The sequence below is a fragment of the Canis aureus genome, chromosome 37, assembly GCF_053574225.1.
Source record: "Canis aureus isolate CA01 chromosome 37, VMU_Caureus_v.1.0, whole genome shotgun sequence".
Lineage (NCBI taxonomy): Eukaryota > Metazoa > Chordata > Mammalia > Carnivora > Canidae > Canis > Canis aureus.
The window spans coordinates 28,548,849-28,620,597 of record NC_135647.1 but is presented as its reverse complement, the minus strand read 5'-3'; positions in this window follow the sequence as shown (position 1 = coordinate 28,620,597).

The following is a 71,749-nucleotide window of genomic DNA, read 5'->3' as shown; positions in this document are numbered from 1 at the left end:
TGCCCAGGTGAGGACCAGAGTCACCAGATCTGGGTGAGGCCCAGTTAGGATCAGAGTGACCAGTTCCAGGTGAGGCCCAAAAGGAGTCCACAGAAATCAGGTCCAGGTGGGGAACAAAGTCACCAGGACTGGCTGAGGCCCAGATGGGGACCAGATTCACCAGGTACAGTTGAGGCCCAGGTGGTGACCAGAGTCCCACGTCTGGGAGAGGACCATGTAAGGACCAGATTCACCAGGTCCAAGAGGCCCACGTGGGGACCTGAGTCACCAGGTATGGGTGACGCCCAGGTGGCAACCCCACTCACCAGGTCCAGGTGAGGCCAACCTGCATGCCAGAGTCACCAGATCCAGGTGAGGCCCTAGTGGGGACCGGAGTCACCAGGTAAATGTGAGTCTACAAGAACACCACAGTCACCAGGTCCAGGTGTGGTTCATGTGTGAACGAGAGTCACCAGGTCCAGGTGAGACCCAGGTGGGGTCCACAGTCACCAGGTCCAGATTGAGGCCTAGGTGGGGGGACCAGAGTCATCAGGACCAGGTGAGGCCAAAGTGTGGAGCAAAGTTTTCATGTCCACGTGAGGCCCAGGTGGGGAACAGAGTAACCATGTCCCATTGAATGCAGGTGGGAAAAGAGTCACAAGTTCCAGACGAGGCCTATGTGAAGAGTAGATTCATCAGGTCCTGTGGAGGCCCAGTTGAGGACCAGTGTCCACAGTTCCGGTGAGTCTCAAAGGGGGACCAGAGTCACCCGGTTCTGGTGATATCCAGGTGGGGACCAGAGTCGCCACGTCAGGATGAGGCCCAGAGGGGGACGATAATCACTAGCTCCAGGTGAGGCCCGATGTTGAACTGATAAACCAGGTCCCATGATGCCCATGTGAGGACCTGAGTCAGCAGGTCCAGGTGAGGTCCCTGTGGGAACCAGTCACCTCGTCCAGGTGAGGCCCAGGTGGGACCACAGTCACCAGGTCCAGGTGAGGCCCAGTTATATAAGAGAGTATCGAGGTCCCAATGATGCCCAGGTAAGGACCAGAGTCAACGGGTTCAGGAGAGGCCCAAATACGGATCAAAGTCATTGTGTTCCAGGTGAGGCCAGATAGAGACCACAGGAACCAAGACCAGGAGAGCCCCATATGGGAACCAGAGCCACGAGATCCAGGTGAGGTCCAGGTGGGACCACAGTCACAAGGTCCAGGTGAGGCGCAGGTGGCAACAGGATTACCAAGTCCAGGAGAGGCCCAGGTGGCGACCAGTCACCACATCCAGGCGCGGACCAGCTAAGGACCAGATTCACAAGGCCGAAATGAAGCCCAAAGGGTGACCAGAGTAACCAGGTAAGGGTGAGCCCCAGAGGGGGACCAGAGTAACCAGTTTAGTTTGAGGCCCAGAATGGGACCAGAGGTCCCTGGTCAAAGTGAGGCCCAGGTGTGAAATAGAGTATCCAGGGTGAGGATCATTGGGTCCATCACCCATTGATGCCTGGGGGAGGACCAGAGTCACTAGGACCATGCAGGCCCAGATGGGGTACAGAATCACTAGGTCCTGGTGAGGCATAGAATAAAACCACAGTCACCAGTATCAGGTGAGCCCCATGTGGGAACCAGAGCCACTCTATCCAGCTGAGTAGCAGGTCCCTGTGAGGCCCACGTGAGGACCAGATTCATCAGGTCGAATTGAGGCATAGCTGGGGACAAGATTCACCAGGTATGGATGCGGCCTAATTGGGGCAAGATTCAGCAGTTCTGAGTTAGGTCAAAGTGGGGACGAGAGACGCCTGGTCGAGGTGAGGCCAAACTGAGGACCAGAGTCACCAGATCCAGGTGAGGTCCATGTTTGAAAGAGAGTCACCAGGTCCAGCAGAGGTGCAGTTGAGGACCAGAGTCACCAGATCCACGTGAAGTCCAGGTGGGGACCAGAGTCACCAGATCCAGGTGAAGCCCAGGTGGGGACCAGAGTCACTAGGTCCAGATGAGGCCAGGTGAGGACCAGAGTTAAAAGGTACACGTGAGGCCCCGGTGGGGATCAGAGGCAACAGGTCCATGTGAGGCTGGCTTGGGGACCATGGTCAACAGGTCTACTTGAGGCCCAGGTGTGGAACACAGTAAGCAGGTCCAGGTGAGTCCCCGGTTGGGAAAAGTGTCACCACGTCCAGTTGAGGAGCAGGTGGGGACAAGGATCACCAGGTACAGGGGAGGCCCTTGAAAGAACCAGAGTCAACAGTTCGAGGTCTGGCGTAGGTGGCAAGCAGGGTCAGCAGGTCGAAGTCAGGCCAAAATGAGGTTCACAGTCACTAGGGCACGGTGACACCCAGAGGGGGACCAGAGTGACCTGGTCCAGGAGAGGTCCAGTTGTGGAACACAGTCACCGTGTCCCAATTTTACCCAGTTGAGGACCATGGTCAAAAGGGCCAGGTGAGGCCCAGATGGGGACCGGAGTCCCCAAATCCAGGTGAAGCCCAGGTGGGGACCAGAGTCACCAGATCCAGCGTAGTCTCTGGTGCAGACCAGAATCATCAGGTCCAGGTGAGGTGCAGGTGGCAACCACACTCACCAGGTCCCGGTGAGGCCCTGGTGGGGACCAGAGTCACGAGGTACATGAGAAGCTAGAAACACTGCAGCCACCAGGTCCACATGATATCTATGTGGGAACGAGAATCACCAGTTACAGGTGACGACCAGTTGAGTATCCGACTAACCATGTCCAGGTGAGACCCTGGTGGGTACCAGTGACACCATGTCCAGGTGTGGCCCAGGTGAAGACCAGAGTTAATAGTTCCGGCTGGGTCACTGTTAGTGAACAGTGTAACCATATCCTGAGCTACCCTGGTGGGTACCAGAGACACCAGGTCCTGATGAGGGTCAGGAGGGACCAGAGACATGAGGCCCAGGTGAGGTTCCATTGGGAACCACAGTCACCAGGTCTGGTGAGGCCATGTTTAGGATCAGAGTCACCAGTTAGAGGTGAGGCCCAGGTGGAGTCAGAGTCACCTGGGACAGAAGAGGCCAAAGTCAGGACCAGAGTTACAAGGATCAGGTCAGTCCCAGTGGGGAATAGAGTAACCATGTCCCGATGATGCCCAGGTAGAACCAGAGTCACCAGGTCCAGATGAGGCGCAGGTGGGGAGCATATTCACTAAGTCCCGGTGAGGCCCAGTTGAGGACCAGAATGCCCATGTCTAGTTGAGGCCTAGAGGGGAACCAGATTCACGTGGTCTTGGTGACATCCAGATGGGGACCAGAGTCACCATGTCAGGGTGAGGCCCAGAGGGGATCCAGAGTCATCAAGTCCAGGTGAGGCTCAGGTGTGGAACAGAGTATCCAGGTCATAATGGTCCACAGGTGAAGACCAGAGTGACAAGATCTGGTTGAGGCCCACATAGCATCAGACGCACCAGTACCAGGTGAGGCCAAGAAGGAGTCCACTGCAATCAGGTCCCGGTAGGGAACTAAGTCACCAGGACTGGATGAGGTCCAGATGGGGACCAGATTCACCAGGTCCATGGGAGGCCCAGGTAGTGACCAGAGTCCCCTGGTCTAGGAGAGGACCAGGAAAGGATCAGATTAACCAGGTCCAAGAGCCCCACGTGGGGACCTGAGTCACAAAGTATGGGTGAGGCCTAGGTGGCAACCCCACTCACCAGGTCCAGGTGAGGCCAACCTGCAGGCCATGCAGAGGAACCATGTCCGGATGATGCCCAGGTAGGGACCAGAGTTACCAGGTCCAGGTGAGTGCAAACTGCAGGCCATGCAGTGGAACCATGACCCGATGATGCCGCAGTAGTGACCAGAGTTACCAGGTCCAAATGAGGCCCAGATGGAGCATATTCACTAGGTCCAGCTGAGGCCCAGTTGAGGACCAGAGAAACCAGATCTGGTTGAGGCCTAGAGGAGTACCAGTATCACCTGGTCCAGGTGACATCCAGATGGGGACCAGAGTAACCAGGTCAGGGTGAGACCCCGAGAAGTTCCAGAATCATCATGTCCAGGTGAGGCTCAGGTGTGGAACAGAGTCACCAGGTACCAATAACTCCCAGGTGAGGACCAGAGTCACCAGATCTGGGAGAATCGCATATAGGATCAGAGTCACCAGTTCCAGGTGAGGCCAAGAAAGGGTCCACAGCAATCAGGTCCAGGTGGGGAACAAAGTCATCAAGACTGGGTGAGGCCCAGATGGGGACCAGATTCACCAGGTCCAGGTGAGGCCCAGGTGGGACCACAGTCATCAGGTCCAGGTGAGGCCCAGGTATATAAGAGAGTATCCACGTCCCAATGATGCCCAGGTAGAACCAGAGTCACCAGGTCCAGAGGAGGCGCAGGAGGGGAGCATATCCACTAGGTCCCGGTGAGGCCCAGTTGAGGACCACAGTCACCGGGTCTAGTTGAGGCCTAGAGGGGTACCAGATTCACCTGGTCTAGGTGACATCCACATGGGGACCAGAGTCACCATGTCAGGGTGAGTTCCAGAGGGGATCCAGTGTAATCATGTCCAGGTGAGGCTCAGGTGTGGAACAGAGTATCCAGATCATAATGATCCACAGGTGAGGACCAGAGTCACCAGATCTGGGTGAGGCCCAGTTAGGATCAGAGTCACCAGTTCCAGGTAAGGACAAGAAGGAGTCCACAGCAAATAGGTCCCGGTGGGGAACAAAGTCACCAGGACTGGGTGAGGCCCGGATGGGGACCAGATTCACCAGGTCCAGGTTATTCCCAGGTGGTCAACAGACTTACCAGGTCCGGGTGACGACCAGGTAAGGACCAGATTCAACAGGTCCAAATGAGGCCCACGTGGGGACCTGAGCACCAGGTATTGGTGAGGCCAGGTGGCAAGGCACTCCACAGGTCCAGGTGAGGCCAATCTGCAGGCCATGCAGAGGAACCATGTCCCGATGATACCCAGGTAAGGACGAGAGTTACCACATCCAGGTGAGGCCAACCTGCAGGCCATGCAGTGGAACCATGTCCCGATGATGCCCAGGTAGGGGCTAGAGTCACCAGGTCAGAGAGAGGCCCAGAGAGGTTCCAGAGTCATCATGTCCAGGTGAGGCTCAGGTGAGGAACAGAGTCACCAGGTACCAATGATGCCCAGGTGAGGACCAGAGTCACCAGATCTGGGTGACGCGCAGATAGGTTCAGAGTCACCAGTTCCAGGTGAGGCCAAGAAAGAGTCCAGAGCAATCAGGTCCAGGTGGGGAACAAGTCACCAGGACTGGGTGAGGCCCAGATGGGGACCAGATTCACCAGGTCCAGGTGAGGCCCAGTTGAGGACCAGTGTCCCCAGCTCCGGGTGGGTCCCAAAGGGGGACCGGAATCACCCGGTTCCGGTGATATCCAGGTGGGGACCAGAGTCACCACGTCAGGTGAGGCCCAGAGGGGGACGAGAATCACCAGCTCCAGGTGAGGTCCCGATGTGGAACTGAAACCAGGTCCCATGATGCCCATATGAGGACCTGAGTCAGGAGGCCCAGGTGAAGTCCCTGTGGGAACCAGTCACCTCGTCCAGGTGAGGCCCAAGTAGGACCACAGTCACCAAGTCCAGGTGAGGCCCAGGTATATATGAGTGTATCCAGGTCGCAATGATGCCCAGGTAAGGACCAGAGTCAACAGTCCAGGAGAGTCCCAAATATGGACCAGAGTCATTTTGTTCCAGGTGATGCCTGATGGAGACCACAGGAATCAGGTCCAGGAGAGCCCCATATGGGAACCAGAGCCACCAGATCCAGGTGAGGTCCTTGTGGGACCACAGTCACAAGGTCCAGGTGAGGCACAGGTGGCAACAGGATTCACCAAGTCCAGGTGAGGCCCAGCTGGCGACCAGTCACCAGATCCAAGTGAGGACAAGCTAAGGACCAAATTCACCAGGCCCAAATGAAGCCCATGGGGTGACCAGAGTCACCAGGTAAGGGTGAGTCCCAGAGGGGGAACCAGAGTAACCAGTTTAGTTTGAGGCCCAGAATGGGACCAGAGGTCCCTAGTCAGAGAGAGGCCCAGGTGTGGAATAGTGTATCCAGGTCCCAATGATGCCTGGGTGAGGACCAGAGTCACTAGGGCCATGCAGGCCCAGATGGGGACAAATCACTGGGTCCTGGTGAGGCATAGAATAAGACCACAGTCAGCAGTATCATTTGATCCCCTAGCGTGAACCAGAGCCACTCTATCCAGCTGAGTCCCAGGTCCATGTGAGGCTCACGTGAGGACCAGATTCATTAGGTCGAATTGAGGCATAGCTGGGGACAAGAGTCACCAGGTCTGGGTGCGGGCTATGTGGGGCAAGATTCAGCAGTTCTGAGTTAGGTCAAAGTGGGGACGAGAGACGCCAGGTCCAGGTGAGGCCAAACTGAGGACCAGAGTCACCAGATCCATGTGAGGTCCATGTTGGAAAGAGAGTCACCAGGTCCGGGAGAGTTCCAGGTGGGGACCAGATTCACCAGATCCAAGTGAAGCCCAGGTGGGGACCAGAGTCACTAGGTCCCGATGAGGCCCAGGTGAGGACCAGAGTTACCAGGTACACGTGAGGCCCCGGTGGGGATCAGAGGCAACAGGTCCATGTGAGGTCGGCTTGGGGACCAAGGTCAACAGGTCTACTTGAGGCCCTGGAGTGTAACACAGTAAGCAGGTCCAGATGAGTCCCCGGTGGTGAAAAGAGTCACCACGTCCAGGTGGGGACCAGGATCACCAGGTACAGTTGAGGCCCTTGAAAGAACTAGAGTCTACTGGCACAAAAACAGACACATAGATCAGTGAAACAGAGTAGAGAATCCAGAAGTGGACCCTGAACTTTATGGGCAACTAATATTCGATAAAGGAGGAAAGACTATCCATTGGAAGAAAGACAGTCTCTTCAATAAATGGTGCTGGGAAAATTGGACATCCACATGCAGAAGAATGAAACTAGACCACTCTCTTTCACCATACACAAAGATAAACTCAAAATGGATGAAAGATCTAAATGTGAGACAAGATTCCATCAAAATCCTAGAGAAGAACACAGGCAACACCCTTTTTGAACTCGGCCATAGTAACTTGTTGCAAGATACATCCACGAAGGCAAAAGAAACAAAAGCAAAAATGAACTATTGGGACTTCATCAAGATAAGAAGCTTTTGCACAGCAAAGGATACAGTCAACAAAACTCAAAGACAACCTACAGAATGGGAGAAGATATTTGCAAATGACATATCAGATAAAGGACTAGTTTCCAAGATATATAAAGAACTTATCAAACTCAACACCAAAGAAACAAACAATCCAATCATGAAATGGGCAAAAGACATGAACAGAAATCTCACAGAGGAAGACATAGACATGGCCAACATGCACATGAGAAAATGCTCTGCATCACTTGCCATCAGGGAAATACAAATCAAAACCACAATGAGATACCACCTCACACCAGTGAGAATGGGGAAAATTAACAAGACAGGAAACAACCAATGTTGGAGAGGATGCGGAGAAAAGGGAATCCTCATACACTGTTGGTGGGAATGTGAACTGGTGCAGCCACTCTGGAAAACTGTGTGGAGGTTCCTCAAACAGTTAAAAATATACCTGCCCTACGACCCAGCAATTGCACTGTTGGGGATTTTCCCCAAAGAGACAAATGCAATGAAACGTCGGGACACCTGCACCCCGATGTTTATAGCAGCAATGGCCACGATAGCCAAACTGTGGAAGGAGCCTCGGTGTCCAACAAAAGATGAATGGATAAAGAAGACGTGGTTTATGTATACAATGGAATATTACTCAGCTATTAGAAATGACAAATACCCACCATTTGCTTCAACGTGGATGGAACTGGAGGGTATTATGCTGAGTGAAGTAAGCCAGTCGGAGCAGTCACTGTTAGTGAACAGTGTAACCATATCCTGATGCTACGCAGGTGGGAACCACAGAAACCATGTACTGGTGAGGCCCAGGTGGGCCCAGAGACATGAGGTCCAGGTGAGGTCCCAATGGGAACCACAGTCACCAGGTCAGGTGAGGCCACGCTTAGGATCAGAGTCACCAGTTACAGGTGAGGCCAAGTGGAGCCAGAGTGACCTGGTACAGAAGAGGCCAAAGTCAGTACCAGAATTACTAGGATCAGGTCAGTCCCATTGGGGAATAGAGTAACCATGTCCCGATGATGCCCAGGTAGAACCCGAGTCACCACGTCCAGATGAGGCGCAGGTGAGGAGCATTTTCACTAGGTCCAGGTGAGGCCCAGTTGAGGACCAGAGTCACCAGGTCTGGTTGAGGCCGACAGGGGTCCCAGATTCACCTGGTCTAGGTGACAACCAGATGGGGACCAGAGTCACCATGTCAGAGTGAGGCCCAGAGAGGATCCAGAGTCATCATGTCCAGGTGAGGCTCAGGTGTGGAACAGAGTATCCAGGTCATAGTGGTCCACAGGTGAGGACCAGAGTCATCAGATCTGGGTGAGGCCCAGTTAGGATCAGAGTCACCAGTTCCAGGTGAGGCCCAAAAGGAGTCCACAGCAATCAGGTCCAGGTGGGGAACAAAGTCACCAGGACTGGGTGAGGCCCAGATGGCGACCAGATTCTCCAGGTCCAGGGGATTCCAAGGTGGTGACCAGAATTACCAGATTCACCAGGTCCAAGAGGCCCACGTAGGGACCTGAGTCACCAGGTATGGGTGACGCCCAGGAGGCAACCCCACTCACCAGGTCCAGGTGAGGCCAACCTGCAGGCCAGAGTCACCAGATCCAGGTGAGGCCCTAGTGGGGACCGCAGTCACCAGGTAAATGTGAATCTACAAGAACACCACAGTCACCAGGTCCAGGTGTGGTTCATGTGAGAACGAGAGTCACCAGGTCCAGGTGAGACCCAGGTGGGGACCACAGTCACCCACCTGGTGGTCCAGATTGCGGCCTAGGTGGGGGGACCAGAGTCATCAGGACCAGGTGAGGCCAAAGTGTGGAGCAAAGTTATCATGTCCAGGTGTGGCCCAAGTGGGGAACAGAGTAACCATGTCCCACTGATGCCAGGTGGGAAAAGAGTCACAAGTTCCAGAAGAGGCCTATGTGAAGATAGATTCATCAGGTCCTGTTGAGGCCCAATTGAAGACCAGTGTCCACAGCTCCGGTGAGTCTCAGAGGGGGACCAGAATCACCCGGTTCTGGTGATATCCAGGTGGGGACTAGAGCACCACATCAGGATGAGGCCCAGAGGGGGACGATAATCACTAGCTCCAGGTGAGGCCCGATGTGGAACTGAGAAACCAGGTCCCATGATGCCCATATGAGGACCTGAGTCACCAGGTCCAGGTGAGGTCCCTTTGGGAACCAGTCACCTCGTCCAGGTGAGGCCCAGGTGGGACCACAGTCACCATGTCCAGGTGAGGCCCAGGTATATAAGAGAGCATCGAGGTCCCAATGATGCCCAGGTAAGGACCAGAGTCAACAGGTCCAGGAGAGGTCCAAATACGGATCAGAGTCATTGTGTTCCAGGTGAGGCCAGATGGAGACCACAGGAACCAGGTCCAGGAGAGCCCCATATGGAACCAGAGCCACGAGATCCAGGTGAGGTCCAGGTGGAACCACAGTCACAAGGTCCAGGTGAGGCACAGGTGGCAACAGGATTCACCAAGTCCAGGTGAGGCCCAGGTGGAAACCAGTCACCACATCCAGGCGCAGACCAGCTAAGGACCAGATTCACCAGGCCGAAGTGAAGCCCAAAGGGTGACCAGAGTCACCAGGTAAGGGTGAGCCCCAGAGGGGGAACCAGAGTGACCAGTTTAGTTTGAGGCCCAGAATGGGACCAGAGGTCCCTGGTCAAAGTGAGGCCCAGGTGTGGAATAGAGTATCCAGGGTGACGATCATTGGGTCCATCACCCAATGATGCCTGGGTGAGGACCAGAGTCACTGGGTCACGCAGGCCCAGATGGGGAACACAATCACTAGGTCCTGGTGAGGCATACAATAAGACCACAGTCAGCAGTATCAGCTGAGCCCCTTGCGGGAACCAGAGCCACTCTATCCAGCTGAGTCCCAGGTCCAGGTGAGTCTCCCGTGAGGACCAGATTCATTAGGTCGAATTGAGACATAGCTGGGGATAAGAGTCACCAGGTCTGGGTGCAGCCTAAGTTGGGCTAGATTCAGCAGTTCTGAGTTAGGTCAAAGTGGGGACGAGAGACGCCAGTTCCAGGTGAGGCCAAACTGAGTACCAGAGTCACCAGATCCATGTGAGGTCCATGTTTGAAAGAAAGTCACCAGGTCCAAGAGAGGTCCAGGTGGGGACCAGAGTCACCAGTTCCAGGTGAGGCCAAGAAGGAGTCCACAGAAATCAGGTCCAGGTGGGGAACAAAGTCACCAGGAGTGGGTGAGGCCTAGATGGGGACCAGATACACAAGGTCCAGGTGATATCCAGGTGGTGACCAGACTTACCAGTTCCGGGTGAGGACCAGGTAAGGACAAGATTCACCAGGTCCAAGTGAGGCCCACGTGGGGACCTGTGTCACCAGGCATAAGTGAGGCCCAGGTGGCAACCCCACTGACCAGGTCCAGGTGAGGCCAACGTGCAGGCCATGCAGAGGAACCATGTCCCGATGATGACCATGTAAGGACCAGACTTACCAGGTCCATGTGAGGCCAACCTGCAGGCCATGCAGTGGAACCATGTCCCGATGATGCCCAGGAAGGGACCAGAGTCACCAGGTCCAAAAGAGGCCCAGATGGTGCATATTCACTAGGTCCAAATGAGTCCCAGTTGAGGACCAGAGTCACCAGATCTGGTTGAGGCCTAGAAGGGTACCAGAATCACCTGGTCCAGGTGACATCCAGATGGGGACCAGAGTCACCAGGTCAGGGTGAGGCCCAGAGAGGTTCCAGAGTCATCATGTCCAGGAGAGGCTCAGGTGTGGAACAGAGTCTCCAGGTCCCAATGATGCCCAGGTGAGGAACAGAGTCACCAGGTCTGGGTGACGCGCAGATAGGATCAGAGTCACCAGATCTTGTTGAGGCCTAGAGGGGTACCAGATTCACCAGGTCCAGGTGAGGCACAGGTGGTGACCAGAGTCCCCGTTCTGGGAAAGGACCAGGTAACGACCAGATTCACCAGGTCCAAGAGGCCCACGTGGGGACCTGAGTCACCAGGTATGGGTGAGGCCCAGGTGGCAATAACACTCACCAGGTCCAGGTGAGGCCAACCTGCAGGCCATGCAGTGGAACCATATCCCGATGATGCCCAGGTAGGGAGAAAAGTTACCAGGTCCAGGTGAGGCCAACCTGCATGCCATGCAGTGGAAGCATATCCAGATGATGCCCATGTAGAGACCAGACTTACCAGGTCCAGGTGAGGCCAACCTGCAGGCCATGCAGTGGTACCATATCCCGATGATGCCCAGGTATGGACCAGAGTCACCAGGTCCAAATGAGGCCCAGATGGAGCATATTCACTAGGTACAGGTGAGTCCCCTTTGAACACCAGGGACACCAGATCTGTTTGAGGCCTAGGGGGTACCAAAATCACCTTGTCCATGTGACATCCAGATGGGGACCAGAGTCACTAGGTCAGGGTGAGGCCCAGAGCGGTTCCAGAGTCAACATTTCTAGCTGAGGCTCAGGTGTGGTACAGAGTCACCAGGTACCAATGATGCCCAGGTGAGGACAAGAGTCACCCGGTCTGGGTGACGCACAGATAGGATCAGACTCACCAGTCCAGGTGAGGCCAAGAAAGGGCACAGCAATCAGGACCATGTGGGGAACAATGTCACCAGGACTGGGTGAGGCCCAGATGGGGACCAGATTCACCCGGTCCACGTGAGGCCCAGGTGGTGACAAGAGTTCCCGGGTCAAGGAGAGGACCGGGTAAGGACAAGATTCACCAGGTCCAAGAGGCCCACGTAGGGTCTTGAGTCACCAGGTATGGGTGAGGCCCAGGTGGTAACCCCACTCACCAGGTCCTGGTGAGACCAACCTGCAGGCCAGAGTCACCAGATCCACGTGAGTCCCTAGTGGGGACCGGATTCACCAGGTAAAATTGAGTCTACAAGAACGCCAGAGTCACCAGGTCCAGGCGTGGTTCATGTAGGAACGAGACCACCAGGTCCAGGTGAGACCCAGGTGGGGACCACAGTCACCAGGTCCAGGTGTGAACCAGGTGGGGACCACAGTCACCAGGTTCAGTTTGAGGCCTAGGTTGGGGGACCAGAGTCATCAGGACCAGTTGAGGCCAAAGTGTGGAGCAAAGTTATCATGTCCAGGTGAGGCCCAGTGGGAACAGAGTAACCATGTCCCATTGATGCCAGGTGTGAAAAGAGTCACAAGGTCCAGACGAGACCTAAGTGAGGAGTAGATTCACCAGGTCCAGTTGTGCCCAGTTGAGGACCAGTGTCCCAGCTCCGGGTAAGTCCCAGAGGGGGAACATAGTCACCCGATTCTGGTGATATCCAGATGGGGACCAGAGTCACCATGTCAGGCTGAGGCCCAGAGGGGATCCAGCGTCATCATGTCCAGGTGAGTCTCAGGTGTGGAACAGTGTATCCAGGTCATAATGGTCCACAGGTGAGGACCAGAGTCACCAGATCTGGGTGAGGCCCAGTTAGGATCAGAGTCACCCGTTCCAGGTGAGGCCCAAAAGGAGTCCACAGCAATCAGGTCCAGGTGGGCAACAAAGTCACCAGGACAGGGTGAGGCCCAATGGGGACCAGATTCACCAGGTCCAGATGATTCCCATGTTGTGACCAGACTTACTAGTTCCGAGTGAGGACCAGGTAAGGACCAGATTCACCAGGTCAAAGGGAGGCCCACGTGGGGCCCTGTGTCACAAGGTATGGGGGAGGCCCAGGTGGCAACCCCACTCACCAGGTCCAGGTGAGGCCAACCTGCAGGCCATGCAGAGGAACTATGTCCCGGTGATGCTCAGGTAGGGACCAGATTTACCAGGTCCAGTTGAGGCCAATCTGCAGGCCATGCAGTGGAACCATGTCCCGATGATGCCCAGGTAGGGACCAGAGTCACAAGGTCCAAATAAGGCCCAGATGGAGCATATTCACTAGGTCCAGGCGAGGCCCAGTTGAGGACCAGTTTCACCATATCTACTTGAGTCTTAGAAGGGTACCAGGATCACCTGGTCCAGGTGATATCCAGATGGGGACCAGAGTCACCAGGTCAGTGGGAGGCCCAGAGTGGTTCCAGAGTCATCGGGTCCAGGTGAGGCTCAGGTGTGGAAGAGAGTCACCAGGTACCATTGATGCCCAAGTGAGGACCAGAGACACCAGATCTGGGTGAGGCGCAGATAGGATCAGAGTCACCAGTTGCAGGTGAGGCCAAGAAAGAGTTCACAGCAATCAGGTCCAGGTGGGGAACAAAGTCACCAGAACTGTGTAAGGCCCAGATGGGGACAAGATTCAACAGGTCCAGATACCTCCCAGATGTTGACCAGAGTCCCCGGGTCTGGGAGAGGACCAGGTAAGGACCAGATTCACCAGGTCCAAGAGGCCCACTTGGGGACCTGGTCGCCAGGTTTGGGTGAGGCCCAGGTGGCAACCCTACTCACCAGGTCCAGGTGAGGCCAACCTGCAGGCCAGAGTCACCACATCCAGGTGAGGCTCTAGTGGGGACCGGAGTCACCAGGTAAATGTGAGTCTACAAGAACACCACAATCACCAGGTCCAGGTGTGGTTCATGTGGGAACGAGAGTCACCAGGTGCAGGTGAGACCCAGGTGGGGATAACAGTCACCAGGTCCAGATTGAGGCCTAGGTGGGTGGAACAGTGTCATCAGGAGCAGTTGAGGCCAAAGTGTGGAGCAAAGTTATCATGTCCAGTTGAGGCCCAGGTGGGGAGCTAATCACTAGGTCCCGGTGAGGCCCAGTTGAGGACAAGAGTCACAAGGTCAAGTGAGGCCTAGAGGGGTACCAGATTCACCTGGTCTAGGTGACATCCAGATAGAGACCAGTGTCACCATGTCAGGTTGAGGCCCAGAGGGGATCCAGAGTCATCATGTCCAGGTGAGGCTCAGGTGTGGAACAGAGTAACCAGGTACCAATGATGCCCAGGTGAGGACCAGAGTCACCAGATCTGGGTGACGTGCAGATAGGATCAGAGTCACCAGGTCCAGGTGAGGCCAAGAAAGAGTCCACAGCAATGAGGTCCAGGTGGGGAACAAAGTCACCAGGACTGGGTGAGGCCCAGATGGGGACCAGATTCACTGGTCCAGGTGATTCCCAATGGTGACCAGAGTTACCAGTTCCGGTGAGGACCAGGTAAGGACAAGATTCACCAGGTCTAAGTGAGGCCCACATCGGGACCTGTGTCACCAGGTATGGGTGAGGCCCAGGTGGCAAACTCACTCACAAGGGCCAGGTGAGGCATACGTGCAGGCCATGCAGAAGAACCGTGTCCCGATGATGCCCAGGGAGGGTCCAGAGTTACCAGGTCTAGGTGAGTCCAACCTGCCTGGCATGCAGTGGAATCATGTCCCGATGTTGCCCAGGTAGTGACCAGAGTCACCAGGTCCAAATGAGGCCCAGATGGAGCATATTCACTAGGTCCAGGTGTGGCCCAGTTGAGGACCAGAGTCCCCAGAACTTGTTGAGGCCTAGAGGGGTACCAGAATCACCTGGTCCAGGTGACATCCAGATGGGGACCAGAGTCACCAGGTCAGGGTGAGGCCCAGAGTGGATCCAGAGTCATCATGTCCAGGTGAGGCCCAGGTGTTGACCAGAGTCCCCTGGTCTGGGAGAGGACCAGGTAAGGACCAGATTCACCACGCCCAAGTGAAGCCCAAGGGGTGACCAGAGACACCAGGTAAGGGTGAGACCCAGAGGGGGAACTAGAGTAACCAGTTCAGTTTGAGGCCCAGAATGGGACCAGAGGTCCCTGGTCAGAGTGAGGCCCAGGCGTGGAATTGAGTATCCAGGTCCCATGATGCCTGGGTGAAGACCATAGTCACTAGGGCCATGCAGGCCCAGATGGGGAACAGAATCACTAGGTCCTGGTGAGGCAGAGAATAAGACCACAGTCAGCAGTATCAGGTGAGCCCCTTGTGAGAACCAGAGCCACTCTATCCAGCTTAGTCCCAGGTCCATGTGAGGCCCACGTGAGAACCAGGTTCATCAGGTCGAATTGAGGCATAGCTGGGGTCAAGAGTCACCAGGACTGTGTGCGGTCTAGGTGGGGCAGGTTTCAGCAGTTCTGCGTTAGATCAAAGTGTGGACGAGAGACACCAGGTTCAGGTGTGGCCAAACGGAGGACCAGAGTCACCAGATCCAGGTGGGGACCAGAGTCAACAGATCCAGGTGAAGCCCAGGTGGGGACCAGACTCACTAGTTCCAGATGAGTCCCAGGTGAGGACCAGAGTTACCAGGTACACGTTACGCCCCGGTGGGGATCAGAGGCAACAAGTCTATGTGAGGCCGTCTTGGGGACGATGGTAAACAGGTCTACTTGAGGCCCAGGTGTGGAACACAGTAAGCAGGTCCAGGTGATTCCCCGGTGGTGACAAGTGTCACCACGTCCTGGTTTGGCCCAGTTGGGGACCAGAATCACCAGGTACAGTGGAGGCCCTTGAAAGACCCAGAGTCAACAGTTCGAGGTCAGGCGCAGGTGGCAACCAGGGTCAGCAGGTCCAAGTCAGGCCAAAGTGGGGTTCACAGTCACTAGGGAACGTGAGACCCAGAGGGGGACCAGATTGACCTGGTCCAGGTGAGGTCCAGTTGTGGAAAACAGTCACCGGGTCCAATTTTGCCCAGTTGAGGACCATGGTCAACAGGGCCAGGTGAGGCCCAGATGGGGACCGGAGTCCCCAAATCCAGGTGAATCCCAGGTGGGGACCACAGTCACCAGATCCAGGGTAGTCTCAGGTGCAGACCAGAATCACCATGTCCAGGTGAGGTGCAGGTGAAACCAAACTCACCAGGACTCGGTGAGGCCCTGGTGGGGATCAGAGTCACGAGGTACATGAGAAGCTAGAAACACTGCAGCCAACAGGTCCACATGATGTCCATGTGGGAACGAGAATCACCAGTTACACGTGAGGACCATGTGGGGATCCGACTCACCATGCGCAGGTGAGTCCCAGGTGGGAACCAGTGTCACCATGTCCAGGTGTGGCCCATGTGAAGAGAAGAGTTAATAGGTCCGGCTTGGTCACTGATAGTGAAAAGGGTAACCATATCCTGATGCTACTGTGGTGGGTACCAGAGACACCAGGTCTTGGTGAGGCCCCGGTGGGACCAGAGACATGAGGTCCAGTTGAGGTCCTGATGGGAACCACAGTCACCAGGTCAGGTGAGGCCATGCTTAGAATCAGTGTCACCAGATAAAAGTGAGGCCCAGGTGGTGCCAGAGTCACCTGGTACAGACGAGGCCAAAGTCAGGACGAGAGTTACCAGGATCAGGTCAGTCCCAGTGGGGAATAGAGTAACCATGTCCCGATGATGCCCAGGTAGAACCAGAGTCACCAGGTCCAATTAAGGCGCAGGTGTGGAGCATGTTCACTAGGTCCCGGTGAGGCCCAGTTGAGGACCAGAGTCGCCAGGTCTAGTTGAGGCCTAGAGGGGTACCAGATTCACCTGGTCTAGGTGATATCCAGATGGGGACCAGAGTCACCATGTCAGGGTGAGGCCCAGAGGGGATTAAGAGTCATCATGTCCAGGTGAGGCTCAGGTGTGGAACCGAGTATCCAGATCATAATGGTCCTCAGGTGAGGACCAGAGTCACCAGATCTGGGTGAGGCCCAGTTAGGATCAGAGTCACCAGTTCCAGGTGAGGCCAAGAAGGAGTCCACAGCAATCAGGGCCAGGTGGGCAACAAATTCACCAGGACTGGGTGAGGCCCAGATGGGGACCAGATTCAGCAGGTCCAGGTGACTTCCAGGTGGTGACCAGTCTTACAAGTTCCCGGTGAGGACCAGGTAAGTACAAGATTCAACAAGTCCAAGTGAGGCCCACGTGGGGACCTGTGTCACCAAGTATGGGTGAGGCCCAGGTGGCAACACCACTCCCCATGTCCAGGTGAGGCCAACATGCAGGCCATGCAGAGGTAACATGTCACGATGATGCCCTGGTTGGGACCAGAGTTACCAGATCCAGGTGAGGCCAACCTGCAGGCCATGCAGTGGAACAATGTCCCGATGATGCCCAGGTAGGGACCAGAGTCACCAGGTCCAAATGAGGCCCAGATGGAGCATATTTCTAGGTCCAGGTGAGGCCAGGTTGAGGACCAGAGTCTCCAGATCTGGTTGAGGCCTACAGGGTACCAGAATCACCTGGTCCAGGTGACATCCAGATGGGGACCAGAGTCACCAGGTCAGGGTGAGACCCAGAGATTTTCCAGAGTCATCATGTCCAGGTGAGGCTCAGGTGAGGAACAGAGTCACCGGGTACCAACGATGTCCAGGTGAGGACCAGAGTCACCAGGTCTGCGTGATGCGCAGTGAGAATCAGAGTCACTAGTTCCAGGTGAGGCCAAGAAAGAGTCCACATCAATCAGGTCCAGGTGGGGAACAAATCACCAGGACTGGGTGAGAACCAGATGGGGACCAGGTTCACAAGGTCCAGGTGAGTCCCAGGTGGTGACCAGAGTCCCCGGGTCCGGGAAGGACCAGGTAAGGACCAGATTCAACAGGTCCAAGAGGCCCACGTGGGGACCTGAGTCACCAGGTATGGGTGAGGCCCAGGTGGCAACCCCACTCACCAGGTCCAGGTGAGGCTAACCTGCTGGCCAGAGTCTCCAGATCCAGGTGAGGCCCTAGTGGGGACCGGAGTCACCAGGTAAATGTGAGTCTACAAGAACACCACAGTCACCAGGTCCTGGTGTGGTTCATGTGGGAACGAGAGTCACCAGGTCCAGGTGAGACCCAGGTGGGGACCATAGTCACCAGGTCCAGATTGAGGCCTAGGTGGGGGGACCAGAGTCGTCAGTACCATTTGAGGCCAAAGTGTGGAGCCAAGTTATCATGTCCAGATGAGGCCCAGGTGGGGAACAGTGTAACCATGTCCCATTGATGCCAGGTGGGAAAAGAGTCACAGGTCCAGACGAGGCCTGAGTGAGGAGTAGATTCACCAGGTCTTGTTGAGGCCCAGTTGAGTACCAGTGTCCCCAGCTCCGGGTGAGTCCCAGACGGGGACCAGAGTCACCCGGTTCTGGTGATTTCCAGGTGGGGACCAGACTCACCACGTCAGGGTGAGGCCCAGAGTGGGACGAGAAACACTAGGTCCAAGTGCGCCCCGATGTGGAAGTGAGAAACCAGGTCCCATGATGCCCATATGAGGACCTGAGTCACCAGGTCCAGGTGAGGTCCCTGTGGGAACCAGTCACCTCGTCCAGGTGAGGCTCAGGTGGAACCACAGTCAAAGGTCCAGGTGAGGCCCAGGTATATAACAGAGTATCCAGCTCCCAATGATGCCCAACTAAGGACCAGAGTCAACAGGTCCAGGAGAGGCCCAAATATTGTTCAGAGTCAGTGTGTTCCAAGTGAGGCCAGTTGGAGACCACAGGAACCAGGTCCAGGAGAGCCCCATATGGGAACCAGAGCCACCAGATCCAGGTGAGGTCCAGGTGGGACCACAGTCACAAGGTCCAGGTGAGGCACAGGTGGCAACAGGATTCACCAAGTCCCGGTGAGGCCCAGGTGGCGACCAGTCACCAGATCCAGGTGCGGACCAGCTAAGGACCAGATTCACCAGACCCTAGTGAAGCCCAAGGGGTGACCAGAGTCACCAGGTAAGGGTGAGGTCCAGAGTGGAACCAGAGTAACCAGTTTAGTTTGAGGCCCAGAATGGGACCAGAAGTCCCTGATCAAAGTCAGGCACAGGTGTGGAATAGAGTATCCAGGGTGAGGATCATTGGGTCCATCACCCAATGATGCCTGGGAGAGGACCAGAGGCACTAGGGCCATGCAGGCCCAGATGGGGAACAGAATCACTACGTCCTGGTGAGGCATAGAATAGGACCACAGTCAGCAGTATCAGGTGTGCCCCTTGTGGGAACCAGAGCCACTCTATCCAGCTGAGTCCCAGGTACATGTGAGGCACACGTGAGGACCAGATTCATCAGGTCGAATTGAGGCATAGCTCGGGACAAGAGTCACCAGGTCTGGGTGCGGCCTAGGTGGGGCAAGATTCAGCAGTTCTGAGTTAGGTCAAAGTGGGGACGAGAGACACCAAGTCCAGGTGAGGCCAAACTGAGGACCAGAGTCACCAGATCCACATGAGGTCCATGTTGGAAAGGAGTCACCAGGTCCAGGAGAGGTCCTGGGGTGGACCAGAGTCACCAGATCCAGGTGAAGTCCAGGTGGGGACCAGAGTCACTAGGTCCAGATGAGGCCCAGGTGAGGACCAGAGTTACCAGGTACACGTGAGGCCCCGGTGGGTATCAGAGGCAACATGTTCATGTGAGTCTGGCTTGGGGACCATGGTCAACAGGTCTAGTTGAGGCCCAGGTGTGGAACACAGTAAGCAGGTCCCGGTGAGTCCCTGGTGGTGACAAGAGTCACCACGTCCAGGTGAGGCCCAGGTGGGGACCAAGATAACCAGGTCCAGGGGAGGCCCTTGAAAGAACCAGAGTCAACAGTTCGAGGTCAGGCGCAGGTGGCAACCAGGGTCAGCAGGTCTACTTCATCCAAAGTGGGGTTCACAGTCACTGGGGCACGGTACACCCAGAGAGGGAACAGAGTCACTTGGTCCAGGTGAGGCCACTTGTGGAACACAGTCACCGGGTCCCAATTTTGCCCAGTTGAGGACAATCCCACTCACCAGGTCCAGGTGAGGCCAACCTGCAGGCCATGCCGTGATAGCATATTCCGATGATGCCCAGGTAGGGACCAGAGTCACCAGGTCCAAATGAGGCTCAGATGGGATATATTCACTAGGTCCAGGTGAGGCCCAGTTGAGGACCAGAGTCACCAGATCACCTTGAGCCCTAGAGGGGTACCAGAATCACCTGGTCCAGGTGACATCCAGATGGGGACCAGAGTCACCAGGTCAGAGTGAGTCCCAGAGAGGTTCCAGAGTCATCACGTCCAGGTGAGGCTCAGGTGTGGAACAGAGTAACCAGGTATCAATGATGCCCTGGTGAGGACCAGAGTCACCAGATCTGGGAGACGCACAAAAGGATCAGAGTCACCAGTTCCACGTGAGGTCAAGAAAGTGTCCACAGCAATCAGGTCCATGTGGAACAAATTCACCAGGACTGGGTGAGGCCCAGATGGGGACTAGAGTCACCAGTTCCTGGTGAGGCCCAGGTGGTGACCAGAGTCCCCGGGTCTGGGAGAGGACCAGGTAAGCCCCAGATTCACCAGGTCCAAGAGAAAAACGTGAGGACCTTAATCACCAGGTTTGGGTGAGGCCCAGGTGGCAAACCCACTCACCAGGTCCAAGTGAGGCCAACCTGCAGGCCAGAGTCACCAGATTCAGGTGAGGCCCTTGTGGGTACCGGACTCACCAGGTAAATGTGAGTCTACAAGAACATCACAGTCACCAGGTCCAGGTGTGGTTCATGTGGGAACGAGAGTCACCAGGTCCAGGTGAGACCCAGGTGGGGACCACAGTCACCAGGTCCTGATTGAGGCCTAGGTGGGGGGACCAGAGTCATCAGGACCAGTTGAGGCCAAAGTGCGGAGCAAAGTTATCATGTCCCGGTGAGGCCCAGGTGGGGTACAGAGTAACCATGTCCCATTGATGCCCGGTGGGAAAAGAGTCAGAAGGTCCAGACGAGGCATAAGTGAGGAGTAGAATCATCAGGTCCTGTTGAGGCCCAGTTGAGGACCAGTGTCCACAGCTCCAGGTGAGTCCCAGAGGGGGACCAGAGTCACCCGGTTCTGGTGATATCCAGGTGGGGTCCAGAGTTACCACGTTAGGGTGAGGCCCAGAGGGGGACGGGAATCACTAGGTCCAGGTGAGGCCACGATGTGGAACTGAGAAACCAGGTCCCATGATGCATATATAAGGACCTGAGTCACCAGGTCCAGGTGAGGTCCCTGTGGGAACCAGTCACCTCGTCCCGGTGAGGTCCAGGTGTGACCACAGTGACCAGGTCAAGGTGAGGCCCAGGTATATAAGAGAGTATCAAGGTCCCAATGATGCCCATGTAAGGACCATAGTCAACAGGTGCAGGAGAGGCCCAAATATGGATCAGAGTCATTGTGTTCCAGGTGAGGCCAGATGGAGACCACAGGAACCAGGTCCAGGAGAGCCCCATATGGGAACCAGAGCCCCCAGATCCAGGTTAGGTTCAGGTGGGACCACAGTCACAAGGTCCACGTGAGGCACAGGTGGCAACAAGACTCACCAAGTCCAGGAGAGGCCCAGGTGGTGACCAGTCACCAGATCCAGGTGCGGACAATTAAGGACCATGTTCACCAGGCCCAAGTGAAGCCCAAGAGGTGACCAGAGTCACCAGGTATGGGTGAGGCCCAGAGGGGGATTGAGAGTAACCAGTTTAGTTTGGGGCCCAGATTGGGACCAGAGGTCCCTGGTCAAAGTGAGGCCCAGTTGTGGAATAGAGTATCCAGGTCCCAATGATGCCTGGGTGTGGACCAGAGTCTAGGGCCATGCAGGCCAAGATGGGGAACAGAATCACTAGGTCCTGTTGAGGCATAGAATAAGAACACAGTCACCAGTATCAGGTGAGTCCCATGTGGGAAACAGAGCCGCTCTATCCAGCTGAGTCCCAGGTCCATGTGAGGCCCAAGTGAGGACCAGATTCATCAGGTCGAATTGAGGTACAGCTGGAGACAAGAGTCACCAAGTCTGAGTGCGGCCTAGGTGGGGCAAGATTCAGCAGTTCTGAGATAGGTCAAAGTTGGGACGAGAGACATCAGGTGCAGGGGAGGCCAAACTGAGGACCAGAGTCACCAGATCCAGGTGAGGTCCATGTTGGAAAGAGAGTCACCAGGTCCAGGAGAGGTCCAGGTGGGGACCAGAGTCACCAGATCCAGGTGAAATCCAGGTTGGGACCAGCGTCACCAGATACAGGTGAAGCCCAGGTGGGGACCAGAGTCACTAGTTCCAGATGAGGCCCAGGTGAGGACCAGAGTTCCCAGGTACACGTGAGGCCCCGATGGGGATCAGAGGCAACAGGTCCATGTGAGGCCGTCCTGGGGACCATGGTCAACAGGTCTACTTGAGGCCCAAGTGTGGAACACAGTAACCAGGTACCGGTGAGTCCCAGGTGGTGACAAGAGTCACCACGTCCAGTTGAGGCCCAGGTGGGGACCAGGATCACCAGTTCCAGGGGAGCCCTTGAAAGAACCAGAGTCAACAGTTCGAGGTCAGGCGCAGGTGGCATCCAGGGTCAGCAGGTCCAAGGCAGGCCAAAGTGGGGTTCACAGTCACTAGGGTACGGTGAGACCCAGAGGGGGACCAGAGTCACCTGGTCCAGGTGAGGTCCAGTTGTGGAACACAGTCACCGGGTCCCAATTTTGCCCAGTTGAGGACCATGGTCAACAGGGGCAGGTGAAGCCCAGATGGGGACTGGAGTCCCCAAATCGAGGTGAAGCCCCGGTGGGGACCACAGTCACCATATCCAGGGTAGTCTCAGGTGCAGACCAGAATCACCATGTCCAGGTGAGTTGCCGGTGGCAACCACACTCACCAGGTCCCGGTGAGGCCCTGGTGGGGACCAGAGTCACGAGGTACATGAGAAGCTATAAACACTGCATTCACCAGGTCCACATGATGTCCATGTGGGAACGAGAATCACCAGTTACAGGTGAGGACCAGATGGGGATCCGACTCACCATGTCCAGGTGAGGCCCAGGTGTGAACGAGTGTCACCATGTCCAGGTGTGGCCCAGGTGAAGACCAGAGTTAATATGTCCACCTGGTTCACTGTTAGTCAACACTGTAACCATACCCTGATGCTACCCAGGTGGGTACCAGAGACACCAGGTCCTGGTGAGGCCTAGGTGGGACCAGAGACATGAGGTCCAGGTGAGGTCCCGATGGGAACCACAGTCACCAGGTCAGGTGAGGCCATGCTTAGGATCAGAGTCACCAGTTACAGGTGAGGCCCAGGTGGAGCCAGAGTCACCAAGTAGAGAAGACGCCAAAGTCAGGACCAGAGTTACCAGGATCAGGTCAGTCCCAGTGGGGAATAGAGTAACCATGTCCCGATGATGCCCAGGTAGAACCCGAGTCACCACGTACAGATGAGGCGCAGGTGGGGAGTATATTCACTAGGTCCCGGTGAGGCCCAGTTGAGGACCAGATTCCCCCAGTCTAGTTGAGGCCTAGAGGGGTACCAGATTCACCTGGTCTAGGTGACATCCAGATGGGGACCAGAGTCACCAGGTCAGGGTGAGGCCCAGAGAGGTTCCAGAGTCATCATGTCCAGGTGAGGCTAAGGTGTGGAACAGAGTCACCAGGTACCAATGATGCCCAGGTGAGGACCAGAGTCACCAGGTCTGTGTGACGCGCAGATAGGATCAGAGTCACCAGTTTCAGGTGAGGTCAAGAAAGAGTCCACAGCAATCAGGTCCAGGTGGGGAACAAAGTCACCAGGACTGGGTGAGGCCAAGATGGGGACCAGATTCACCAGGTCCATGTGATTCCCAGGTGGTGACCAGAAATACCAGTTCCGGGTGAGCACCAGGTAAGGACGAGATTCACCAGGTCCAAGTGAGACCCACGTGGGGACCTGTGTCACATTGCATGTGTGAGGCCCAGGTTGCCACCCCACTCACCAGGTCCAGGTCAGGCCAACCTGCAGGCCAAGCAGAAGAACCGTCTCGATGATGCCCAGGTAGACATCAGAGTTACCAGGTCCAGGTGAGGCCAACCTGCAGGCCATGCAGTGGAACCATGTCCCGATGATGCCCAGGTAGGGACCAGAGTCACCAGGTCCAAATGAGGCCCAGATGGAGCAAATTCACTAGGTCCATGTGAGGCCCAGTTCAGGACCAGAGTCACCAGATCTGCTAGATGCCTAGACGGGTACCAGAATCACCTGGTCCAGGTAACATCCACAAGGGGACCAGAGTCACCAGGTCACGAAGAGGCCCAGAGAGGTTCCAGAGGCATCATGTCCAGGTGAGGCTCAGGTGAGGAACAGAGTCACCAGGTACCAATGATGCCCAGGTGAGGACCAGAGTCACCAGATCTGGGTGACGCGCAGATAGGTTCAGAGTCACCAGTTCCAGGTGAGGCCAAGAAAGTGTCCACAGCAATCAGGTCCAGGTGGGGAACAAAGTCACCAGGACTGGTTGAGGCCCAGATGGGGACCAGATTCACCAGGTATATGTGAGTCTACAAGAACACCACAGTCACCAGATCCAGGTGGGGTTCATGTGGGAACGAGAGTCACCAGGTCCAGGTGAGACCCAGGCGGGGACAACGGTCACCAGGTCCAGACTGAGGCCTAGGTGGGGGGACCAGAGTCATCATGACCAGTTGAAGCCAAAGTGTGGGGCAAAGTTATCATGTCGAGGTGAAGCCCAAGTGGGTAAGAGAGTAACCAAGTCCCAAGGATGCCAGGTGGGAAAAGAGTCACAAGGTCCAGACGAGGCCTAAGTGAGGAGTCGATTCACCAGGTCTTGTGAGGCCCAGTTAAGTGCCAGTGTCCCCAGCTCCGGGTGAGTCCCAGAGGGGGACCAGAGTTACCCGGTTCTGGTGATATCCAGGTGGGGACCAGAGTCACCACGTCAGAGTGAGGCCCAGAGTGGGACGAGAATCACTAGGTACAGGGGAGGCCCCGATGGGGAACTGAGAAACCAGGTCCCATAATGTCCATATGAGGACCTGAGTCACCAGGTCCATGTGAGGTCCCTGTGGGAACCAGTCACCTCATCCAGGTGAGGCCCAGGTGGGACCACAGTCACCAGGTCCAGGTGAGGCCCAGGTATATAAGAGTGTACCCAGGTCCCAATGATGCCCAGGTAAGTACCAGAGTCAACAGGTCCAGCAGAGGGCAAATATGGAACAGAGTCATTGTGTTCCAGGTGAGGCCAGTTGGAGATCACAGGAACCAGGACCAGGAGAGCCCCATATGGGAACCAGAGCCACCAGATCCAGGTGAGGTCCAGGTGGGACCACAGTCACAAGGTCCCGGTGACACGCAGGTGGCAACAGGATTCACCAAGTCCAGGAGAGGCCCAGGTGGCGACCAGTCACCAGATCCAGGTTCGGACCATCTAAGGACCAGATTCACCAGGCCCAAGTGAAGACTCAGGGGTGACCAGAGTCACCAGGTAAGGGTGAGGCGCAGAGGGGGAACCAGAGTAACCAGTTTAGTTTGAGGCCCCAATTGGACCAGAGGTCCCTGGTCAAAGTGAGGCCCAGGTGTGGAATAGAGTATCCAGGTCCCAATGATGGCTGAGTGAGGACCAGAGTCACTAGGGCCATTCAGGCCCAGATGGGGAACAGAATCACTAGGTCCTGATGAGTCATAGAATAAGACCACAGTCAGCAGTATCAGGTGAGCCCCTTGTGGAAACCAGAGCCACTCTATCCAGCTGAGTCCCAGGTCCATGGGAGGCCCATGTGAGTAACGTATTCATCAGGTCGAAATGAGGCATAGCTGGGGACAAGAGTCACCAGGACTGGGTGCGGCCTAGGTGGGGCATATTCAGCAGTTCTGAGTTTGGTCAATGTGGGGACGAGAGACACCAGGTCAAGGTGAGGCCAAACTGAGGACCAGAGTCACCAGATCCAGGTGAGGTCCATGTTGGAAAGAGAGTCACCAGGGCCAGGAGAGGTTCAGGTGGGGACTAGAGTCACCAGATCCAGGTGAAGCCCAGGTGGGAATCAGAGTCACTAGGTCCAGATGAGGCCCAGGTGATGACCAGAGTTATCAGGTACACGTGAGGCCCCGGTGGGGATAAGAGGCCACAGGTCCATGTGATGCCGACTTGGGGACCATGGTCAACAGATCTACTTGAGGCCCAGGTGTGGAACACAGTAAGCAAGTCCAGGTGAGCCCCAGTGGTGACAAGAGTGACCACGTACAGGTGAGACCCAGGTGGGGACCAGGATCATCAGGTCCCGGGGAGGCCCTTGAAAGAACCAGAGTCAACAGTTCGAGGTCAGGCGCAGGTAGCGACCAGGGTCAACAGGTCCAAGTCAGGCCTAAGTGGGGTTCACAGTCACTAGGGCACGGTGAGACCCAGAGGGGGACCAGAGTCACCTGGTCCAGGTGAGGCCCAGTTGAGGACCAGTTTCACCATATCTGGTTCGGCTTAGAAGGGTACCAGAATCACCTGATCGAGGTGATATCCAGATGGGGACCAGAGTCACCAGGTCAGGGTGAGGCCCAGAGTGGTTCCAGAGTCATCGGGTAGGTGAGGCTCAGGTGTGGAACAGAATCACCAGGTACCAATGATGCCCAGGTAGGACCAGAGTCACCAGATCTGGGTGACAAGCAGATAGGATCAGAGTCACCAGTTCCAGGTGACGCCAAGTAGGCGTCCACAGCAATCAGGTCCAGGTGGTGAAGAAAGTCACCAGGACTTGGTGAGGCCCAGATTTGTACCAGATTCACCAGGTCCAGGTTACTCCCAGGTGGTGACCAGGGTCCTCGGGTCTGAGAGAAGACCAGCTAAGGACCAGATTCAACAGGTCCAAATGAGGCCCACGTGGGGAACTGAGTCACCAGCTATGTGTGAGGCCTAGGTGGCAACCCCACTCCCCAGGTCCAGGTGAGGCCAAGCTGCAGGCCAGAGTCACCAGATGCAGGTGAGGTCCAGGTGGGGACCAGAGTCACCAGATCCAGGTGAAGCACAGGTGGGGACCAAAGTCAATAGGTCACGATGAGGCCCAGGTGAGGACCAGAGTTACTAGGTACACGTGAGGCCCCGGTGGGGATCAGAAGCAGCAGGTCCATGTGAGGCCGGCTTGGGGACCATGGTCAACAGGTCTACTTGAGGCCCAGGTGTGGAACACAGTAAGCAGGTCCAGGAAGTCCCCGGGGGTGACAAGAGTCACCAGGTCCAGGTGAGGCCCACGTGGGGACTAGGATCACCAGGTACACGGGAGGCCATTGAAAGAACCAGAGTCAACACTTCGAGGTCAGGAGCAGGTGGCAACCAGGGTCAGCAGGTCCAAGTCAGGCCACAGTGGGGTTCACAGTCACTAGGGCATGGTGAGACCCAGAGGGGGACCAGAGTCACCTGGTTCAGGTGAGGTTCAGTTGTGGAACACAGTCACAGGGTCCAAATTTTGCCCAGTTGAGGACCATGGTCAACAGGGCCAGGTGAGGCCCAGATGGGGACCGGAGTCCCCAAATCCAGGTGAAGCCCAGGTGGGGAACACAGTCACCAGATCCGCGGTAGTCTCAGGTGCAGATCAGAATCACCAGGTCCAGGTGAGGTGCAGGTGGCAACCACACTCACCAGGTCCCGGTGAGGCCCTGGTGGGGACCAGAGACACGAGGTACATGAGAAGCTAGAAACACTGCAGCCACCAGGTCCATATGATGTCCACGTGGGAACGAGAATCACCAGTTACAGGTGAGGACCAGGTGGCGATCCGACTCCCCATGTCCAGGTGAGACCCAGGTGGAAACAAGTGTCACCATGTCCATGTGTGACCCATTTGAAGACCAGAGTTAATAGATCCCCCTGGGTCACTGTTAGTTAACAGAGTACCATATCCTGATGCTACCCAGGTGGGTACCAGAGACACCAGGTCCTGGTGAGAGCCAAGTGGGTCCAGAGTCACCAGATTTGGTTGAGGCCTAGAGGGGTACCAGAATCACCTGGTCAAGGTGACATCCAGATGGGGACCAAAGTCACCAGCTCAGGGTGAGGCACAGAGAGGATCCACAGTCATCATGTCCAGGTGAGGCTCAGGTGTGGAACAGAGTCACCAGGTACCTATGATGCCCAGGTGAGGTCCAGAGTCACCAGATATGGGTGATGCGCAGATAGGATCAGAGTCACCAGATCTAGGTGAGGCAAAGAAAGTGTCCACAGCAATCAGGTCCAGGTGGGTAACAAAGTCCCAAGGACTGGGTGAGGCCCAGAATGGGACCAGATTCACAAGGTCCAGGTGAGGCCCAGGTGGTGACCAGAGTTCCCGGGTCTGGGAGAGGACGAGGTAAGGACCAGATTTACCAGGTCCAAGAGGCCCACGGGGGAACCTGAGTCACCAGGTATGGGTGAGGCCCAGGTGGCCATCCCACTCACAAGGGCCAGGTGAGGCCAACCTGCATGCCAGAGTCACCAGATCCAGGTGAGTCCCTAGTGGGGACCGGAGTCACCAGGTAAATGTGAGTCTACAAGAACACCACAGGCACCAGGTCCTGGTGTGGTTCATGTGTGAACGAGAGTCACCAGGTCCAGGTGAGACCCAGGTGGGGAACACAGTCACCAGGTCCAGATTGAGGCCTAGGTGGAGGGACCAGAGTCATGAGGAACATTTGAGGCCAAAGAGTGGAGCAAAGGTATCATGTCAAGGTGAGGCCAAGGTGGAGAACAGAGTAACCATGTCCCATTGATGCCAGGTGGGAAAAGAGTCACAAGGTCCAGACGAAGCCTAAGTGAGGAGTAGATTCACCAGGTCCTGTTGAGGCCCGGTTGAGTACCAGTGTCCCCAGCTCCGGGTGAGTCCCAGAGGGGGACCAGAGTCACCCGGTTCTGGGCCTATCCAGCTGGGGACCAGAGTCGCCACGTCAGGGTGAGGCCCAGAAGGGGATGAGAATCACTAGGTCCAGGTGAAGCCCCGATGTGGAACTGAAACCAGGTCCCATGATGCCAATATGAGGACCTGAATCACCAGGTCCTGGTGAGGTCCCTGTTGGAACCAGTCAATTCGTCCAGGTGAGGCCCAGGTGGGACCACAGTCACCAGGTCCAGGTGAGGCCCACGTATATAAGAGAGTATCCAGTTACCAATGATCCCCAGGTTAGGACCAGAGTCAACAGGCCCAGGAGAGGCCCAAATATGGATCAGAGTCATTTTGTTCCACGTGAGTCCAGATGGATACCATGGGAACCAGGTCCAGGAGAGCCCCATATGGGACCCAGAGCCACCAGATCCAGGTGAGTTCCAGGTGGGACCACAGACACAAGGTCCAGGTGAGGCACAGGTGGCAACAGGATTCACCATGTCCAGCTGAGGCCGAGGTGGCGACCAGTCACCAGAATCAGGTGCGGACCATCTATGGACCAGATTCACCAGGCCCAAGTGAAGCCCAAGGGGTGACCAGAGTCACCAGGTAATGGTGAGGCCCAGAGGGGGAACCAGAGTAACCAGTTTAGTTTGAGGCCCAGAATGGGACCAGAGGTCCCTGGTCAAAGTGCGGCCCAGGTGTGGAATAGAGTATCCAGGTCCCAATGATGCCTGAGTGAGGACCATAGTCACTAGGGCCATGCAGGCCCAGATGGGGAACAGAATTACTAGGTCCTGGTGAGGCATAGAATAAAACCACAGTCACCAGAATCAGGTGAGACCCATGTGGGAACAAGAGTCACTCTATCCAGCTGAGTAGCAGGTCCATGTGAGGCCCACATGAGGACCAGATTCATCAGGTCGAATTGAGGCATAGCTGGGGACAAGAGGCACCAGGTCTGGGTGCGGCCTAGGTGGGGCAAGATTCAGCAGTGCTGAGGTAGGTCAAAGTGGGGACGAGAGACGCCAGGTCCAGGTGAGGCCAAACTGAGGACCAGAGTCACCAGATGCAGGTGAGGTCCATGTTGGAAAGAGAGTCACCAGGTCCAGGAGAGGTCCAGGGGGGACCAGAGTCACCAGATCCGGGTGAAGTCCAGGTTGGGACCAGAGTCACCATATACAAATTGGCCCAGGTGAGGACCAGAGTTGCCAGGTACACGTGAGGCCCCGGTGGGAATCAGAGGCAACAGATACATGTGAGGCCGGGTTGGGGACCATGTTCAACAGGGCTACTTCAGGCCCAGGTGTGGAACACAGTATGCAGGTCCAGGTGAGTTCCCGGTGGTGACAAGGGTCACCACGTCCAGTTGAGGCCCAGGTGGGGACCAGGATCACCAGGTACAGGGGAGGCCCTTGAAAAAACCAGAATCAACATTTCGAGGTCAGACGCAGGTGGCAACCAGGGTCAGCAGGTACAAGTCAGGCCAAAGTTCGGTTCACAGTCACTAAGGCACGGGGACACCCAGAGGGGGATTAGAGTCACCTGGTACATGTGAGGTCCAGTTGTGGAACACAGTCATCGGGTCCCAATTTTGCCCAGTTGTCTGCCATGGTCAACAGGGCCAGGTGAGGCCCAGAGGGGACTGGAGTCCCCAAATCCAGGTGAAGCCTAGGTGGGTACCACAGTCAGCACATCCAGGGTAGTCTCAGGTGCAGACGAGAATCCCAGGACCAGGTGAGGTGCAGGTGGCAACCACACTCCCGGGTCCCGGTGAGGCCCTCTTGGGGACCAGAGTCACGAGGTACATGAGGAGTAGAAACACTGCAGCCACCAGGTCCACATTATGTCCACGTGGGAACGAAATCACCAGTTACACGTGAGGACCAGGTGGGGATCCGACTCACCATGTCCAGGTGAGACCCAGGTGGGAACCAGTGTCACCATGTCCAGGTGAAGACCAGAGTTAATAGGTCCGGCTGGGACACTGTTAATGAACAGTGTAACCATATCCTGATGCTACCCAGGTGGGTACCAGAGACACCAGGTCCTGGTGAGGCCCAGGTGGGACCAGAGACATGAGTTCCAGGTGAGGTCCCATGGGAACCACAGTCACCAGGTCAGGTGAGGCCATGCTTAGGATCAGAGTCACCAGTTACAGGTGAGGCCCAGGTGGAGCCAGAGTCACCTGGTACAGAAGAGGCCAAAGTCAGGACCAGAGTTACCAGGATCAGGTAGTCCCAGTGGGGAATAGAGTAACCATGTCCCGACGATGCCCAGGTAGAACCAGAGTCACCAGGTCCAGATGAGGCGCAGGTGGGGAGCATATTCACTAGATCCCGGTGAGGCCCAGTTGAGGGCCAGAGTCACCAGGACTAGTTGAGGCCTAGAGGGGTACAAATTTCACCTGGTCTAGGTGACATCCAGATGGGGACCAGAGTCACCATGTCAGGGTGAGGCCCAGAGGGGAACCAGAGTCATCATGTCCAGGTGAGGCTCAGGTGTGGAACAGAGTATCCAGGTCGTATTGGTCCACAGGTGAGGACCAGAATCACCAGATCTGGGTGAGGTCCAGTTACGATCAGAGTCAGCAGTTCCAGGTGAGGCCAAGAAGGAGTCCACAGCAATCAGGTCCAGGTTGGGAACAAAGTCACCAAGACTGGGTGAGGCCCAGATGGGGACCAGATTCACCAGGTCCAGTTGATTCCCAGGTGGTGACCAGAGTTACCAGTTCCAGGTGAGGACCAGATAAGGTCCAGATTCACCAGGTCCAAGTGAGGCCCACGTGGGGACTTGTGTCTCCAGGTATGGGTGAGGCCCAGGTGGAAATCCCACTCACCAGATCCAGGTGAGGCCAACGTGCAGGCCATGCAGTGGAACCATGTCCCAAAGATGCCCAGGGAGGGACCAGAGTCACCAGGTCCAAATGAGGCCCAGATGGGGCATATTCACTAGGTCCAGGTGAGGCCCAGTTGAGGACCAGAGTCACCAGATCTGGTTGAGGACTAGAGGGGTACCAGAATCACCTGGTCAAGGTGACATCCAGATGTGGACCAGAGTCTCCAGGTCAGGGTGAGGCCCAGAGAGGTTCCAGAGTCATCATATCCAGGTGAGGCCCAGGTGTGGAACAGAGTCACGAGGTACCAATGATGCCCAGGAGAGTACAGAGTCACCAGATCTGGGTGACGCGCAAATAGAATCAGAGTCACCAGTTCCAGGTGAGGCCAAGAAAGAGTCCACAGCAATCAGGTCTAGGTGAGGAACAAAGTCACCAGGACTGGGTGAGGCCCAGATAGGGACCAGATTCACCAGGTCCAGGTGAGGCCCAGGTGGTGACCAGACTCCCCGGGTCTGGGAGAGGACCAGATAAGGTCCAGATTCACCAGGTCCAAGAGACCCACGTGGGGACCTGAGTCACCAGGTATTGGTGAGGCCCTGGTGGCAAACCCTACTACCAGGTCCAGGTGAGGTCAACATGCAGGCCAGAGTCACCAGATGCAGGTGAGGCCCTAGTGGGTACCGGACTCACCAGGTAAATGTAAGTCTACAAGAACACCACAGTCACCAGGTCCAGGTGTGGTTCATGTGGGAACGAGATTCACCTGGTCCATTTGAGACCCAGGTGGGGACCACAGTCACCAAGTCCAGATTGAGGCCTAGGTGGGGGGACCAGAGTCATCAGCACCGTTTGAGGCCAAAGTGCGGAGCAAAGTTATCATGTCCAGGTGAGGCCCAGGTGGGGAACAGAGTAACCATGTCCCATTGATGCCAGGTGGGAAAAGAGTCACCGGGTCCAGACGAGGCCTAAGTGAGGAGTAGATTCAACAGGTCCTGTTGAGGCCCAGTTGAGGACCAGTGTCCCCTGCTCCGGGTGAGTCCCGGAGGGGGACCTGAGTCACCCGGTTCTGGTGATATCCACGTGGGGACCAGAGTCACCACGTCAGGGTGAGGCCCAGAGGGGGACGAGAATCACTAGCTCCACGTGAGGCCCCAATGTGGAAATGAGAAACCAGGTCCCATGATGTCCATATGAAGACCTGAGTCACCAGGTCCCGGTGAGGTCCCTGTGGGAACCAGTCACCTCATCCAGGTGAGGCCCAGGTGGGACCACAGTCACCAGGTCCAGGTGAGGCCCAGGTATATGAGAGTATCCAGGTCCCAATGATGCCCAGGTAAGGACCAGAGTCAAAAGGTCCAGGAGAGTCCCAAATATGGATCAGAGTCATTGTGTTCCAGGTGAGGCCAGATGGAGACCACAGGAACCAGGTCCAGGAGAGTCCCATATGGGAACCAGAGCCACCAGATCCAGGTGAGGTCCAGGTGGGACCACAGTCACAAGGTTCAGGTGAGGCGCAGGGGCAACAGGATTCACCGAGTCCAGGTGAGGCCCAGGTGGCGACCAGTCACCAGATCCAAGTGAGGACAATCTAAGGACCAGATTCACCAAGCCCAATGAAGCCCAAGGGGAGACCAGAGTCACCAGGTAAGGGTGAGGCCCAGAGGGGGATCCAGAGTAAAAAGTTTAGTTTGAGGCCAAGAATGGGACCAGAGGTCCCTGGTCAGAGTGAGTCCCTGATGTGGAATAGAGTATCCAGGTCCAAATGATGCCTGGGTGAGGACCAGAGTCACTAGGGCCATGCAGGCCCAGATGGGGAACAGAATCACTAGGTCCTGGTGAGGCATAGAATAAGACGACAGTCACCAGTATCAGGTGAGCCCTTGTGGGAACCAGAGCCACTCTATGCAGCTGAGTCCCAGGACCATGTGAGGCCCACGTGAGGACCAGATTCATCCGGTGGAATTCGGCATAGGTGGGGGCAAGAGTCACCAGGTCTGGATGCGGCCTAGGTGGGGCAAGATTCAGCAGTTCTGAGTTAGGTTCAAGTGGGGACGAGAGGCACCAGGTCCAGTTGAGGCCAAACTGAGGACCAGAGTCACCAGATCCAGGTGAGGTCCATGTTGGAAAGAGAGTCACCAGGTCCAGGAGAGGTCCAGGTGGGGACCAGAGTCAACGGATCCAGGTAAGTCCAGGTGGGGACCTGAGTCACCAGATCCAGGTGAAGCCCAGGTGGAGACCAGAGTCTCTAGGACCAGATGAGGCCCAGGTGAGGACAGAAGATACCAGGTACACGTGAGGCCCTGGTGGGGATCAGACGCAACAGGTCCATGAGAGGCCGGCTTGGGGACCATGGTCAACAGGTCTACTTGAGGCCCAGGTGTGGAACACAGTAAGCAGGTCCAGGTGAGTCCCCGGTGGTGACAAGAGTCAACACGTCCAGGTGAGGCCCAGGTGGGGACCAGGATCACCAGGTACAGGGGAGGCCCTTGAAAGAACCAGAGTCAGCAGTTTGAGGTTAGGCGCAGGTGGCAACCAGGGTCAGCAGGTCCAAGTCAGGCCAAAGTGGGGTTCACAGTCACTAGGGCACGGTGAGACCCAGAGGGGGACCAGAGTCACCTGGTCCAGTTGAGGTCCAGTTTTGGAACACAGTCACCGGGTCCCAATATTGCCCAGTTGAGGACCATGGTCAACAGGGCCAGGTGAGGCCCAGATGGGGACCGGAGTCCAAATATCTAGGTGAAGCCCAGGTGGGGACCACAGTCAGCAGATCCAGGGTAGTCTCAGGTGCAGGCCATAATCACCAGGTCCACGTGAGGTGCAGGTGTCAACCACATTCCCCAGTACCCAGTGAGGCCCTGGCGGGGAGCAGAGTCACAACGTACTTGAGAAGCTAGAAACACTGCAGCCACCAGGTCCACATGATGTCCATGTGGGCCGGAGAATCAGCAGTTACACGTGAGGACCAGGTGGGGATCCGACTCACCATATCAAGTTGAGACCCAGGTGGGATCCAGTGTCACCATGTCCAGGTGTGGCCCAGGTGAAGACCAGAGTTAATAGATCCGGCTGGGTCACTGTTAGTGAACAGTGTAACCATATCCTGATGCTACCCAGGTGGGTACCGGAGACACCAGGTCCTGGTGAGGCCCAGGTGGGACCAGAGACATGAGGTCCAGGTAAGATCCCGATGGGAACCACAGTCACCAGGTCAGGTGAGGCCCAGGTGGAGCCAGAGTGACCTGGTACAGAAGAGGCCATGGGATCCCTGGGCGGCGCAGCGGTTTGGCGCCTGCCTTTGGCCCAGGGCGCGATTCTGGAGACCCGGGATCGAGTCCCACATCGGGCTCCCGGTGCATGGAGCCTGCTTCTCCCTCTGCCTATGTTTCTGGCTCTCTCTATCTCTCAGTCTTTCATGAATAAATAAATAAATAAAATCTTTAAAAAAAAAAAAAAAAAAAGAGGCCAAAGTCAGGACCAGAGTTACTAAGATCAGGTCAGTCCCATTGGGGAATGGAGTAACCATGACCCGATGATGCCCAGGTAGAACCCGAGTCACCACGTTCTGATGAGGCGCAGGTGTGGAGAATGTTCACTAGGTCCAGTTGAGGCCCAGTTGAGGACCAGAGTCACCAGGTCTGGTAGAGGCCGACAGGGGTCCCAGATTCACCTGGTCTAGGTGACATCCAGATGGGGACCAGAGTCACCATGTCAGAGTGAGGCCCAGAGAGGATCCAGAGTCATCATGTCCAGGTGAGGCTCAGGTGTGGAACAGAATATCCAGGTCATAAAGGTCCACAGGTGAATACCAGAATCAGCAGATCTGGGTGAGGTCCAGTTAGGATCAGAGTCACCAGTTCCAGGTGAGGCCAAGAAGGAGTCCACAGCAATCAGGTCCAGGTTGGGAACAAAGTCACCAAGACTGGGTGAGGACCAGATGGGGACCAGATTCACCAAGTCCAGGTGATTCCCAGGTGGTGACCAGAGTTACCAGTTCCAGGTGAGGACGAGGTAAGGACCAGATTCACCAGGTCCAAGTGAGGCCCACGTGGGGCCTTGTGTCTCCAGGTATGGGTGAGGCCCAGGTGGAAATCCCACTCACCAGGTCCAGGTGAGGCCAACGTGCAGGCCATGCAGAGGAACCATGTCCCGATGATGCCCAGGTAGGGACCAGACTTACCAGGTCCAGGAGAGGCCAACCTTTGGGACCTGCTGAGGAACCATGTCCCGATGATGCCCATGTAGGGACCTGAGTTACCAGGTCAAGGTGAGGCCCCGATATGGAACTGAGAAACCAGGTCCCGTGATGCCCATATGAGGACCTGAGTCACCAGGTCCAGGTGAGGTACCAGTCACCTCGTCCAGGTGAGGCCCAGATGGGGACCGGAGTCAAAATATCCAGGTGAAGCCCAGGTGGGGACCTCAGTCACCAGATCCAGGGTAGTCTCAGGTGCAGACCAGAATCACCATGTCCAGGTGTGGCCCAGGTGAAGAGCAGAGTTAATAGGTCCGGCTGGGTCACTGTTAGTGAAGAGTGTAACCATATCCTGATGCTATCCCGGTGGGTACCAGAGACACAAGGTCTTGGTGAGGCCCAGGTGGGACCGGAGACATGAGATCCAGATGAGGTCCCGATGGGTTCCCCAGTCACCAGGTCAGGTGAGGCCATGCTTAGGATCAGAGTCACCAGGTACAGGTGAAGCCCAGGTGGAGACAGAGTCACCTGGTACAGAAGAGGCCAAAGTCAGGACCAGAGTTACCAGGATCAGGTCAGTCCCAGTGGGGAATAGAGTAACTATGTCCCGATGATGCCCAGGTAGAACCAGAGTCACCAGGTCCAGATGAGGCGCAGGTGGGGAGCATGTTCACTAGGGCCCGGTGAGGCCCAGTTGAGGACCAGAGTCACCAGGTCAAGTTGAGGCCTAGAGTCGTACCAGATTCACCTGGTCTAGGTGACATCCAGATGGGGACCAGAGTCACCATGTCAGGGTGAGGGCCAGAGAGGTTCCAGAGTCATCATGTCCAGGTGAGGCTGTGGTTTGGAACAAAGTATCCAGGTCATAATGGTCCACAGGTGAGGACCAGAGTCACCAGATCTGGGGGAGGCCCACTTAGGATCAGAGTCACCAGTTCCAGGTGAGGCCAAGAAGGTGTCCACAGCAATCAGGTCCAGGTGGGGAACAAAGTCACCAGGACAGGGTGAGGCCAGATGGGGACCAGATTCACCAGGCCCATGTGATTCCCAGGTGTTGACCAGACATACCAGTTCCGAGTGAGGACCAGGTAAGGACCAGATTCACCAGGTCCAAGTGAAGCCCACGTAGGGACCTGTGTCACCACTTATGGGTGTGGCCTAGGTGGCAACCCCACTCACCAGGTCCAGGTGAGGCCAAACTGCAGGACATGCTGTGGAACCATGTCCCGATGATGCCCAGAGAGGGACCATAGTCACCAGGTCCAAATGAGGCCCAGATGGAGCATGTTCACTAGGTCCAGGTTAGGCCCAGTTGAGGACCAGAATCACCAGATCTGGTTGAGCCCTAGAGGGATACGAGAATCACCTGGTCCAGGTGACATCCAGATGGGGACCAGAGTCACCAGGTCAGGGTGAGGCCCAGAGAGGTTCAAGAGTCATCATGTTCAGGAGAGGCTCAGGTGTGGAACAGAGTCATCAGGTACCAAGGATGCACAGGTGAGGACCAGAGTCACCAGGTCTGGGTGACACCCAGATAGGATCAGAGTCACCACTTCCAGGTGAGGCCAAGAAAGAGTCCACAGCAATCAGGTCTAGGTGGGGAACAAAGTCACCAGGACTGGGTGTGGCCCAGGTGGGGACCAGATTCACCAGGTCCAGGTGAGGCCCAGGTGGTGACCAGAGTCCCCGGGTCTGGGAGAGGACCAGGTAAGGACCAGATTCACCAGGTCCAAGAGGCCCACGTAGGGACCTGAGTCACCAGGTATGGGTGAGGCCCAGGTGGCAACCCCACTCACCAGGTCCAGGTGAGGTCAACCAGCAGGCCAGAGTCACCAAATCCAGGAGAGGCCCTAGTGAGGACCAGAGTCACCATGTAAAAGTGAGTCTACAAGAACACCAGAGTCACCAGGTCCAGGTGTGATTCATGTGGGAACGACAGTCACCAGGTCCAGGTGAGACCCAGGTGGGGACCACAGTCACCAGGTCCAGATTGAGGCCTAGGTGGTCTGTCCAGAGTCATCAGGACCATTTGAGGCCAAAGTGCGGAGCAAAGTTATCATGTCCAGGTGAGTCTCAGGTGGGGAACAGAGTAACCATGTCCCGTTGATGCCAGGTGGGAAAAGAGTCACAAGTCCAGTCTAAGCCTAAAGAGGAGTAGATTCACCAGGTCCTGCTGAGGCCTACTTGAGGACCAGTGTCCCCAGCTCGGGTGAGTCCCAGACGGGGACCAGAGTCACCCGGTTCTGGTGATATCCAGGTGGGGACCAGAGTCACCACGTCAGGGTGAGGCCCAGAAGGGGACGAGAATCACTAGGTCCAGGGGAGGCCCCGATGTGGAACTGAGAAACCAGGTCCCATGATGCCCATATGAGGACCTGAGTCACCAGAACCAAGTGAGGTCCCTGTGGGAACCAGTCACCTCGTCCAGGTGAGGCCCAGGTGGGACCACAGTCACCAGGTCCAGGTGAGGCCCAGGTATATAAGAGAGTATCCAGGTCGCAATGATGCCCAGGTATGGACCAGAGTCAACAGGTCCAGGAGAGGCCCAAATATGGATCAGAGTCATCTTGTTCCAGGTGAGGCCAGATGGAGACCACAGGAACCAGTTCCAAGAGAGCCCAATTTGGGAACCAGAGACACCAGATACAGGTGATGTCCAGGTGGGACCACAGTCACAAGGTCCAGGTGAGGCGCAGGTGGCAACAGGATTCACCAAGTCCCGGTGAGGCCCAGGTGGCGACCAGTCACCAGATCCAGGTGCGGACCAGCTAAGGACCAGATTCACCAGACCCAAGTGAAGCCCAAGCAGTGACCTGAGTCACCAGGTAAGGGTGAGACCCAGTGTGGTAACCAGAGTAACCAGATTAGTTTGAGGCCCAGAATGGGACCAGAGGTGCCTGGTCAAAGTGAGGACCAGGCGTGGAATAGAGTATCCAGGTCCCAATGATGCCTGGGTGAGGACCAGAGTCACTAGGGCCATGCAGGCCCAGATGGGGAACAGAATCACTAGGTGCTGGTGAGGCATAGAATAAGACCACAGTCAGCAGTATCCGGTGAGCCCCTTGTGGGAACCAAAGCCACTCTATCCAGCTGAGTCCCAGGTCCATGTGAGGCCCACGTGAAAACCAGATTCATCAGGTCGAATTGAGGCATAGCTGGGGACAAGAGTCACCAGGTCTGGATGCGGTCTAGGTGGGACAAGATTCAGCAGTTCTGAGTTAGGTCAAAGTGGGGACGAGAGACACCAGGTCCAGGTGAGGCCAAACTGAGGACCAGAGTCACCAGATCCAGGTGAGGTCCATGTTGGTAAGGAGTCACCATGTGCAGGAGAGCTCCAGGTGGGGACCAGAGTCACCAGATCTAGGTGAAGTCAAGGTGAGGACCAGAGTCACTAGGTGGAGATGAGGCCCAAGTGAGGACCAGACTTACCAGGTACACGTGAGGCCCCGGTGGGGATCAGAGGCTACATGTCTATGTGAGGCCAGCTTGGGGACCATAGTCAACAGGTCTACTTGAGGCCCAGGTGTGGAAGAGAGTAAGCAGGTCCAGTTGAGTCCCCGGGGTGACAAGAGTCACCACGTCCAGGTGAGGCCCAGGTGGGGACCAGAATCACCAGGTACAGTTGAGGCCCTTCAAAGAACTAGAGTCTACTGGCACAAAAACAGACACATAGATCAGTGAAACAGAATAGAGAATCCAGAAGTGGACCCTGAACTTTATGGGCAACTAACATTCGATAAAGGAGGAAAGACTATCCATGGAAGAAAGACAGTCTCTTCAATAAATGGTGCTGGGAAAATTGGACATCCACATGCAGAAGAATGAAACTAGACCACTCTCTTTCACCATACACAAAGATAAACTCAAAATGGATGAAAGATCTAAATGTGAGACAAGATTCCATCAAAATCCTAGAGAAGAACACAGGCAACACCCTTTTTGAACTCGGCCATAGTAACTTCTTGCAAGATACATCCACGAAGGCAAAAGAAACAAGCAAAAATGAACCATTGGGACTTCATTAAGATAAGAAGCTTTTGCACAGCAAAGATTACAGTCAACAAAACTCAAAGACAACCTACAGAATGGGAGATGATATTTGCAAATGACATATCAGATAAAGGACTAGTTTCCAAGATCTATAAAGAACTTATCAAACTCAACACCAAAGAAACAAACAATTCAATCATGAAATGGGCAAAAGACATGAACAGAAATCTCACAGAGGAAGACATAGACATGGCCAACATGCACATGAGAAAATGCTCTGCATCACTTGCCATCAGGGAAATACAAATCAAAACTACAATGAGATACCACCTCACACCAGTGAGAATGGGGAAAATTAACAAGACAGGAAACACCCATTGTTGGAGAGGATGCGGAGAAAAGGGAATCCTCATACACTGTTGGTGGGAATGTGAACTGGTGCAGCCACTCTGGAAAACTGTGTGGAGGTTCCTCAAACAGTTAAAAATATACCTGCCCTACGACCCAGCAATTGCACTGTTGGGGATTTTCCCCAAAGAGACAAATGCAATGAAACGCCGAGATACCTGCACTCCGATGTTTATAGCAGCAATGGCCACGATAGCCAAACTGTGAAAGGAGCCTCGGTGTCCAACGAAAGATGAATGGATAAAGAAGATGTGGTTTATGTATACAATGGAATATTACTCAGCTATTAGAAATGACAAATACCCCCCATTTGCTTCAACGTGGATGGAACTGGAGGGTATTATGCTGAGTGAAGTAAGCCAGTCGGAGAAAGACAAACATTATATGTTCTCATTCATTTGGGGAATATAAATAATAGTGAAAGGGAATATAAGGGAAGGGGGAAGAAATGTGTGGGAAATATCAGAAAGGGAGACAGAACGTAAAGACTGCTAACTCTGGGAAACGAACTAGGGGTGGTAGAAGGGGAAGAGGGCGGGGGGTGGGAGTGAATGGGTGACAGGCACTGGGGGTTATTCTGTATGTTAGTAAATAGAACACCAATAATAAAAAATAAATTAAAAAAAAAAGAAAAAAGAAAGAACCAGAGTCAACAGGTCGAAGTCAAGCGCAGGTGGCAACCAGGGTCAGCAGGTCCAAGTCAGGCCAAAGTGGGGTTCACAGTCATTAGGGCACGGTGAGACCCAGAGGGGGACCAGAGTCACCTGGTCCAGGTGAGGTCCATTTGTGGAACACAGTCACCGGGCCCCAATTGTGCCCAGTTGAGGACCATGGTCAACAGGGCCAGGTGAGGCCCAGATGGGGACCGGAGTCCCCAAATCCAGGTGAAGACCAGGTGGGGACCACAGTCACCAGATCCAGGGAAGTCTCACGTGCAGACCAGAGTCACCAAGTCCAGGTGAGGTGCAGGTGGCAACCACACTCACCAGGGCCCGGTGAGGCCCTGATGGGGACCAGAGTCACGAGGTACATGAGAAGCTAGAAAAACTGCAGCCACTACGTCCACAGGATGTCCATGTGGGAACGAGAATCAACAGTTAAAGGTGAGGACCAGGTGGGGATCCGACTCACCATGTCCAGGTGAGACCCAGGTGGGAAAGAGTGTCACCATGTCCAGGTGTGACCCAGGTGAAGACCAGACTTAATAGGTCCGGCTGGGTCACTGTTAGTGAACAGTGTAACCATATCCTGATGCTACCCTGGTGGGTACCAGAGACACCAGGTCCTGGTGAGGCCCAGGTGGGACCAGAGATATGAGGTCCAGGTGAGGTCCCGATGGGAACCACAGTCACCACGTCTGGTGAGGCCATGCTTAGGATCAGAGTCACCAGTTACTGGTGAGGCCCAGGAGGAGTCAGAGTCACCTGGTACAGAAGAGGCCAAAGTAAGGTCCAGAGTTACCAGGATCAGGTCAGTCCCAGTGGGGAATAGAGTAACCATGTCGCGATGATGCGCAGGTAGAACCAGAGTCAACAGGTCCAGATGAGGAGCAGGTGGGGAGCATATTCTCTAGGTCTCGGTGAGGCGCACTTGAGGACCAGAATCCCCAGTTCTAGTTGAGGCCTAGAGGGGTACCAGATTCACCTGGTCTAGGTGACATCCAGATGGGGACCAGAGTCACCATGTCAGGGTGAGGCCCAGAGGGGATTAAGAGTCATCATGTCCAGGTGAGGCTCAGGTGTGGAACCGAGTATCCAGATCATAATGGTCCTCAGGTGAGGACCAGAGTCACCAGATCTCGGTGAGGCCCACTTGGGATCAGAGTCACAAGTTCCAGGTGAGGCCAAGAAGGAGTCCACAGCAATCAGGTCCAGGTGGGCAACAAATTCACCAGGAATGGGTGAGGCCCAGATGGGGACCAGAGTCACCAGGTCAGGGTGAGGCCCTGAGATTTTCCAGAGTCATCATGTCCAGGTGAGGCTCAGGTGTGGAACAGAGTCACCAGGTACCAACGATGCCCAGGTGAGGACCAGAGTCACCAGGTCTGGGTGATGCGCAGATAGAATCAGAGTCACCAGTTCCAGGTGAGGCCAAAAAAGAGTCCACAGCAATCAGGTCCAGGTGGGGAATAAATCACCAGGACTGGGTGAGACCCAGATGGGGACCAGATTCACAATGTCCAGGTGAGTCGCAGGTGGTGACCACAGTCCCCAGCTCCGAGAGAGGACCATGTAAGGACCAGATTCACCAGGTCCAAGAGGCCCACGTGGGGACCTGAGTCACCAGGTATGGGTGAGGCCCAGGTGTCCACCCCTCTCACCAGTTCCAGGTGAGGCCAACCTGCAGGCCAGAGTCTCCAGATCCAGATGAGGCCCTAGTGGGGACCAGAGTCACCAGGCAAATGTGAGTCTACAAGAACACCACAGTCACCAGGTCCTGGTGTGGTTCATGTGGGAACGAGAGTCACCAGGTCCAGGTGAGACCCAGGTGGGGACCACAGTCACCAGGTCCAGTTTGAGGCCTAGGTGGGAGGACCAGAGTCATCAGGACTAGTTGATGCCAAAGTGTGGAGCAAAGTTATCATGTCCAGGTGAGGCCCAGGTGGGGAACAGAGTAACCATGTCCCATTGATGCCAGGTGGGAAAAGAGTCACAAGTTCCAGACGAGGCCTATGTGAAGAGTAGATTCATCAGGTCCTGTGGAGGCCCAGTTGAGGACCAGTGTCCACAGCTCCGGTGAGTCTCAGAGGGGGACCAGAGTCACCCGGTTCTGGTGATATCCAGGTGGGGACCAGAGTCACCACGTCAGGAAGAGGCCCAGAGGGGGACAAGAATCACTAGCTCCAGGTGAGGCCCGATGTGGAACTGAGTAACCAGGTACCATGATGCCCATATGAGGACCTGAGTCACCAGGTCCAGGTGAGGTCCCTGTGGGAACCAGTCACCTCGTCCAGGTGAGGCCCAGGTGGGACCACAGTCACCAGGTCCAGGTGAGGCCCAGGTATATAAGAGAGTATCGAGGTCCCAATGATGCCCAGGTAAGGACCAGAGTCAACAGGTCCAAGAGAGGCCCAAATACGAATCAGAGTCATTGTGATCCAGGTGAGGCCAGATGGAGACCACAGGAACCAGGTCCAGGAGAGCCCCATATGGGAACCAGAGCCACCAGATCCAGGTGAGGTCCAGGTGGGACCACAGTCACAAGGTCCAGGTGAGGCGCAGGTGGCAACAGGATTCACCAAGTCAGGTGAGGCCCAGGTGGCGAACAGTCACCACATCCAGGCGCGGACCAGCTAAGGACCAGATTCACCAGGCCGAAGTGAAGCCCAAAGGGTGACCAGAGTCACCAGGTAAGGGTGAGCCCCAGAGGGGGAACCAGAGTAACCAGTTTAGTTTGAGGCCCATAGTGGGACCAGAGGTCACTGGTCAAAGTGAGGCCCAGGTGTGGAATAGAGTATCCAGGTCCCAATGATGCCTGGGTGAGGACCAGACTCACAAGGGGCATGCAGGCCCAGATGGGGTTCAGATTCACCAGGTCCAGGTGATTCCCAGGTGGGGACCAGAGTTACCAGTTCCGGGTGAGGACCAGGTAAGGACCAGATTCACCAGGTCCAAGTGAGGCCCACGTGGGTACCTGTGTCACCAAGCATGGGTGAGGCCCAGGTGGCAACCCCACTCCCCAGGTCCAGGTGAGGCCAAACTGCAGGCCATGCAGAGGAACAATGTCCCGATGATGCCCAGGTAGGGACTAGAGTTACCAGGTCCAGGTGATGCCAATATGCAGGCCATGCAGTGGAACCATGTCCCGATGATGCCCAGGTTGGTACCAGAGTCACCAGATCCAAATGAGGCCCATGGGGTGACCAGAGTCACCAGGTAAGGGTGAGTCCCAGAGGGGGAACCAGAGTAACCAGTTTAGTTTGAGGCCCAGAATGGGTCCAGAGGTCCCTAGTCAGAGTGAGGCCCAGGTGTGGAATAGTGTATCCAGGTCCCAATGATGCCTGGGTGAGGACCAGCGTCACTAGGACCATGCAGGCCCAGGTGGGGAACAGAATCCCTAGGTCCTGGTGAGGCATAGAATAAGACCACAGTCAGCAGTATCAGTTGAGCCCCTTGTGGGAACCAGAGTCACTCTATCCAGCTGAGTCCCAGGTCCAAGTGAGGCCCACGTGAGGACCAGATTCATCAGATCGAATTGAGGCATAGCTGGGGACAAGAGTCACCAGGTCTGGGTGCGGGCTATGTGGGGCAAGATTCAGCAGTTCTGAGTTAGGTCAAAGTGGGCACAAGAGACACCAGGTCCAGGTGAGGCCAAATTGAGACCAGAGTCACCAGATCCAGGTGAGGTCCATGTTGGAAAGAGAGTCACCAGGTTCAGGAAAGGTCCAGTTGGGGACCAGAGTCTCCAGATCCAGGTGAACTCCAGGTGGGGACCAGAGTCACCAGATCCAGTGAAGCCCAGGTGGGGACCAGAGTCACTAGGTCCAGATGAGTCCCAGGTGAGGACCAGAGATACCAGTTACACGTCAGGCCCCGGTGGGGATCAGAGGCAACAGGTCGATGTGAGACCGGCTTGTGGACCATGGTCAACAGGTCTACTTGAGGCCCAGGTGTGGAACACAGTAACCAGGTCCAGGTGAGTCCCCGGTCGTGAAAAGAGTCTCCACGTCCAGGTGAGGCCCAGTTGGGGACCAGGATCACCAGGTCCAGGGGAGGCCCTTGAAAGAACCAGAGTCAACAGTTCGAGGTCAGGAGCAGGTGGCAACCAGGGTCAGCAGGTCCAAGTCAGGTCAAAGTGGGGTTCACAGTCATTAGGGCACGGTGAGACCAAGAGGGGGACCAGAGTCACTTGGTCCAGGTGAGGTCCAGGTGTGGAACACAGTCACCGGGTCCCAAATTCGCCCAGTTGAGGACCATGGTCAACAGGGCCAGGTGAGGCCCAGATGGGGACCGGAGTCCCCAAATCGAGGTGAAGCCCAGGTGGGGACCACAGTCACCAGATCCAGGGTAGTCTCAGGTGCAGACCAGAATCACCATGTCCAGGTGTGGTGCAGGTGGCAACCACACTCACCAGGTCCCGGTGAGGCCCTGGTAGGGAACAGAGTCACGAGGTACATGAGTAGCTAGAAACATTGCAGCCACCAGGTCCACATGATGTCCATGTGGGAACGAAAATCACCAGTTACAGGTGAGGACCAGGTGGGGATTGACTCACCATGTCCAGGTGAGACCCAGGTGGGAACCAGTGTCACCATGTCCAGGTGTGGCCCAGGTGAAGACTAGAGTTAATAGGTCCGGCTGGGTCACTGTTAGTGAACAGTGTAACCATATCCTGATGATACCCAGGTTGGGACCAGAGACACCAGGTCCTGGTGAGGCCCAGGTGGGACCAGAGACATGAGGTCCAGGTGAGGTCCCGATGGGAACCAGTCACCAGGTCAGTTGAGGCCATGCTTAGGATCAGAGTCACCAGTTACAGGTGAGGCCCAGGTGGAGCCAGAGTCACCTGGTACAGAAGAGGCCAAAGTCAGGACCAGAGTTACCACGATGAGGTCAGTCCCAGAGGGGAATAGAGGAACCATTTCCCGATGATGCCCAGGTAGAAACAGAGTCACCAGTTATAGATGAGGCGCAGTTGGGGAGCATGTTCACTAGGTCCCGGTGAGGCCCATTTGAGGACCAGAGTCACCAGGTCTAGTTGAGGCCTAGAGCGGTATCAGATTCACCTGGTCTAGGTGACATCCAGATGGGGACCAGAGTCACCATGTCAGGGTGAGTCCCAGAGGGGATCCGGAATCATCATGTCCAGGTGAGTCTCAGGTGTGGAACAGAGTATCCAGGTCATAATGGTCCACAGGTGAGGACCAGAGTCACCTGATCTGGGTGAGGCCCAGTTAGGATCAGAGTCACCAGTTCCAGGTGAGGCCAAGAAGGAGTCCACAGCAATCAGGTCCAGGTGGGGAACAAAGTCACCAGGACTGAGTGAGTACCAGATGGGGACTAGATTCACCAGGTCCAGGTCAATCCCAGGTGGTGACCAGAGTTACCAGATCCGGGTGAGGACCAGGCAAGGACTAGATTCACGAGGTCCAAGTGAGGCCCACGTGGGGACTTGTGTCACCAGGCATGGGTGAGGCCCAGGTGGCAAGCCCACTGACCAGGTCCAGCTGAAGCCAACCTGCAGGCCATTCAGAGGAAACATGTCCCGATGATGACCAGGTAGGGACCAGACTTACCAGGTCCAAGTGAGGCCAACCTGCAGGCCATGCAGTGGAACCATGTCCCGATGATGCCCAGGTAGGGACCAGAGGCACCAGGTCCAAATGAGGCCAGGATGGAGCATATTCACTAGGTCCAGGTGAGGCCCAGTTGAGGACCAGAGTCACCAGATCTGGTTGAGTCCTAGAGGAGTACCAGAATCACCTTGTCCAGGTGACATCCAGATGGGGACCAGAGTCACCAGGTCAGGGTGAGACCGAGAGTTTCCAGAGTCATCATGTCCAGGTGAGGCTCAGGAGTGGAACAGAGTCACCAGGTACCAATAACTCCCAGGTGAGGACCAGAGTCACCAGATCTGGGAGACGCGCATATAGGATCAGAGTAACCAGTTCCAGGTGAGGCCAAGAAAGGGTCCACAGCAATAAGGTCCAGGTGGGGAACAAAGTCACCAGGACTGGGTGAGGCCCAGATGGGGACCAGATACACCAGGTCCAGGTGAGGCCCAGGTGGGACCACAGTCATCAGGTCCAGGTGAGGCCCAGGTATATAAGAGAGTATCCAAGTCCCAATGATGCCCAGGTGGAACCAGAGTCACCAGGTCCAGATGAGGCACAGGAGGGGAGCATATCCACTAGGACCCGGTGAGGCCCAGTTGAGGACCAGAGTCACCAGGTCTAGTTGAGGCCTAGAGGGGTACCAGATTCACCTGGTCTAGGTGACATCCACATGGGGACCAGAGTCACCATGTCAGGGTGAGGTCCAGAGGGGATCCAGAGTAATCATGTCCAGGTTAGGCTCAGGTGAGGAACAGAGTATCCAGATCATAATGGTCCACAGGTGAGGACCAGAGTCACCAGATCTGGGTGAGGCCCAGTTAGGATCAGAGTCACCAGTTCCAGGTGAGGCCAAGAAGGAGTCCACAGCAATCAGGTCCAGGTGGGGAACAAAGTCACCAGGACTGGGTGAGGCCCAGATGGGGACCAGATTCACCATGTCCAGGTTATTCCCAGGTGGTGAACAGACTTACCAGTTCCAGGTGACGACCAGGTAAGGACCAGATTCAACAGGTCCAAATGAGGCCCACGTGGGGACCTGAGTCACCAGGTATTGGTGAGGCCAGGTGGCAAAGCACTCCCCAGGTCCAGGTGAGGCCAACCTGAAGGCCATGCAGAGGAAACATGTCCCGATGATACCCAGGTAAGGACGAGAGTTACCACATCCAGGTGAGGCTAACCTGCAGGACATGCAGTGGAACCATGTCCCGATGATGCCCAGGTAGGGACTAGAGTCACCAGGTCAGGGAGAGGCCCAGAGAGGTTCCAGAGTCATCATGTCCAGGTGAGGCTCAGGTGAGGAACAGAGTCACCAGGTACCAATGATGTCCAGGTGAGGACCAGAGTCACCAGATCCGGGTGACGCGCAGATAGGTTCAGAGTCACCAGTTCCAAGGGGAGGCCAAGAAAGAGTCCACAGCAAGTAGGTCCAGTTGGGGAACAAAGTCACCAGGACTGGGTGAGGCCCAGATGGGGACCAGATTCACCAGGTCCAGGTGAGGCCCAGTTGAGGACCAGTGTCCCCAGCTCCGGGTGTGTCCCAGAGGGGGACCAGAGTCACCCGGTTCCGGTGATATCCAGGTGGGGACCAGAGTCACCACGTCAGGGTGAGGCCCAGAGGGGGACGAGAATCACTAGTTCCAGGTGAGGCCCCGATGTGGAACTGAAACCAGGTCCCATGATGCCCATATGAGGACCTGAGTCAGCAGGTCCAGGTGAGGTCCCTGTGGGAAGCAGTCACGTCGTCCAGGTGAGGCCCAGGTGGGACCACAGTCACCAGGTCCAGGTGAGGCCTAGGTATATAAGAGTGTACCCAGGTCCCAATGATGCCCAGGTAAGGACCAGAGTCAACAGTCCAGGAGAGGCCCAAATATGGATCAGAGTCATTGTGTTCCAGGTGAAGCCAGATGGAGACCACAGGAACCAGGTCCAGGAGAGCCCCATATGGGAACCAGAGCCACCAGATCCAGGTGAGGTCCTGGTGGGACCACAGTCACAAGGTCCAGGTGAGGGGTAGCTGGCAACAGGATTCACCAAGTCCAGGTGAGGCCCAGCTGGCGACCAGTCACCAGATCCAAGTGAGGATAAGCTAATGACCAGATTCACCAGGCCCAAATGAAGCCCATGGGGTGACCAGAGTCACCAGGTAAGGGTGAGTCCCAGAGGGGGAACCAGAGTAACCAGTTTAGTTTGAGGCCCAGAATGGGTCTAGAGGTCCCTAATCAGAGTGAGGCCCAGGTGTGGAATAGTGTATCCAGGTCCCAATGATGCCTGGGTGAGGACCAGAGTCACTAGGGCCATGCGGGCCCAGATGGGGACAAATCACTAGGTCCTGGTGAGGCATAGAATAAGACCACAGTCAGCAGTATCATTTGATCCCCTTGCGTGAACCAGAGCCACTCTATCTAGCTGAGTCCCAGGTCCATGAGAGGCTCAAGTGAGGACCAGATTCATTAGGTCGAATTGAGGCATAGCTGGGGACAAGAGTCACCAGGTCTGGGTGCGGGCTATGTGGGGCAAGATTCAGCAGTTCTGAGTTAGGTCAAAGTGGGGACGAGAGACGCCAGGTCCAGGTGAGGCCAAACTGAGGACCAGAGTCACCAGATCCATGTGAGGTCCATGTTGGAAAGAGAGTCACCAGGTCCAAGAGAGGTCCAGGTGGGGACCAGAGTCACCAGATCCAGGTGAAGTCCAGGTGGGGACCAGAGTCACCAGATCCACGTGAAGCCCAGGTGGGGACCAGAGTCACTAGGTCCAGATGAGGCCCAGGTGAGGACCAGAGTTACCAGGTACACGTGAGGCCCCGGTGGGGATCAGAGGCAACAGGTCCATGTGAGGCCAGCTTGGGGACCATAGTCAACAGGTCTACTTGAGGCCCAGGTGTGGAACAGAGTAAGCAGGTCCAGGTGAGTCCCCGGGGTGACAAGAGTCACCACGTCCAGGTGAGGCCCAGGTGGGGACCAGGATCACCAGGTACAGTTGAGGCCCTTCAAAGAACTAGAGTCTACTGGCACAAAAACAGACACATAGATCAGTGAAACAGAATAGAGAATCCAGAAGTGGACCCTGAACTTTATGGGCAACTAACATTCGATAAAGGAGGAAAGACTATCCATTGGAAGAAAGACAGTCTCTTCAATAAATGGTGCTGGGAAAATTGGACATCCACATGCAGAAGAATGAAACTAGACCACTCTCTTTCACCATACACAAAGATAAACTCAAAATGGATGAAAGATCTAAATGTGAGACAAGATTCCATCAAAATCCTAGAGAAGAACACAGGCAACACCCTTTTTGAACTCGGCCATAGTAACTTCTTGCAAGATACATCCACGAAGGCAAAAGAAACAAAAGCAAAAATGAACTATTGGGAATTCATCAAGATAAGAAGCTTTTGCACAGCAAAGATTACAGTCAACAAAACTCAAAGACAACCTACAGAATGGGAGATGATATTTGCAAATGACATATCAGATAAAGGACTAGTTTCCAAGATCTATAAAGAACTTATCAAACACAACACAAAAGAAACAAACAATCCAATCATGAAATGGGCAAAAGACATGAACAGAAATCTCACAGAGGAAGACATAGACATGGCCAACATGCACATGAGAAAATGCTCTGCATCACTTGCCATCAGGGAAATACAAATCAAAACCACAATGAGATACCACCTCACACCAGTGAGAATGGGGAAAATTAACAAGACAGGAAACACCCAATGTTGGAGAGGATGCGGAGAAAAGGGAATCCTCATACACTGTTGGTGGGAATGTGAACTGGTGCAGCCACTCTGGAAAACTGTGTGGAGGTTCCTCAAACAGTTAAAAATATACCTGCCCTACGACCCAGCAATTGCACTGTTGGGGATTTTCCCCAAAGAGACAAATGCAATGAAACGCCAGGACACCTGCACCCCGATGTTTCTAGCAGCAATGGCCATGATAGCCAAACTGTGGAAGAAGCCTCGGTGTCCAACGAAAGATGAATGGATAAAGAAGATGTGGTTTATGTATACAATGGAATATTACTCAGCTATTAGAAATGACAAATACCCACCATTTGCTTCAACGTGGATGGAACTGGAGGGTATTATGCTGAGTGAAGTAAGCCAGTCGGAGAAAGACAAACATTATATGTTCTCATTCATTTGGGGAATATAAATAATCGTGAAAGGGAATATAAGGGAAGGGGGAAGAAATGTGTGGGAAATATCAGAAAGGGAGACAGAACGTAAAGACTGCTAACTCTGGGAAACGAACTAGGGGTGGTAGAAGGGGAGGAGGGCGGGGGGTGGGAGTGAATGGGTGACGGGCACTGGGGGTTATTCTGTATGTTAGTAAATAGAACACCAATAAGAAAAAATAAATTAAAAAAAAAAAGAAAAAGAAAGAACCAGAGTAAACAGGTCGAAGTCAAGCGCAGGTGGCAACCAGGGTCAGCAGGTCCAAGTCAGGCCAAAGTGGGGTTCACAGTCATTAGGGCATGGTGAGACCCAGAGGGGGACCAGAGTCACCTGGTCCAGGTGAGGTCCATTTGTGGAACACAGTCACCGGGCCCCAATTGAGCCCAGTTGAGGACCATGGTCAACAGGGCCAGGTGAGGCCCAGATGGGGACCGGAGTCCCCAAATCCAGGTGAAGACCAGGTGGGGACCACAGTCACCAGATCCAGGGTAATCTCAGGTGCAGACCAGAATCATCAAGTCCAGGTGAGTTGCAGGTGGCAACCACACTCACCAGGTCCCGGTGAGGCCCTAGTGGGGTCTAGAGTCACGAGGTACATGAGAAGCTAGAAACACTGCAGCCACCAGGTCCACAGGATGTCCATGTGGGAACGAGAATCACCAGTTACAGGTGAGGACCAGGTGGGGATCCGACTCAGCATGTCCAGGTGAGACCCAGGTGGGAACGAGTGTCACCATGTCCAGGTGTGGCCCAGGTGAAGACCAGAGTTAATAGGTCCGGCTGGGTCACTCTTAGTGAACAGTGTAACCATATCCTGATGCTACCCTGGTGGGTACCAGAGACCAGGTCCTGATGAGGCCCAGGTGGGACCAGAGATATGAGGTCCAGGTGAGGTCCCGATGGGAACCACAGTAACCAGGACTGGTGAGGCCATGCTTAGGATCAGAGTCACCAGTTACTGGTGTGGCCCAGGTGGAGCCAGAGTCACCTGGTAGAGAAGACGCCAAAGTTAGGACCAGAGTTACCAGGATCAGGTCAGTCCCAGTGGGGAATAGAGTAAACATGTCCCGATGATGCGCAGGTTGAACCAGAGTCACCAGGTCCATATGAGGAGCAGGTGGGGAGCATATTCTCTAGGTCTCGGTGAGGCGCACCTGAGGACCAGAATCCCCAGGTCTAGTTGAGGCCTAGAGGGGTACCAGATTCACCTGGTCTACGTGACATCCAGAGGGGGAGCAGAGTCACCATGTCAGGGTGAGGCCCAGAGGGGATCCAGAGTCATCATGTCCAGGTGAGGCTCAGGTGTGGAACAGAGATCCAGGTCATAATGGTCCACAGGTGAGGACCAGAGTCACCAGATCTGGGTGAGGCCCAGTTAGGATCAGAGTCACCAGTTCCAGGTGAGGCCAAGAAGGAGTCCACAACAATCAGATCCAGGTGGGTAAGAAAGTCACCAGGACTGGGTGAGGCCCAGATGGGGACCAGATTCACCAGGTCCAGGTGATTCCCAGGTGGTGACCAGAGTTACCAGTTCCGGGTGAGGACCAGGTAAGGACCAGATTCACCAGGTCCAAGTGAGGCCCACGTGGGTACCTGTGTCACCAAGCATGGGTGAGGCCCAGGTGGCAACCCCACTCCCCAGGTACAGGTGAGGCCAAACTGCAGGCCATGCAGAGGAACCATGTCCCGATGATGCCCAGGTAGGGACCAGAGTCACAAGGTCCAAATGAGGCCCAGATGGAGCATATTCACTAGGCCCAGTGAGGCCCAGTTGAGGACCACTGTCACCAGATCTGGTTGAGGCTTATAGTGGTACCAGAATCACCTCGTCCAGGTGACATCCAGATGGGGACCAGAGTCACCAGGTCAGGGTGAGGCCCAGAGAGGTTCCAGAGTCATTATGTCCAGGCGAGGCTCAGGTGTGGAACAGAGTATCCAGGTACCAATGATGCCCAGGTGAGGACCAGAGTCACCAGATCTGTGTGACGCGCAGATAGGATCAGAGTCACCAGTTTCAGGTGAGGCCAAGAAAGAGTCCACAGCAAACAGGCCCAGGTGGGGAACATAGTCACCAAACTGAGTGAGGCCCAGATGGGGACCAGATTCACCAGGTCCAGGTGATTCCCAGGTGGTGACCAGAGTTACTAGTTTCAGGTGAGTATCAGGAAAGGACAAGATTCACCAGGTCCAAGTAAGGCCCACATGGGGACCTGTGTCAGCATGTATTTGTGAGGCCCAGGTGGCAAACCCTCTCACCAGTTCGAGGTCAGGCCAACCTGTAGGCCATGCCGAGGAACCGTGACCCGATGATGCCCAGGTAGGGACCAGAGTTACCAGGTTCATGTGAGGCCAACCTGCAAGCCATGCAGTGGAACCATGTCCCGATGATGCCCAGGTAGGGACCAGAGTCACCAGGTCCAAATGAGGCCTAGATGGAGCTTATTCGCTAGGTCCAGGTGAGGCACAGTTGAGGACGAGAGGCACCAGAACTGGTTGAGGCCTAGAGGGGTACCAGAGTCACCTGGTCCAGGTGACAACCAGATGGGGACCAGAGTAACCAGGTCAGGGTGAGGCCCAGCCAGGTTCCAGGGTCATCATGTCCAGGTGAGGCTCAGGTGTCGAACAGAGTAACCAGGTACCAATGATACCCAGGTTAGGAGCAGAGTCACCAGGTCTGGGTGACGCGCAGATAGGATCAGAGTCACCAGATCCAGGTGAGGCCCTACTGGGGACCGGAGACACCAGGTAAATGTGAGTCTACAAGAACACCACAGTCAACAGGTCCAGGTGGGGTTCACGTGGGAATGAGAGTCACCAGGTCCAGGTGAGACTCAGGTGGGGACCACCGTCACCAGGACCAGATTGAGGCCTAGGTGGGGGGAACAGAGTCATCAGGACCAGTTGAGGCCAAAGTGTGGAACAAAGTTATCATGTCCTGGTGAGGCCCAGGTGGGGAACAGAGTAACCATGTCCCATTGATGCCAAGTGGGAAAAGAGTCAGAAGGTCCAGACGAGGCCTAAGTGAGGAGTAGATTCACCAGATCCTGTTGAGGACCAGTTGAGGACCAGTGTCCCCAGCTCTGGGTGAGTCTCAGAGTGGGACCAGAGACACCCGGTTCTGGTGATATCCAGCTGGGGACCAGAGTCACTACGTCAGGGTGAGGCCCAGAGGGGGATGAGAATCACTAGGTCCAGTGAGGCCCCGATGTGGAACTGAGAAACCAGGTCCCATAATGCCCATATGATGACCTGAGTCACCAGGTCCAGGTGAGGTCCCTGTTGGAACCAGTCACCTCATCCAGGTGTGGCCCAGGTGGGACCACAGTCACCAGGTCCAGGTGAGGCCCAGGTATATAAGAGAGAATCGAGGTCCCAATGATGCCCATGTAAGGACCAGAGTCAACAGGTCCAGGAGAGGACAAAATATGGATCAGAGTCATTGTGTTCCAGGTGAAGCCAGATGGAGACCACAGGAACCAGGTTCAGGAGAGCCCCATATGGGAACCGGAGCCACCAGATCCAGGTGAGTTCCAGATGGGACCACAGTCACAAGGTCCAGGTGAGGCGGAGATGGCAACAGGGTTCACCAAGTCCAGGTGAGGCCCAGGTGGAGACCAGTCACCAGATCCAGGTGAGAACCAGCTAAGGACCAGATTCACCAGGCCCAAGTGAAGCCAAATGGGTGACCAGAGTCACCAGGTTAGGGTGAGGCCCAGAGGGTGTACCAGAGTAACCAGTTTAGTTTGAGGCCCAGAATGGGACCATAGGTCCCTGGTCAGAGTGAAGCCCAGGTGTGGAATAGAGCATCCCGGTCCCAATGATGACTGGGGGAGGACCAGAGTCACTAGGGCCATGCACGCCCAGATGGGGAACTGAATTACTAGGTCCTGGTGAGGCATAGAATAAAACCACAGTCACCAGAATCAGGTGAGCCCCATGTGGGAACAAGAGCCACTCTATCCAGCTGAGTCCCAGGTCCAGGTGAGGCCCACTTGAGGACCAGATTCATCAGGTCGAATTGAGGCATAGCTGGGGACAAGAGGCACCGGGTCTGGGTGCGGCCTAGGTGGGGCAAGATTCAGCAGTGCTGAGGTAGGTCAAAGTGGGGACGAGAGACACCAGGTCAAGGTGAGGCCAAACTGAGGACCAGAGTCACCAGATGCAGGTCAGTTCCAGGTGGGTACCAGAGTCACCAGATCCAGTTGAAGTCAGGTGGGGACCAGAGTCAACAGATCCAGGTGAAGCCCAGGTGGGGACCAGAGTCACTAGGTCCAGATGAGGCGAAGGTGAGGACCAGAGTTGCCAGGATCAGTTCAGTCCCAGTGGGGAATAGAGTAACCATGTACCGATGATGCCCAGGTAGAACTAGAGTCACCAGGTCCAGATGAGGAGCAGGTGGGGAGCATATTCACTAGGTCTCGGTGAGGCCCAGATGAGGACCAGAATACCCAGGTCTAGTGGAGGCCTAGAGGGGTACCAGATTCACCTGGTCTAGGTGACATCCAGATGGGGACCAGAGTCACCATGTCAGGGTGAGGCCCGGAGGGACCCAGAGTCATCATGTCCAGGTGAGGCTCAGGTGTAGAACAGAGATCCAGGTCATAATGGTCCACAGGTGAGGACCAGAGTCACCAGATCTGTGTGAGGCCCAGTTAGGATCAGAGTCACCAGTTCCAGGTGAGGCCAAGAAGGAGTCCACAGATATCAGGTCCAGGTGGGGAACAAAGTCACGGGGAATGGGTGATGCCCAGATGGGGACCAGATTAACCAGGTCCAGGTGATCCCAGGTGGTGACCAGAGTTACCAGTTCCGGGTGATTACAAGGTAAGGACCAGATTCACCAGGTCCAAGTGAGGCCCACGTGGTACCTGTGTCACCAAGCATGGGTGAGGCCCAGGTGGCAACCCGACTCTCCAGGTCCAGGTGAAGCCAAACTGCAGGCCATGCAGAGGAACCATGTCCCTATGATGCCCAGGTAGGGACTAGAGTTACCAGGTCCAGGTGAGGCCAACCTGCAGGCCATGCAGTGGAACCATGTACCGATGATGCCCAGGTAGGGACCAGAGTCACCAGGTCCAAATGAGGCCCAGATGGAGCATATTCACTAGGTCCAGTGAGGCCCAGTTGGGGACCACTGTCACCAGATCTTGTTGAGGCTTAGAGGTGTACCACAATCACCTGGTCCAGGTGACATCCAAATGGGGACCAGAGGCACCAGGTCAGGGTGAGGCCCAGAGTGGTTCCAGAGTCATCATGTTCAGGTTAGGCTCAGGCGTGGAACAGAGTCACCAAGTACCAATGATGCCCAGGTGAGGACCAGAGTCACCAGGTATAGGTGACACGCAGATAGGATCAGAGTCACCAGTTCCAGGTGAGGCTAAGAAAGAGTCCACAGCAATCAGGTCCAGGTGGGGAACAAAGTCACCAGGACTGGGTCAGGCCCAGATCGGGACCAGATTCACCAGGTCCAGGTGAGTCCCAGGTGGTGACCAGAGTCCCCGTGTCTGGGAGAGGACCAGGTAAGGACCAGATTCACCAGGTCCAAGAGGCCCAGGTGGGGACCTGAGTCAAAAGGAATGGTTGAGGCCCACGTAGCAACCCCACTCAACAGGTCCAGGTGAGACCAAGCTGCAGGCCAGATTCACCAGATCCAGGTGAGGCCCTAGTGGGGACCAGAGTCACCAGGTAAATGTGAGTCTACAAGAACACCACAGTCACCAGATCCAGGTGGGATTCATGTGGGAACGAGAGTCACCAGGTCCAGGTGAGACCCAGGCGGGGACAACGGTCACCAGGTCCAGACTGAAGCCTAGGTGGAGTGACCAGAGTCATCTTGACCAGTTGAAGCCAAAGTGTGGGGAAAAGTTATCATGTCGAGGTGAAGCCCAGGTGGGGAAGAGAGTAACCAAGTCCCATTGATGCCAGGTGGGAAAAGAGTCACAAGTTCCAGACGAGGCCTAAGTGAGGAGTAGATTCACCAGGTCATGTTGAGGCCCAGTTGAGTGCCAGTGTCCCCAGCTCCGGGTGAGTCCCAGAGGAGGACCAGAGTTACCCGGTTCTGGTGATATCCAGGTGGGGACCAGAGTCACCACGTCAGAGTGAGGCCCAGAGTGGGACGAGAATCACTAGGTCCAGGGGAGGCCCCGATGGTTAACTGAAAAACCAGGTCCCATAATGTCCATATGAGGACCTGAGTCACCAGGTCCATGTGAGGTCCCTGTGGGAACCAGTCACCTCATCCAGGTGAGGCCGAGGTGAGACCAAAGTCACCAGGTCCAGGTGAGGCCCAGGTATATAAGAGTGTACCCAGGTCCCAATGATGCCCAGGTAAGTACCAGAGTCAACAAGTCCAGGAGAGGCCCAAATATGGAACAGAGTCATTGTGTTCCAGGTGAAGCCAGATGGAGACCACAGGAACCAGGACCAGGAGAGCCCCATATGGGAACCAGAGCCACCAGATCCAGGTGAGGACCAGGTGGGACCACAGTCACAAGGTCCCGGTGACGAGCAGGTGGCAACAGGATTCACCAAGTCCAGGAGAGGCCCAGGTGGCGACCAGTCACCAGATCCAGGTTCGGACCATCTAAGGACCAGATTCACCAGGCCCAAGTGAAGCCCAAGGGGTGACCAGAGTCACCAGGTAAGGGTGAGGCCCAGAGGGGGAACCAGAGTAAACAGTTTAGTTTGAGGCCCCGAATTGGACCAGAGGTCCCTGGTCAAAGTGAGGCCCAGGTGTGGAATAGAGTATCCAGGTCCCAATGATGGCTGAGTGAGGACCAGAGTCACTAGGCCCATGCAGGCCCAGATGGGGAACAGAATCACTAGGTCCTGAGGAGTCATAGAATAAGACCAAAGTCAGCAGTATGAGTTGAGCCCCTTGTGGAAACCAGAGCCACTCTATCCAGCTGAGTCCCAGGTCCATGGGAGACCCACGTGAGTAACATATTCATCAGGTCGAAAAGAGGCATAGCTGGGGACAAGAGTCACCAGGACTGGGTGCGGCCTAGGTGGGGCAAGATTCAGCAGTTCTGAGTTAGGTCAAAGTGGGGACGAGAGACGCCAGGTCCAGGTGAGGCCAAACTGAGCACCAGAGTCACCATATCCAGTTGAGGTCCATGTTGGAAAGAGAGTCACCAGGTCCAGGAGAAGTCCAGGTGGACCTAGAGTCACCAGATCCAGGTGAAGTCCACGTGGGGACCAAGGTCCCTAGGTCCAGATGAGGCCCAGGTGAGGACCAGAGTTACCAGGTACATGTGAGGCCCCGGTGGGGATCAGAGGCCACAGGTCCATGTGAGGCCGGCTTGGGGACCATGGTCAACAGATATACTTGAGGAACAGGTGTGGAACACCGTAAGCAGGTCCAGGTGAGTCCCCAGTGGTGACAAGTGTGACCACGTCCAGGTGAGACCCAGGTGTGGACCAGGATCATCAGGTCCCGGGGAGGCCCTTGAAAGAACCAGAGTCAACAGTTCGAGGTCAGGCGCAGGTGGCAACCAGGGTCAGCAGGTCCAAGTCAGGCCAAAGTGGGGTTCACAGTCACTAGGGCACGGTGAGACCCAGAGGGGGCCAGAGTCACCTGGTCCAGGTGAGGCCCAGTTGAGGACCAGTTTCACCATATGTGGTTCGGCTTAGAAGGGTACCAGAATCACCTGATCGAGGTGATATCCAGATGGGGACCAGAGTCACCAGGTCAGGGTGAGGCCCAGAGTGGTTCCAGAGTCATCGGGTCCAGGTGAGGCTCAGGTGTGGAACAGAATCACCAGGTACCAATGATGCCCAGGTGAGGACCAGAGTCACTGGGTCACGCAGGCCCAGATGGGGAACACAATCACTAGGTCCTGGTGAGGCATACAATAAGACCACAGTCAGCAGTATCAGCTGAGCCCCTTGCGGGAACCAGAGCCACTCTATCCAGCTGAGTCCCAGGTCCAGGTGAGTCTCCCGTGAGGACCAGATTCATTAGGTCGAATTGAGGCATAGCTGGGGATAAGAGTCACCAGGTCTGGGTGCAGCCTAAGTTGGGCTAGATTCAGCAGTTCTGAGTTAGGTCAAAGTGGGGACGAGAGACGCCACTTCCAGGTGAGGCCAAACTGAGTACCAGAGTCACCAGATCCATGTGAGGTCCATGTTTGAAAGAAAGTCACCAGGTCCGGGAGTGTTCCAGGTGGGGACCAGAGTCACCAGTTCCAGGTGAGGCCAAGAAGGAGTCCACAGAAATCAGGTCCAGGTGGGGAACAAAGTCACCAGGAGTGGGTGAGGCCTAGATGGGGACCAGATACACAAGGTCCAGGTGATATCCAGGTGGTGACCAGACTTACCAGTTCCGGGTGAGGACCAGGTAAGGACAAGATTCACCAGGTCCAAGTGAGGCCCACGTGGGGACCTGTGTCACCAGGCATAGGTGAGGCCCAGGTGGCAACCCCACTGACCAGGTCCAGGTGAGGCCAACGTGCAGGCCATGCAGAGGAACCATGTCCCGATGATGACCATGTAGGGACCAGACTTACCAGGTCCATGTGAGGCCAACCTGCAGGCCACGCAGTGGAACCATGTCCCGATGATACCCAGGTAGGGACCAGAGTCACCAGGTCCAAAAGAGGCCCAGATGGTGCATATTCACTAGGTCCAAATGAGGCCCAGTTGAGGACCAGAGTCACCAGATCTGGTTGAGGCCTAGAAGGGTACCAGAATCACCTGGTCCAGGTGACATCCAGATGGGGACCAGAGTCACCAGGTCAGGGTGAGGCCCAGAGAGGTTCCAGAGTCATCATGTCCAGGAGAGGCTCAGGTGTGGAACAGAGTCTCCAGGTCCCAATGATGCCCAGGTGAGGAACAGAGTCACCAGGTCTGGGTGACGCGCAGATAGGATCAGAGTCACCAGATCTTGTTGAGGCCTAGAGGGGTACCAGATTCACCAGGTCCAGGTGAGGCACAGGTGGTGACCAGAGTCCCCGTTCTGGGAAAGGACCAGGTAACGACCAGATTCACCAGGTCCAAGAGGCCCACGTGGGGACCTGAGTCACCAGGTATGGGTGAGGCCCAGGTGGCAATAACACTCACCAGGTCCAGGTGAGGCCAACCTGCAGGCCATGCAGTGGAACCATATCCCGATGATGCCCAGGTAGGGAGAAGAGTTACCAGGTCCAGGTGAGGCCAACCTGCATGCCATGCAGTGGAAGCATATCCAGATGATGCCCATGTAGAGACCAGACTTACCAGGTCCAGGTGAGGCCAACCTGCATGCCATGCAGTGGTACCATATCCCGATGATGCCCAGGTATGGACCAGAGTCACCAGGTCCAAATGAGGCCCAGATGGAGCATATTCACTAGGTACAGGTGAGTCCCCTTTGAAGACCAGAGACACCAGATCTTTTTGAGGCCTAGGGGGTACCAAAATCACCTTGTCCATGTGACATCCAGATGGGGACCAGAGACTCCAGGTCAGGGTGAGGCCCAGAGCGGTTCCAGAGTCAACATTTCCAGCTGAGGCTCAGGTGTGGTACAGAGTCACCAGGTACCAATGATGCCCAGGTGAGGACAAGAGTCACCCGGTCTGGGTGACGCACAGATAGGATCAGACTCACCAGTCCAGGTGAGGCCAAGAAAGGGCACAGCAATCAGGACCATGTGGGGAACAATGTCACCAGGACTGGGTGAGGCCCAGATGGGGACCAGATTCACCAGGTCCAGGTGAGGCCCAGGTGGTGACAAGAGTCCCCGGGTCAAGGAGAGGACCGGGTAAGGACAAGATTCACCAGGTCCAAGAGGCCCACGTAGGGACTTGAGTCACCAGGTATGGGTGAGGCCCAGGTGGTAACCCCACTCACCAGGTCCTGGTGAGACCAACCTGCAGGCCAGAGTCACCAGATCCACGTGAGTCCCCAGTGGGGACCGGATTCACCAGGTAAAATTGAGTCTACAAGAACGCCAGAGTCACCAGGTCCAGGCGTGGTTCATGTAGGAACGAGACCACCAGGTCCAGGTGAGACCCAGGTGGGGACCACAGTCACCAGGTCCAGGTGTGAACCAGGTGGGGACCACAGTCACCAGGTTCAGTTTGAGGCCTAGGTGGGGGGATCAGAGTCATCAGGACCAGTTGAGGCCAAAGTGTGGAGCAAAGTTATCATGTCCAGGTGAGGCCCAGTGGGAACAGAGTAACCATGTCCCATTGATGCCAGGTGTGAAAAGAGTCACAAGGTCCAGACGAGACCTAAGTGAGGAGTAGATTCACCAGGTCCAGTTGTGCCCAGTTGAGGACCACTGTCCCAGCTCCGGGTAAGTCCCAGAGGGGGAACAGAGTCACCCGATTCTGGTGATATCCAGATGGGGACCAGAGTCACCATGTCAGGCTGAGGCCCAGAGGGGATCCAGCGTCATCATGTCCAGGTGAGTCTCAGGTGTGGAACAGTGTATCCAGGTCATAATGGTCCACAGGTGAGGACCAGAGTCACCAGATCTGGGTGAGGCCCAGTTAGGATCAGAGTCACCCGTTCCAGGTGAGGCCCAAAAGGAGTCCACAGCAATCAGGTCCAGGTGGGCAACAAAGTCACCAGGACTGGGTGAAGCCCAATGGGGACCAGATTCACCAAGTCCAGATGATTCCCATGTTGTGACCAGACTTACTAGTTCCGAGTGAGGACCAGGTAAGGACCAGATTCACCAGGTCAAAGGGAGGCCCACGTGGGGCCCTGTGTCACAAGGTATGGGGGAGGCCCAGGTGGCAACCCCACTCACCAGGTCCAGGTGAGGCCAACCTGCAGGCCATGCAGAGGAACTATGTTCCGGTGATGCTCAGGTAGGGACCAGATTTACCAGGTCCAGTTGAGGCCAATCTGCAGGCCATGCAGTGGAACCAAGTCCCGATGATGCCCAGGTAAGGACCAGAGTCACCAGGTCCAAATAAGGCCCAGATGGAGCATATTCACTAGGTCCAGGCGAGGCCCAGTTGAGGACCAGTTTCACCATATCTACTTGAGTCTTAGAAGGGTACCAGAATCACCTGGTCCAGGTGATATCCAGATGGGGACCAGAGTCACCAGGTCAGGGGGAGGCCCAGAGTGGTTCCAGAGTCATCGGGTCCAGGTGAGGCTCAGGTGTGGAAGAGAGTCACCAGGTACCATTGATGCCCAAGTGAGGACCAGAGACACCAGATCTGGGTGAGGCGCAGATAGGATCAGAGTCACCAGTTCCAGGTGAGGCCAAGAAAGAGTTCACAGCAATCAGGTCCAGGTGGGGAACAAAGTCACCAGACCTGGGTGAGACCCAGATGGGGACCAGAATCACCAGGTCCAGGTGAGGCCCTGGTGGGGATAGAGTCCCCGGGTCTGGGAAAGGACCAGATAAGGACCAGATTCACCAGGCCCAAGAGGCTCACGTGGGGACCTGAGTCACCAGCTATGTGTGAGGCCTAGGTGGCAACCCCACTCACCAGCTCTAGGTGAGGCCAACCGGCGGGCCAGAGTCACCAGATCCAGGTGAGGCCCTAGTGGGGACTGGAGTCACCAGGTACATTTGAGTATACAAGAACACCACAGTCACCAGGTCCAGGTGTGGTTCATCTGGGAACGAGAGTCACCAGGTCCAGGTGAGACCCAGGTGGGGACCACAGTCACCAGGTCCAGATTGAGGCCTAGGTGGGGGGACCAGAGTCATCAGGACCACTTGAGGCCAAAGAGTGGAGCAAAGTTATCATGTCCAGGTGAGGCCCAAGTGGGGAACAGAGTAACAACGTCCCATTGATGCCAGGTGGGAAAGAGTCACAAGGTCCAGACGATGCCTAAGTGAGGAGTAGATTCACCAGGTCCTATTGAGGCCCAGTTGAGGACCAGTGTCCCCATCTACGGGTGAGTCCCAGAGGGGCACCAGAGTCACCCGGTTCTGGGGATATCCAGGTGGGGACCAGAGTAACCACGTCAGGGTGAGGCCCAGAGGGGGACGAGAATCACTAGGTCCAGGTGAGGCCCCGATGTGGACCTGAGAAACCAGGTCCCATGATGCCCATATGAGGACCTGAGTCACCAGGTCCAGGTGAGGTCCCTGTGGGAACCAGTCACCTCATCCCGTAGAGGCCCCGGTGGGACCAAAGTCACCAGGTCCAGGTGAGGCCCAGGTATATAAGAGAGTATCAAGGTCCCAATGATGCCCATGTAAGGACCATAGTCAACAGGTGTAGGAGAGGCCCAAATATGGATCAGAGTCATTGTGTTCCAGGTGAGGCCAGATGGAGACCACAGGAACCAGTTACAGGAGAGCCCCTTATGGGAACCAGAGCCACCAGATCCAGGTGAGATCCAGGTGGGACCACAGTCACAAGGTCCAGGTGAGGCGCATGTGGTAACTGGATTCACCAAGTCCAGGTGAGGCCCAGGTGCAGACCATTCACCAGATCCAGGTGAGACCAGCTAAGGACCAGATTCACCAGGCCCAAGTGAAGCCAAACGGGTGACCAGAGTTACCAGGTAAGGGTGAGGCCCAAAGGGGAACCAGTAACTAGTTTAGTTTGAGTCCCAGAATGGGACGAGAGGTCCATGGTCAATGTGAGGCACAGGTGTGGAATAGAGTATCCAGGTCCTAATGTTTCTTGGGTGAGGACCAGAGTCACTAGGGCCATGCAGGCCCAGATGGGGAACAGAATCACTAGGACCAGGTGAGGCATAGAATAAGACCACAGTCAGCTGTATCAGGTGAGCCCCTTGTGGGAACCAGAGCCACTCCATCCAGCTGAGTCCCAGGTCCATGTGAGGCCCACGTGAGGACCAGATTCATCAGGTCGATTTGAGGCATAGCTGGGGACAAGAGTCACCAGGTCTGCTTGCGGCCGAGGTGGGGCAAGATTCAGCAGTTCTGAGTTAGGTCAAAGTGGGGACGAGAGATGCCAGATCCAGGTGAGGCCAAACTGAGGACCAGAGTCACCAGATGCAGGTCAGGTCCAGGTGTGGACCAGAGTCCCCAGATCCAGGTGAAGTCCAGGTGGGGACCAGAGTCACCAGATACAGGTGAAGCCCAGGTGGGGACCAGAGTCGCTAGGTCCAGATGAGACCCAGATGAGGACCAGAGTTACCAGGTACACGTGAAGCCGCGGTGGGGATCAGAGGCAACATGTCCATGTGAGTCTGGCTTGGGGACCATGGTCAACAGGTCTACTTGAGGCCCAGGTGTGGAACACCGTAAGCAGGTCCAGGTGAGTTCCCGGGGTGACAAGAGTCACCAGGTCCAGGTCAGGCCCATGTGGGCACCAGGATCACCATGTCCAGGGGAGACACTTGAAAGAACCAGAGTCAACAGTTCGAGGTCAGGCGCAGTTGGCAACCATGGTCAGGAGGTCCAAGTCAGGCCAAAGTGGGGTTCACAGTCACTAGGGCACGGTGAGACCCAGAGGGCTACCAGAGTCACCTGGTCCAGGTGAGTTCCAGTTGTGGATCACAGTCTCGGGTCCCAATTTTGCCCAGTTGAGGACCATGGTCAACAGGGCCAGGTGAGGCCCAGATGGGAACCATAGCCTAAAATCCAGGTGAAGCCCAGGTGCGGACCACAGTCACCAGATCCAGGGTAGTCTCAGGTGCAGACCAGAATCACCATGTCCAGGTGAGGTGCAGGTGGCAACCACACTCAACAGGTCCCGATGAGGCCCTGGTGGGGACCAGAGTCACGAGGTACATGAGAAGCTAGAAACACTGCAGCCACCAGATCCACATGATGTCCATGTGGGAACGAGAATCACCAGTTACAGCTAGGATCAGGCAGGGATCCGAATCACCATGTCCACGTGAGACCCAAGAGGGAACCAGTGCCACCATGTCCAGGTGTGGCCCAGGTGAAGACCAGAGTTAATAGGTCCGGCTGGGTCACTGTTAGTGAAGAGTGTAACCATATCCTGATGCTACCCAGGTGGGTACCAGAGACACCAGGTCCTGGTGAGGCCCAGGAGGGACCAGAGACATGAGGTCCAGGTGAGGTCCCGATGGGAACCACAGTCACCAGGTCAGGTGAGGCCATGCTTAGGATCAGAGTCACCAGTTACAGGTGAGGCCCAGGTGGAGCCAGAGTCACCAAGTAGAGAAGACGCCAAAGTTAGGACCAGAGTTACCAGAATCAGGTCAGTCCCAGTGGGGAATAGAGTAACCACATCCCGATGATGACCAGGTAGAACCCGAGTCACCACGTACAGATGAGGCACAGGTGGGGAGTATATTCACTAGGTCCCGGTGAGGCCCAGTTGAGGACCAGATTCCCCCAGTCTAGTTGAGGCCTAGAGGGGTACCAGATTCACCTGGTCTAGGTGACATCCAGATGGGGACCAGAGTCACCAGGTCAGGGTGAGTCCCAGAGAGGTTCCAGAGTCATGAAGTCCAGGTGAGGCTCAGGTGTGGAACAGAGTCACCAGGTACCAATAATGCCCAGGTGAGGACAAGAGTCACCAGGTCTGTGTGAGGCACAGATAGGATCAGAGTCACCAGTTTCAGGTGAGGCCAAGAAAGAGTCCACAGCAAGGAGTTCCAGGTGGGGAACAAAGTCACCAGGAATGGGTGAGGCCCAGATGGGGAACAGATTCACCAGGTCCATGTGATTCCCAGGTGGTGACTAGAGTTACCAGTTCCGGATGAGCACCAGGTAAGGACGAGATTCACCAGGTCCAAGTGAGACCCACGTGGGGACCTGTGTCACATTGCATGTGTGAGGCCCAGGTTGCCACCCCATCACCAGTTCCAGGTGAGGCCAACCTGCAGGCCATGCAGAGGAACCATGTCTCGATGATGCCCAGGTAGACATCAGAGTTACCAGTTCCAGGTGATGACAACCTACAGGCCATGCAGTGGAACCATGTCCCGATGATGCCCAGGTAGGGACCAGAGTCACCAGGTCCAAATGAGGCCCAGATGGAACAAATTCACTAGGTCCAGGTGAGGCCCAGTACAGGACCAGAGTCACCAGATCTGCTTGATGCCTAGAGGGGTACCAGAATCACCTGGTCCAGGTGACATCCACATGGGGACCAGAGTCACCAGGTCACGAAAAGGCCCAGAGAGGTTCCAGAGGCATCATGTCCAGGTGAGGCTCAGGTGAGGAACAGAGTCACCAGGTACCAATGATGCCCAGGTGAGGACCAGAGTCACCAGATCTGGGTGACGCGCAGAAAGGTTCAGAGTCACCAGTTCCAGGTGAGGCCAAGAAAGTGTCCACAGCAATCAGGTCCAGGTGGGGAACAAAGTCACAAGGACTGGGTGAGGCCCAGATGGGGACCAGATTCACCAGTTCCAGGTGAGGACCAGGTGGTGACCAGAGTCCCCGGGTCTGGGATAGGACCAGATAAGGATCAGATTCACCAGGTCCAAGAGGCCCACGTAGGGACCTGAGTCACCAGGTACGGGTGAGGCCCAGGTGGCAACCGCACTGACCAGGTCCAGGTGAGGCCAACCTGCAGGCCAGAGTCACCAGATCCAGGTGAGGCTCTAGTGGGGACCGGATCACCAGGTAAATGTGAGTCTACAAGAACACCACAGTCACCAGGTACAGGTGTGGTTCAGGTGGGAAGGAGAGTCACCAGGTCCAGGTGAGACCCAGGTGGGGACCACAGTCACCAGGTCCAGATTGAGGCCTAATGGGGGGACAAGAGTCATCAAGACCAGTTGAGGCCAAAGTGCGGAGCAAAGTTATCATGTCCAGGTCAGGCCCAGGTGTGGAATAGAGTAACCATGTCCCATTGATGCCAGGTGGGAAAAGAGTCACAAGGTCCAGACGAGGCCTAAGTGAGGAGTAGATTCAACAGGTCCTGTTGAGGCCCAGTTGAGGACCAGTGTCCCCAGCTCCGGGTAAGTCACAGACGGGGACCAGAGTCACCCGGTTCTGGTGATATCCAGCTGGGAACCAGAGTCACCACGTCAGGGTTAGGCCCAGAGGGGGCACCAGAGTAACCAGTTTAGTTTGAGGCCCAGAATGTGACCAGAGGTCCCTAGTCAGAGTGAAGCCCAGGTTTGGAATAGTGTATCCAGGTCCCAATGATGCCTGTGAGGACCAGAGTCACTAGGGCCATGCAGGCCCAGATGGGGAACAGAATCACTAGGTCCTGGTGAGGCATAGAGTAAGACCACAGTCAGCAGTATCATTTGAGCCCCTTGCGGGAACCTGAGCCACTCTATCCAGCTGAGTCCCACGTCCATGTGAGGCTCACGTGAGGACCAGATTCATTAGGTCGAAATGAGGCATAGCTGGGGACAAGAGTCACCAGACCTGGTTGTGGCCTAGGTGGGGCAAGATTCAGCAGTTTTGAGTTAGGTCAAAGTAGGGACGAGAGACGCCAGGTCCAGGTGAGGCCAAACTGAGGACCAGAGTCACCAGATCCATGTGAGGTCCATGTTGGAAAGAGAGTCACCAGGTCCAAGAGAGGTCCAGGTGGGGACCAGAGTCACCAGATCCGGGTGAATTCCAGGTGGGGACCAGAGTCACCAGATCCAGGTGAAGCCCAGGTGGGGACCAGAGTCACTAAGTCCAGATGAGGTCCAGGTGAGGACCAGAGTTACCAGGTACACGTGAGGCCCCGTTGGGGATCAGAGGCAAGAGGTCCATGTGAGGCCGGCTTGGGGACCATGGTCAACAGGTCTACTTGAGGCCCTGGTGTGGAACACAGTAAGCAGGTTCCGGTGAGTCCCCGGTGGTGACAAGAGTCACCACGTCCAGGTGAGTCCCAGGTGGGGACCAGGATCACCAGGTACAGGGGAGACACTTGAAAGAACCAGAGTCAACAGGTCGAAGTCAAGCGCAGGTGGCAACCAGGGTCAGGAGGTCCAAGTCAGGCCAAAGTGGGGTTCACAGTCACTAGAGCACGGTGAGACCCAGAGGGAGACCAGAGTCACCTGGTCCAGGTGAGGTTCAGTTGTGGAACACAGTCACCGGGTCCCAATTTTGCCCAGTTGAGGACCATGGTCAACAGGGCCAGGTGATTCCCAGATGGGGACCGGAGTCCCCAAATCCAGGTGAAACCCAGGTGGGGAACACAGTCACCATATCCGGGGTAGTCTCAGGTGCAGATCAGAATCACCAGGTCCAGGTGAGGTGCAGGTGGAAACCACACTCACCAGATCCCGGTGAGGCCCTGGTGAGGACCAGAGACACGAGGTACATGAGAAGCTAGAAACACTGCAACCACCAGGTCCACATGATGTCCATGTGGGAACAAGAATCACCAGTTACAGGTGAGGACCAGGTGGGGATCCGACTCCCCATGTCCAGGTGAGACCAAGGTGGAAACAAGCATCATCATGTCCAGGTGTGGCCCAGGTGAAGACCAGAGTTAATAGTTCCCGCTGGGTCACTGTTAGTTAACAGAGTACCATATCCTGATGCTAACCAGATGGGTACCAGAGACACCAGGTCCTGGTGAGGGCCAAGTGGGTCCAGAGTCACCAGATCTGGTTGAGGCCTAGAGGGGTACCAGAATCACCTGGTCCAGGTGACATCCAGATGGGGACCAGAGTCACCAGGTCAGGGTGAGGCCCAGAGAGGATCCACAGTCATCATGTCCAGATGAGGCTCAGGTGTGGAACAGAGTCACCAGGTACCTATGATGCCCAGGTGAGGACCAGAGTCACCAGATATGGGTGATGCGCAGATAGGATCAGAGTCACCAGATCTAGGTGAGGCGAAGAAAATGTCCAAGCAAGCAGGTCCAGGTGGGTAACAAAGTCCCCAGGACTGGGTGAGGCCCAGATGGGGACCAGATTCACCAGGTCCAGGTGAGGCCCAGGTGGTGACCAGAGTCCCCGGGTCTGGGAGAGGACGAGGTAAGGACCAGATTCACCAGGTCCAAGAGGCCCACGTGGGGACCTGAGTCACCAGGTATGGGTGAGGCCCAGGTGGCCACCCCACTCACAAGGTCCAGGTGAGGCCAACCTGCAGGCCAGAGTCCCCAGATCCAGGTGAGGCCCTATTGGGGACCGGAGTCACCAGGTAAATGTGAGTCTACAAGAACACCACAGTCACCAGGTCCAAGTGTGGTTCATGTCGGTACGAGAGTCACAAGGTCCAGGTGAGACCCAGGTGGGGACCACAGTCACCAGGTCCAGATAGAGGCCTAGGTGGGGGGACCAGAGTCATCAGGAAAAGTTGAGGCCAAAGTGCGGAGCAAAGTTATCATGTCCAGGTGAGGCCCAGGTGGGGAACAGAGTAACCATGTCCCATTGATGCCAGGTGGTAATAGAGTCACAAGGTCCAGACGAGGCCTAAGTGAGGAGTAGATTCACCAGGTCCTGTTGAAGCCCAGTTTAGGACCAGTGTCCCCAGCTCCGGGTGAGTCCCAGAGGGGGACCAGAGTCACTGGTTCTGGTGATATCCAGGTGGTGACCAGAGTCACCACGTCACGGTGAGGCCCAGAGCGGGACGAGAATAACTAGGTCCAGGTGAGGCCCCGATGTGGAACTGAGAAACCAAGTCCCATGATGCCCATATGATGACCTGAGTCACCAGGTCCAGGTGAGGTCCCTGTGGGAACCAGACATCTCGTCCAGGTGAGGATCAGGTGTGACCACAGTCACCAGGTCCAGGTGAGGCCCAGGTATATAAGAGAGTATCCAGGTCCCAATGATGCCCAGGTAAGGACCAGAGTCAACAGGTGCAGGAGAGGCCCAAATATGGATCAGAGTCATTGTGTTCCAGGTGAGGCCAGATGGAGAACACAGGAACCAGGTCCAGGAGAGCCCCATATGGGAACCAGAGCCACCAGATCCAGGTGAGAACCAGGTGGGACCACAGTCACAAGATCCAGGTGAGGCGCAGGTGGAATCAGGATTCACCGAGTCCCGGTGAGGCCCAGGTGGCGACCAGTCACCAGATCCAAGTGAGGACAAGCTAAGGACCAGATTCACCAGGCCCAATGAAGCCCAAGGGGTGACCAGTGTCACCAGGTAAGGGTGAGACCCAGATTAGGAACCAGAGTAACCAGTTTAGTTTGAGGTCCAGAATGGGAACAGAGGTCCCTGTACAGTGTGAGTCCCAGATGCGGAATAGAGTATCCAGGACCCAATGATGCCTGGGTGAGGACCAGAGTGCCGAGGGCCATGCAGGCCCAGATGGGGAACAGAATCACTAGGTCCTGGTGAGGCATAGAATAAGACCACAGTCAGCAGTATCAGGTGAGCCCCTTGTGGGAACCAGAGCCACTCTATCCAGCTGAGTCCCAGGTCCATGTGAGGCCCACGTGAGGACCAGATTCATCAGGTGGAATTGAGGCATAGCTGGGGACAAGAGTCTCCAGGTCTGGGTGCGGTCTAGGTGGGGCATGATTCAGCAGTTCTGAGTTAGGTCAAAGTGGGGACGAGAGACACCAGGTCCAGGTGAGGCCAAACTGAGGACCAGAGTTACCAGATCCAGGTGAGGTCCATGTTGGAAAGTGAGTCACCAGGTCCGGGAGAGGTCCAGGTGGGGACCAGAGTCCCCAGATCCAGGTGAAGCACAGGTGGGTACCAGAGTCACTAGGTCCAGATGAGGCCCAGGTGAGGACGAGAGTTACCAGGTACACGTGAGTCCCCGATGATGATCAGAGGCAACAGGTCCATGTGAGGCCGGCTTGGGGATCATGGTCAACAGATCTACTTGAGGCCCAGGTGTGGAACACAGTAAGCAGATCCAGGTGAGTCCCCGGTGGTGACAAGTGTTACCACGTCCAGGTGAGGCCCAGGTGGGTACCAGGATCACCAGGTCTAGGGCAGGACCTTGCAAGAACCAGAGTCAACATTTCGAGGTCAGGCGCAGGTGGCAACCAGGGTCAGCAGGTCCAAGTCAGGCCAAAGTGGGTTTCACAGTCACTAGGGCACATTGACACCCAGAGGGGGACCAGAGTCACCTGGTCCAGGTGAGGTCCAGTTGTGGAACACAGTCACCGGGTACCAATTTTGCCCAGTTGAGGACCATGTTCAACAGGACCAGGTGAGGCCCAGATGGGTACCGGAGTCCCCAAATCCAGGTGAAGCGTAGGTGGGGACCACAGTCACCAGTTCAAGGGCAGTCTCAGGTGCAGACCAGAATCACTAAGTGCAGGTGTGGCCCAGGTGAAGACCGGAGTTAACAGGTCCGGCTGGGTCACTGTTAGTGAACAGTGTAACCATATCCTGATGCTACCCAGGTGGGTACCAGAGACACTAGGTCCTGGTGAGGACCAGGTCGGACCAGAGACATGAGGGCCAGGTGAGATCCCGATGGGAACCACAGTTACCAGGTCAGGTGAGGCCATGATTAGGATCAGAGTCACCAGTTACAGGTGAGGCCCAGGTGGAGGCAGAGTCACCTGGTACAGAATAGGCCAAAGTCAGGACCAGAGTTACCAGGATCAGGTCAGTCCCAGTGGGGAATAGAGTAACCATGTCCCGATGATGCCCACGTAGAACCAGTCACCAGATCGAGATGAGGCGCAGGAGGGAGCATCTTCACTAGGTCCCAGTGAGTCCCAGTTTAGGACCAGAGTCACCAGGTCTAGTTGAGACCTAGAGGGGTACCAGATTCACCTGGTCTAGGTGACATCCAGATGGGACCAGAGTCACCATGTCAGGGTGAGGCCCAGAGGGGATTAAAGTCATCATGTCCAGGTGAGGCTCAGGTGTGGAACCGAGTATCCAGATCATAATTGTCCTCAGGTGAGGACCAGAGTCACCAGATCTGGATGAGGCCCAGTTAGGAGCAGAGTCACAAGTTCCAGGTGAGGCCAAGAAGGAGTCCACAGCAATCAGGTCCAGGTGGGCAACAAATTCACCAGGACTGTGTGAGGCCCAGATGGGGACCAGATTCACCAGGTCCAGGTGCCTTACAGGTCTTGACCAGACTTACCAGTTCCGGGTGATGACCAGGTAAGGACAAGATTCAACAGTTCCACGTGAGGTCCACGTGGGGACCTGTGTCACCATGTCCAGGTGTGGCCCAGGTGAAGACCAGAGTTAATAGGTACGGCTGGGTCACTGTTAGTGAACAGTGTAACCATATCCTGATGCTACCCAGGTGGGTACCAAAGACACTAGGTCCTGGTGAGGCCCAGGTGGGACCGGAGACATGAGGTCCAGATGAGGTCCCATTGGGAACCACAGTCACCAGGTCAGGTTAAGCCATGCTTAGGATCAGACTCACCAGTTACAGGTGAGGCCCAGGTGGAGCCAGAGTCATCTGGTACAGAAGACGCCAAAGTCAGGACCAGAGTTACCAGGATCAGGTCAGTCCCAGTGGGGAATAGAGTAACCATGTCCCGATGATGCCTAGGTAGAACCAGAGTCAACAGGTCCAATTGAGGAGCAGGTGGGGAGCATTTTCACTCGGTCCTGATGAGGCCCAGTTGAGCACCAGAGTCACCAGGTCTAGTTGAGACCTGGAGGGGTACAAGATTCACCTGTTCTAGGTGAC